At 38.9% G+C, this 61,728-nt stretch overlaps 4 protein-coding genes across 4 annotated transcripts; 1 reads left to right on the top strand and 3 right to left on the bottom strand.

Moving 5' to 3' along the window:
* Positions 1-8,090: 8,090 nt before the first annotated feature.
* Positions 8,091-36,905, bottom strand: LOC140234972 (UDP-glucuronosyltransferase 2B20-like). Its single transcript, XM_072315009.1, is given in 7 exon segments — positions 8,091-8,376; positions 9,352-9,571; positions 11,835-12,066; positions 26,324-27,141; positions 33,431-33,655; positions 36,433-36,529; positions 36,531-36,905. Coding segments are annotated over 7 exon segments (2,253 nt in total).
* A 6,091-nt stretch (positions 36,906-42,996) lies between these two features.
* LOC140234973 (UDP-glucuronosyltransferase 2C1-like) lies at positions 42,997-44,719 on the bottom strand. The gene is made up of 3 exons (XM_072315010.1): positions 44,689-44,719; positions 44,066-44,285; positions 42,997-43,282 (listed from the first exon to the last, which is right to left on the bottom strand). Exons 1-3 carry the CDS (start codon positions 44,717-44,719, stop codon positions 42,997-42,999), a joined length of 537 nt encoding a protein of 178 aa, XP_072171111.1.
* A 5,589-nt stretch (positions 44,720-50,308) lies between these two features.
* On the bottom strand, positions 50,309-51,671 carry LOC140234974 (UDP-glucuronosyltransferase 1A6-like). The gene is made up of 2 exons (XM_072315011.1): positions 50,877-51,671; positions 50,309-50,452 (listed from the first exon to the last, which is right to left on the bottom strand). The coding sequence occupies exons 1-2, from the start codon at positions 51,669-51,671 to the stop codon at positions 50,309-50,311; spliced, it is 939 nt and encodes a 312-aa protein (XP_072171112.1).
* A 2,298-nt stretch (positions 51,672-53,969) lies between these two features.
* On the top strand, positions 53,970-59,656 carry LOC140234724 (signal peptidase complex subunit 3-like). Its single transcript, XM_072314762.1, has 4 exons — positions 53,970-54,389; positions 55,906-56,050; positions 57,241-57,359; positions 57,927-59,656. Exons 1-4 carry the CDS (start codon positions 54,247-54,249, stop codon positions 58,057-58,059), a joined length of 540 nt encoding a protein of 179 aa, XP_072170863.1. The 5' UTR covers positions 53,970-54,246; the 3' UTR covers positions 58,060-59,656.
* Positions 59,657-61,728: the final 2,072 nt, after the last annotated feature.

Consider the following 61,728-nt stretch of genomic DNA (forward strand, 5'->3'; position numbering starts at 1 on the left):
AAGCATCAAATGTGATATCTTGAAAATTTTTTAAATCACTGCTCCCAAAGGTAAACTGAACCTTTAAAGGGGGAAAGCGACCTCAAACACCTGGATTTGTCGCATATATAAAATTGCACCATGCAAGGAAGTATGTGATACCTTCCTGATTTTAATAGTACAATGCACTATATGTTTGAATAAACACGGTCAATTCTGTAGTTCCATGTGTCAACAGCGTTGGGTAAGAACTCAAAAACAATTCATGATGCCACAGTGATGTCAACAATAATATATTATACACCGAAACTTGCGCAAAACGTTACGTTTTATTACACACTCACTTGATTTGAAACTTACATAGTTATGTCACTGGTAATATCATTCCCCCTGCTTTCTAAAGGAGGAAAGTAAAGGGTCTTTTAGTTATGGTAGCAAAGTAGAAATGATTATGTGCAAACGCGAAGATGATTTCTAAACATTGAGGCACTATAATGCCCTTACGAACAGCAGTTGCCTTACACTCTCGCTATGAGGACACATGGATCTAACAATGATAATAAAAAAAAATCATAACTTCTCCGATTTTTATTGAAATTTTATGTGTTATACTAGTATTTCTACATTCCTTGAATCCACATATATTTTGGACTAATATTCTCTTAAAAGAAACAGAAATTACCCTTTAACCCCTTGCCAGTTTCGACATGACGTTGTTCCAATGCAGCATATCGTCTACTAGTACGTCCTGTCGTATATGACACCGGTCAAGTTTTGCTTTCGAATTGAAACACTGATTAAAGTACCTGCCGCTAGTCTGAATGAAATGAGAAGTTTGTGGCCACAGTCTGACCGTCTCCTGATGAAGACGACTCATTTACCTTTAAGATGGCACGATAACGCAGTTAGAGCTACCAAAAATAAACCAAATGAATACGTTACGCGCCTTCAGTTTAATCTGCAACCAGATTGAATGTCAACCTGCAACGTTTTTCCTTTTTTTTTTTTTTTTTTTAGATTGCGGTCTGCTAACCGTTTTTTTTTTTTTTTCGTTTGTAATGGTCGCACTCAAATGAGATATTCTTGGCTCAGAATGTAATAGATAGTTGAAGAACTCCAGCTTTCTATCATGCAAAACGCAAATCTGCATGGGGGGGGGGGGGGGCATTTCATGAAGCATTTTGTCAGATTTTTTTCAGACAAAATGTTATAAGCTACTGAAATCCTTGTATATGATTGGCTGAGAGGAAATGTCCGAAAATTTTGTCAGAAAAAACAAAAACAAAAACAAAAACGCTTCATTAAATGCCCCCCCCCCCCGGACTTCGCTGTCAAAACACACTGCTTGCTCGCTCTACTCAAACACTCCCCTTTTGACAGTGTTAGAGACAATCTTTCTCCAGCTACCCTTCTGTGTGGGCCGCAGAATGGCCAAAATGTGTTGATTTCTCCCTTGATTTGATCTCGCAATTTACGAGATCTATTTCCAATGTTTATCAATAGGCAGCTAACCGAGGAGGGGGCAGAACGAATCCGCGAAGGTATATGGACATGACGTCACAACAATACTGTCCTGCGTTCATGCTTCGCTCTTGAGCCTCAGTGCATTTACGACTTTATCAAAAGATTTGGAATATTACACAAAGATACAAGAATGGCTATTTCGACTTTCCTGTACTTTGTATAGGTTGCCAAAATACTGAAAATTTTATTGATCTCAAGTATTTCATTGTTCCTCAGCATTCGTTCAACGATATCTCCTTATTCGATATCTTATTTGTTGTAGTATTGATTGCACCATGAACGCTGTATTCACATGAATGAGGATAGGCCTATACATGTATACTAAATAAAGAAAGAAGTAGGTAGAATACTGAAATAATAGAGGTCAATGAAATTGTGTTTTCATACCTTAAAGGGATGGGTACAGTATTGTCAGAGATGAGAATTGGACTTTTAACTTTTTGCGAGATACCAAGAAAACACTTATGAAATAGTACAGAGCATACCATTTTAAGATGAATTCAAAGTTTATTTGATGAAAATCGGGTTCGGCATGACTGAAACATCCAAAAACAAAGTAAAACAAAGCAATCGTACAAAAGTGTGGGTCCCACACTTATTAGAATCGCTCTGTTTTGGATATTTCAGCCATTTCAAAACCAATTTTCATCAAATAACGTTGAATTCCTCATGGAATTACATGTTCTTTCATATTTCATAAGAGGTTTCTCATTATCTCACAAAAAAAAATGTTAGAAACCTGAAATTAGGTCTCAACCAAAGCTATACAATCCCTGTAATACCCTGAATACTGTAAGGTGTTTGTTTATCATGAATGCATTGATATACATGTCCATCTGATTAATATGTGTGTACATGCACATATCATTGAATATAGCACAAGCACACACACACACACACACACACACACACACACACACACACACACACACACATCTACTACAGCTACACTGTACAAAGTATTGTGTATATGGATTATTGCCAAAACAAATAACGTGTATGTATAATAGTTATTACCAGCATGCAAACACTGTAATCTGAAATGGATTATGATTACAAATGATATCGTAATATCAATATTGCTTTGAGGCAACAGAAAGATAATCATAATTTTGATAAAAAGTATTTATCAACTAAATTCAGCATACACTGTGAATTTAGAAAAAAAACCCAACAAAAACATCATGATTATATATAGACGTACAGATTAAAATCCAAAATGACACATTTATAGGAACTATACTCAAAACGCACACAAGCAGACAGACACACACACATGCAATGAAGGTATTCTTGCTCATGGGCAGTTTTGGACAACATTCTATTGGGTTGTATTATTCTAGTCAGCCCAGCAATTAAATTTACGCCTCCGAATGCCTTCTAAATGAGTAATAGTTGCGTCTGAGCTGATTGTGGAATGGAAAATTACCGGGATGCCGCCATAATTCAACATTATCGCGGGCAAATACCTGTCATGCCAAATGAACAAAGACGATGCATGCTCAGATTTCGTGCCCCGAGTAAATACTTTTATTCTCACACACAATACAACGTAACGCACCAATTAGTGCATATCGAATATCATATGGTCCACTCAATTGAAGCTGAAACCACGGAATCCCATATTAAAAAGAAGAGGAAGAAAAAAAAAACAAACCCTGCCTACAGTTGGAAATACATGTGTCAAATCAAACAGCACAAGTATTGTTTTGTGCTATCTTCATTGATTCTATTTGTTTTATGAGCTTATAGATACACAATGACATACTGGTGTGTGTCATGTTGTCCCTTATCTATGTTTTAGGTGATCTGTATTTTTAAAATGCTTGTTATCTCTCGTTTCCTTATTTTTCCTTTAATTTCTCCTCGTCTTTCCCCATTGCGATTAGACGTTTAGAAACATTGTTTTAAAGGGATGGTATAGTTTTGGTTGAGATGGGGATTCAGGTTTTAACTTTTTGTGAGATGATTAGAAACCTTTATATGAATAATATTCAAGAGCATACCATTCTACGAGGAGTTAAAAGTTGATTTGATGATAATCAGTTTTGAAATGGCTGAGATATCCTAGAACAGAGAGGTCCTAATAAAAGATGAGACCCGCCTTTTATTAGGACCGCTTTGTTTTACTTTGTTTTGAGATATTTCAGCCATTTCAAAACTGATTTTCATCAATAGTCATTAATTCCTCTTAGAATGATGTGCTCTTTACTATATACTTTATAAAAGTGGTTTGTGATTATTTTGCAAAAAGTTAAACTTTACCATCCCTTTAAGTGCATTAATGCAATGCATTATCATTATTATTACTATCATCATTATAATCATAATCATTATCGTTTAATCATTGATTTTTTGATTAATACAACTGAAACAAAATCAGACTGAAACGAAATTCAATTTACTTCATAACTAGTAAATGAGGGAGATTAAAGGAAACCAAAACCCAAAGCAAGAGAAATGTGGATTGAGTGAAAGCAGCAACATTAGTAGAACACATCAAGGAAAGTTTGAGGAAAGTCTGACAATCGATGCAAAAGTTATGAATTTGTAAAGCTTTGGTGTTTGAACCGCTGGATGAGGAAACTACTTGGCCCGAATTCACGAAGGTGGTACAAACAAAACCATGGTCTAAACCATGGACAAAAACCATGGAGCGCTAAGTGTCAAACAGAATATTTCGTTACGAAATTGGTCATTTCGTCGACAAAATGACTGTTTCGTTAACGAAATTATCATTTCGTGGACGAAATGTTTATTTAGTTACAAAAATAATGTTGTCATTTCTTTACAAAATAATCATTTCATCGACGAAATGACTGATTTCGTAGCGAAATATCGCATGCGACACTTGGCATTCCATGGTTTTTGTCCATGGTTTAAACCATGGTTTCATTTGTACCACCTTCGTGAATTCGGGCCAAGATTGAGTTTATGATGGTGTGGACAGCAAATATAAAGAAAATTGTTGATGATTAGAAAACAATGGGATGACACCTGTGCGGTGTGTAGTCACAATTCACGGATTGATAACTTCTTTATTTGATTTTTATTGGAAATTCAGTGGTCTACTAACTTGTTTGCTATACCCCCCAACTTGTCAAGCATGTCATCTCAAGTTACACACACACATATGCCTATTCTGAGACACACAAGTCTAAGGAAAATAGGACAATCGATTCAAAAGTTATGAATTCCTAAGATTTCGGTGCCGTCATCGCTGAATAAGAAGGCTTAAAGAGCTCATGACGTCATTTTTGGACAAGAATATAAGGAGAATTCCACAAAATTTAATTTTTCAAGAAAAGTACACATTACACCGACTTGTTGCTGACAATATTATCATTCCCACTGCTTTCTGATAGAGGTAAATTAGTAAGTGCTCTTTCATTTTGCTAGAAAAGTTAAAGGTGTGTTAAATTATCTTTATATATATTTTCTTTACATTGATGTTCATGATGGTATCACGAGGTGTAGGCCCCTAGTAATCTCCTTATCCAGCACTGACGACACCGAAACTTTCAAAATTTACAACTGTTGAATCGATTGCCCGATTTTCTTAAACTTTCACTAGAAGTATTCTACTATGATATTGCTGCTTTCACTCAGTCAAAGATTACATTTCGCCTTAAGTTTCCTTTAATTGAAATTATGATTCCGGACGGACCGCCCTTTGACTGTGTGAACACTGAAAATAGTTCCTCATTAGGCGTTTTCACATCAGCCCGATAAAAATCCAAGCTCGAAATATTTTCCGCCATTGCGAATTAGAGCGCTATTTCATTTCTTATTCACATCAGCCCGAAGAGCGCGTAGCCCGAATAGTTAGAAATTTTAAAATAGCTAATTTGACAGCTGAGTATGTGCAAACAGCATCAGTAATTTGTGTGCCCTCTCAAAAATTCCTCATGATTTGTATGCAGTGTGTCTCGATCGATCGGGTCACACACGCTAGGCATGATGGGATTCATCGCGCTAATTTCTCGAGTCGTTTTCACATTATCAAATAGCGCGCTCCTGTCCCGCTATTTCAGAAATTTCCCGAGTTGGAGACGAGAAATTTTCTCGGCTATACAATTAGCGCGCTAATTTGTGTTCACATTATCAAATAGCGGGCTATTCCGCTATTGGGAAAATTTCGCAAGTCAGAAAACAGCGCGGTATTTCGAAACATCGGGCTGATGTGAAAACGCCTATTGGCAGACTATTGGGAAAGGATGTGCGTATACCAAAAGAGGAATATCCACAGAACTCTTGTGTAAGAGTTCTGTGGGAATATCAGGTTGTTCATGCCACTAGGGGGCGCAATATCATACTGAAGTGTAGGTACATGGTACGTACCTATATGTACCAACCCCCAACAATGGTAGGGCTGTTAGTCCTGTGCTCTCATTAAAACCATGGACCTGCAACAAAGGTCCATGTTAAAACGCACCGCTCCCCTATTTACCCCATTTATTTACATTGTTGGAAACCTCAGTAAATGTAAATTATTTCCACGCAGTATCGTTTATCTAATCACTGATGGACGTAGACTTGCCCAGAAATATAATCTGGTAACAACACAGTCTGTTCTTCATGATTAATGTATTTACTATCACTCACTAGTTTTCTCCAACATCATGAATAATCAAAAGATCGAAAATGAATGCAGTGTTTGTGTTCAATGTTTTTACTAGTATACAACATTGGCAAATAAGTATTAATCGTTGGACGAGCGGCCTTATGTACCTTGACCTTTCATAGTAACAAAGAATCGAAATGTTTAAACACAATGCATGTGTGGGTGTGAAAATGTAGAGATGTTCAATGAGGTAAATAATAAAAGGAATTTTTATAAATGTTTATGTGCAATGTGAATAGCCGACGATGAACGAAAACAGATTTGATTATAGGATCATAACACGTATAACTTTGTTCTACCCAATTAAAGATCTTAGTTTATTTCTACCACTAAAATATCTTCGCTAAAAATGGCAAGTCCTTATAGCCGAGCTTTTTCTCTCTTTTGTGTTCAGGAGGTGAAACAATATGCACGGAAAAGAAATATCCGAGAAAGAGCACCGCTACAGACTGTACTTCTGTAACGCTAGCTCGTTATAACGGTGCTGTTTTCTTGTATACGATCTCTGACAATGTGTTTTCATGCACTTCACTCTACTTTCACCCGTATTTTATCCTTATTAAAACGTGCATCTACATTATAGGCGACTCTGTGAGATTAGCGGTGGGTTAATTTCTTCATCATAACAAAAGACTCCTGCGACTTTTCATTCCATAATATGTATCATTATGTGCATTTCATTTATTTTCAATTTTTGCCAGTGTGACGGTTGCTACTGAGTCTTTCGATACCCCACTGTGAAGTCTGTATCATTTAGGGCATCTTTTCAACGTTCTACTTTTGTGGCAACACAAATGTACGGTTCCCATTCGTAGAGGGCAGCACATACATTATTGATCAAAATATTAGCAATAACAAACTTTTGAACGAATTATCCGACTGTCCTCAATTCCTTTGCAGAGTGTTTAATAGATATTTTATATTCATTTCATCATCTCTTATAATAAAATGTGTTGGCCCAAAGTGGTGACATCATATTCCTATGTACGGGCGCAAAAAAAAAAAAAAAAAAGAAGAAAAAAAAAAGTGGGTGCCCGAGCCCCATCCTACCCCCGCCCCCGTTTCGCCGGCCTTGCATTGGTATACAAACTCAACATTCACTGGGTTGACCCTATTTTAATTTTAACGTATAAAAATTAGACTTTCTCTTGCTTTTTTTTTTTTTTTTTTTTTTTTTGATGGACGGTCACATAAATTACACACATTCATTTCCCCCCTCTCTTTCTCTTGTGCCAAGATTGAGTGAAACGGTCCATTCAAGTTTAGTTTCGGACACATTGTATAATTATGTCAGAATATAAATCCCTCAAAAAAAAAAGTTCTGCAATTCCAATTCGATGTATCATAATTCTCTTAAAACTACATCATTTCATTCAAATGTGACATCATAAGAAAGCCTGATTAATTTTATTTACAACGACAACTCACTATTACATCATGCATTCCTGGAATGCACAGTAAGACTGAGTATGAGGAAAGGTCAAATGTGAAATGTTGCAAAATAGAGCAAACATGTTAATGTCAAACAGTGTAATTCCTGTTTGCTTTGTCGTTTCAGGAAAGGAATGTGCGTAACTGAAAAGAATGCATAGTGAGATTATCAATAGATTCCAGGCTTCATCCATGAATTTAAAACTGCAGTAGTATCTGCAGACTGAAATCAAACATAGAGGTTGACCAAACAGTCATCTAATGTCTAGGAAACGGGAGTTTTTGAAAGTGCTCTAATTTCTGCATTGATAAAATAAGATAATTAATCAGGCTTTCTTATGACGTCATATTCAATGAAGATAATGCGGGTATAAGAGAAATATGATATATCAAACTTTAATTGCAGAACTTATTTTAAGGAGTTCTATAACCGTGACGTGAAACGATGCGGCGGAAAAAGAAGAATCGAATGTAATCATCTCTATAAGGTAAGATTAAGAAAATGTTCGGAGAGTTGTACATGCTGAAGACATTACTCTTTTTTCTGCTTTGTCTTTCCACAAACAATTCGCAACAGCAGGGACAATCCACAGCGCAAAACGAGAAATAGGAAGATTAGCATAATTAGAAATAAGGTAAGATATAAAGCTAGTACGTCGATCATGTAATACTGGACTAACGACAGCTCGGGTCCTTTTGAACGTAGATAATCTCCGCCATATTTGATCACGTGTTCAATCCAATGAGCCGCTCGATCACGTGGTGACAACGGTTGGTCATTCATGATTGCTGACACCTGTTTTGCCGTCCTTGCATACCTAGACAAAAGGACATACAAATCGAGCATTATTATTCTCATCATATGGGTATCATGGAGTATACTTTTTAATTCCCTTCCATATTCGAGTTGACTCTAAAAAGTAGAGTACAATCATAAATCATGTCACAACTTTCAGAAAAAAGGGATGTTACAAAGTTATAGTATTTAAAAGTTGTACATGTTTTCAGAAAATACATTATCAGTTGCAGCCACATCGCACATCGGTGGTAGGTTTCCAATTAAGCTTTACGTGAATATTCGGTGCTGTGAAATAAAATCGAAAAGAGAAAGTTGATCTCGTTCGCGTCATTTTTTTTTTTTTGGGGGGGGGGGGGGGGAGGGGTTGTAGTAGCGTGGTATACTATCAGTAATAGTTATTTTTTCGGGGGGGGGGGGGGGCAGAGGTGGTATTTGCTATTGAACGCATCAATCAAAACCTGATATTTGTAATCACTATCTATAATTTACGATACATCCGTACAAGTCGCTGAGAGAGTTACAATTTGACGGTATACATTGCAGTTGTAAAGTCGGCCTACCTATATTTCTACACCAAGATGTGATATTTTTGTGTTAAAATCAATTGCAAAATTGTGAGGAAATGAGACATCTCCTCGTATTTTTCGCTAACTTATGTAGTTGGCAAAACTTTTGATCTAATTCCGCAATTGTTCAATCTAATATCGGATTTCTATGAACCGTCTGCGGTTCCAGCAATTCTGCGAATAATGTGTGTTTTTTGGTGTGTGGTGTTTTTTTTTTTTTCATACAGTTTCATCATTGCGAGAAATATCGCCATAATAAATGAAGGTAAAGCAAAAAGTCTTTGACCAGAAAATTTGTGATAAAGGCTTATATCATACTCGAAAATGATGATCTAACTTGGATGATATTAGTGATAACGGCATGTCAGTGATATTATTGTTTATTGCATCATATGACATAGGACATTATGCCAATGTTTTTAACGAACCTTGGATCTCTGATAACGTCATTCAGAGCTTCATAAATGTTCTCAGCAGTCAGGTGCATCTTGTCGAGTTGCCGCCCGATTCCTCTCTTCTCCACCCTTGCTCCAATGTCGTACTGGTCACCTTGAAGAGGAAAGACCACGAGAGGTACCCCGTGGTAGCAGGCCTCCTGGAAACCGTTATTCCCGCCGTGGTAGAGAAACACTCTGGTCTTTGGGTGACCTTCGTTACCAGAGGCGTGACAAGGGAATAGTATTACTGGTGGTGGTATTCATAGCGCGCTCAAACCGAATTGTTTTTATAGTATACAATGTTGCTTTTACTGCAATTTTTACTACGTGTGATTCGGAAGTAGTGGCCAATAGAAAGAATTGGCAGATGGTCACATTACTTGCAAAACAAAGAAAATATATATCGGGTAGGAGTTGGCTCAGTGTACAGCTAGATATCATAACCACAGGATTCTTTCCCTTGTTAGAAAGTGTTATCGAGGAGTTAGTTTCGAAGGTCAAATGAATTGCATAATGACTGCTGGACAATCTGACTGCACCCAAATCAAGACACATCTTTCACTCGCATAAAACAGCTCAGTGCTTTACATGATGTCAAAGTGTGATAAACAGGCGCGCCGGAAGCAGTTTTGGATTGGGGGGGCAAATATTGGAGGGGGCTCACGATAGACCATATGTTACACAATACACACACACACACACACACACACCTATATATATATATATATATATGTATATATATATGTGTGTCTGTGTGTCTGTGTGTGTACATATATATATACATATATACATATATATATATATATATATATATATATATATAATGTAAAGTGGCGTACGGTGGGTCGAAACATTGGGGGTGGGCACCTTGTGGAAAAGTAATTTTGACGGTGTGTATGCATGTGCGTGTGTGCGTGCGCAATAATGGGACTACAATACATTACGGAATGTGATACATTCAACAACGCAGTCATTGAGCAACATTGTAAGTTTTCCTTACATGGATTATGGAATGACGGTGTGAAACGACAAATTATATACTGTCAGCAACATCAGGAGAATTGCATAACAATGAAATGCGAGCGAGCGGAGCGAGAGAGCTTGAAAATTTTGACATTTTACAGTCCCCAAACTGCCGTTTGTAGCTATATCTTTCGCTTTGGAAATTAAGGGGGGGGGGGAGGCATCGGGCGCAACTGCTGGCAATTACTGGCATGACTGGCGGCAACATTAGGAGAATGGCATAACCATTCAATGCGAGCGAGCGAAGCGAGCGAGCTTGAAAATTTTGACATTCTACAGTCCCAAAACTGGCGTTTGTAGCCATATCTTTCGCTTTGAAAATTAATGGGGTCGCATCGGGTGCAACTGATGGCAATTGCTGGCAGCAACATTAGGAGAATGGCATAACCATTCAATGCGAGCGAGCGAAGCGAGCGAGCTTGAAAATTTTGACATTCTACAGTCCCGAAACTGGCGTTTGTAGCTATATCTTTCGCTTTGAAAATTAATGGGGGCGCATCGGGTGCAACTGATGGCAATTACTGGCAGCAACATTAGGAGAATGGCATAACCATTCAATGCGAGCGAGCGAAGCGAGCGAGCTTGAAAATTTTGACATTCTACAGTCCCGAAACTGGCGTTTGTAGCTATATCTTTCGCTTTGGAAATTAATGGGGCGCATCGGGCGCAACTGCTGGCAATTACTGGCTGCAACATTAGGAGAATGGCATAATGATTCAATGCGAGCAAGCGAAGCGAGCGAGCTTGAAAATTTTGATATTCTACGGTCCAAAAACTGCCATTGTAGCTATGTTTTTCGCTTTGGAAATTAAGGGGGAGGCGCACCGGGCTCAACTGCTGGCAATTACTTGCTGCAACGTTAGGAAAATGGCATAACGAATAAATTTGACGATTAATTTTGACATTTTACAGTCCCCAAACTGCCGCTTGTAGCTATATAAATATATATTTTTAGCTTTGGAAATGAAGGGGGGGGGGGCGGCCCAGGCGCAACTGTTGGCAATTACTGGCAACAACATTAGGAGAATGGCATAGCGATTGAATGCGAGCGAGCGGAGCGAGCGAGCTTGGAAATTTTGACATTTTACAGTCCAAAAACTGCCGTTTGTAGCTATGTTTTTTCGCGTTTATTCATTTATATACATATCTATCTTATTTTATCTATTTTTATTTATTTGTTTATTTATTTATTTATTTATTTATTTTTTTTTTTTTGGGGGGGGCTTTTTGGGGGGGCAAAAATGCGTTTTGCCCCCCCACTTTTTGGATTGGGGGGGCGGCCGCCCCCCCTGCCCCCCCACTTCCGGCGCCTATGGACTGATAAATGATGGTCTGTGGCATTTGAAATCTATATGTGCACGATACAAGTATTATCTTGTGAGAGAAACTACCAGTAAACGTTTTATAGCTTTTAGCAGATATTTCCAATCGTGTTCAAAATTATTTCTTACCCAACAAGTCGTTTTGAGGAACCCAAGGAACCGTCAACACGTTGCACGGGAGAGTCAGGTTCGCCGCATCTTTGGTTTGCCAGATGACTTTCTGTGGCAGCCGGCCGAAGGCTGTGGCGAACATTTCGGCAATCTCCGGCTTGGTCCGAGTGACGGCCTCGGAAAAGTACGTCCCGAGGGAGAATAAGATGACGCCATCGTCACCAGAGCTCTGCATGAATTTTTCGAGGTCCTACACAATAAATGACAGAGAAGAGAGAAACGAAAGACGTATGAGAGCAAGGTTCTTAGGACGATCTAAAGCCCGCCGCACACTACACGACTCACGACTATACGACCTTAGGACCATAGGACCCAGTCGTACGACCTGCCAACGCACACTATACGATCAGACCTTACGAGTAGGCTTATTAGTCTAGCAGCCAGAAAGGGTCCCCGTGCACCCCCCCTAAAACAAAATTCTACGATATGTTCGAAGATCGTCAGAACCTGTATTTTCCGAATCCGGTTGTCGCCAGCGGAAAAAAAGGTTGCGCGCGCGTCTTATTTGCATATTTCTAAGATGGCCGCCGCCCGTTGCTAGGAGACGGATTATTTTTGAATAACTTTAGTTAGGAATAACAAATTACCATAAAAATGGTATCATTTTGAAGAGAATTAAATTTCTTACAAGCTGATACCCCATTTGATGGGATAAATAGTTGTTGTCATGAAATATTAAGGAAGGAATTATTTTTTTTTAGCATTTTTCTAAAAAGATACGGAATTTGGTTATAATGTTCTTTTCCATACATCTAATATGCATTTACAAATAACATTTGAAATTTCCTAAAATTATCCCCCAAACATAGCTATTATCATGTGAAAACGGCTTTCCAATACACCAGTTCCTTTAAAAGTTACACGACATTAAAGGGGATAAGGTTCAATAGGTTTTACAGCAATATTTAAGGGTTATAATGTCTCCGCGCGCAATTGCGTAGGTTCTGTATGTGGGGTTTGTTGTAGATCACTGCTATCTATTGATCAAATCTCATCGAAATCGGCGAAGAAAGAAAGAAAAATTACACTTTCTATTCCTTATATGAAATAAAAAATGTTTTTTTTTTTCTATTCTGTGTTACCAAACTCAATCCATTCAGCTTCCATATGAACAGTTTCTTGTCTTTTTGGATTCCCTCCAAAATCACAACTTATCTGATATTAAAAAGTTAAAGAAAAAAATTTGACGTGACAGTTTCCTCTTATTGGAAGATTAAAGTGAAAAAAAAAGAAGAATCTTATGCTAAAAGCCCTAAGAAATAAAGAACTTGTTAAATGGCCTTTCAGAGCTTAAAATGAAACATGGCTATCTTATTTTTTCATAACAAAATGAAGGGAAGTATCTGTGTAGTTCATGTCGGCCCATACTGAGTTACTATTCTTCAGAAATGGTCCCCGTGCACCCCCCCCCCCCCCAAAAAAAAGAAAAATCTACGATGTGTTCGAAGATCGTCAGAACCTGTATTTTGCGAATCTGCTTGTCGCCAGCGGAAAAAAAGGGTTGCGCGTGCGTCTAATTTGCATACTTCTAAGATGGCCGCCGCCCGTTGCTAGGATACGGATTATTTTTGAATAATTTTAGTTAAGAATATCAAATTACCATAAAAATTGTATCATATTAAAGAGAATTAGATTTCCTACAAGTTAATACCCCGTTTTATGTAATAAATAGTTGTTGTTATGAAATACTAAGGAAGGAAGGATTTTTTTAAATACATTTTTCCCAAGAAATACAGATTTCAGTAATGTTTTTTCCATACATTTAATTTCTGTTTACAAATAACATCGGAATTTTCCTTAAGTTAAACCCCATAAATAAGTACTATTCTGTGAAAGCGGCTATTAAATACACCAATTTCTTAAAAAGTTACACGACATTAAAGGGAAAAGGTTCAATACGGTTATACAGAAATTTAAGGGTAATGTCGACTTCCGCACTTGCTAACGCGTGTAATACTATAATAATCATTGCAAGTATGAGACTCTATCACTTCTTACATCCAAATTATTGATTAAATATCATTAAATCTTGTAGAATATGAAAACAAATTAAATTTTTTATTCGCTATCACCTTTGATCTACTCAGCTTCACTTTTAGTTTACGTCTTTTTTCATCAAATAGAATGAAGGCATTACGAGAGGTGTAATTTCATGACGGCCGAAACGGGCTTACCTGGATAGGGGTTTCCAACATATCGATATTAATCAAACTTCTCTTCATCAACTCTCATTCTTCTGATCATCTTCACACACATACTCACACCTCCAGTATCGCCCACAGGCATTCATGCAGGGGAAATGAGCTCAGTCATGAATTTCGTGAATTTATTCAATACGCCATTAATGCATTCATGGAACATCAAACTCGAATGCTTTATTTAGATGTCGAAATAAGAGTTACATGTATACCGCACAAGCGAAATATTTCTCACCATGCTCTAGCATGAAATCAATTTATCTTTTTAAGATAAGATCGCACATACGTGTTCTCATTCTTTGGTGATTCGCCTGATGGTTTTTAAACATATTGCTCATACGTGTATTATTGCCAAGAAACTAATAAATAGATTACAAATACCAAGGAATGGCATTGATAAAAACGAATAGTTGCAAGTCAAATCCAGTCGCTTTCAAATTCTGTGGGTTTTTTTTTTATAGAAAATGATTTCATGGGTTGATTTAAATGCAATACAACGTAAACTTGGTTGTTAAATCCGTTAGGAGTGACTAATAATCAATATTATACAAAAATGAGAGAGAGAGAGAAAAAAAATGTTATGGTTAAGTAGACCTTAATGCATGGATCTATAAAACATGAGGGAAATGTCTGAGGGAACATTAACTATGCATGCGTGTATGTATGTATGTGTGCATGTATATACTATAACTATGTATATATAATATATCTATATCTATATGTAATATATATATATATATATATATATATATGTAAGGCGACAGACATATACCCCCTCTTGTGTCTGAATTTGTAGACTAGTTCCCCAATTCTGTTACGTGCAAGGTTAAAGTTTCTGCTAGTAGGTTCTTGACCCTCGACAGTCATTGCCCTTTTTATACGTAACTCCCCAAAACAAAGACCCTTTTGATTTATAGACAGGCAGCTCGGATGGACTGGCCGGAGTGATCATAACATTAGCCAGAAACAGCCATTGTGAGTCATCCACCGTCGGATGCAAGCGGCAATGTTGAAAGCCCAAAGTGTTGATATTTAGATAAATTATCCCAAACTCCAGGAGGAAACTTCCGCCAGATTTTTGTGTTATATTGAGTGGTGATGGCGTCGACTGTCTCCCAACCTGTCACACATCTGTCTTGACCACTATCCCAATGGAGCCCTCTAATGACTCGTGGTTTAAATGTCCAAGACAACTTGGTTAATTCCTGGAACATTTCTTGTATTAATCTGTCATCCCTTGTAGGCGGATCATGATACTTAGGACCAATGAGATGACTTATCCAAGATGACAATCATTTTAGGCTAATCTCAGGACCTCCCCAAAAAATAATCATTATGGGATGGAAATATAAAGAGTAAGATTAAGATGAGGAGTGATGTGGGCGTGAAGTGAGCTGTTTTAGTGGGTGTGTTAATGAATGTGTAATGACCTATATATCCCCAGCCTTTACCCCAAATCCTGAGTGAAGAAGAAGTGTGGAGTCGAGTCGAGAAGCAGAGAGACCAGTCCCCGAGCCGCCCCGGCCGAAGTCCCAGTCCCAGCCCCAACTCCAACCCTATCTCGGCTCCCGTATTCCAGTTCCCGTTCATCTCCACTATTCATCTGTAACTTACTAATTTTTCCGAAGCTGCACATCTTTGAAATATAGTCCAAGTTTCGACTGGAAATTGAACTTGTAGTTATCAACATCAGTAACTTCCTTCGAAACCTAAGCAACGAAAATCGGACTGCTGTGAACGCCAGTAATTTCATTCGGAACAACAAAATAATACCAGTTTTGTCAACGGGACTATTTTATCAAAACTCCACGCCTTCATCAATTTAAATACATCTATTCAAAGAAGAAGAACCCCAATCGGCAACGCCCGTGTTAAACCTGTATACAACGAGCAAAGGAAATCCAGCCCAGTAGATGCCTTGTTCCTGAGATGCCCCACTCCCCGAGCCGCCCCATCCCTGGAGACGCCCCATCCCTGCAGTAGACGCACCATCCCCGGAGTCGAGACACCCCATCCCTGCTGTCACCCGTGTCGTCAAAGGAGGACCTTCGCGTTCATATTTTGTGTGCACATTTCTTCGGACATTTGGACACTCGCGTCAAACAATAATAATAGTAAGTGGCCACACATACTAACTTCATTTCCCCACTAACTTTCCCTATCCCTTCCCCGAATAGAAACAACTAAAAGGTCAGTGTGTTTGAGAGTGTGATGTGTGTGAGAATTGATAAGCTGCCGATTGGTTATTGTATTGAAATGATCACATTTTGTTAAATAATTTATACCAACCTGTTTGTCATTGATATTTCACGCCTGGGTGGCGGGTGAATAAAGTTGATTATTGTGATCCCAAATCAATTTCCACAAACGGGTTTATTTGACTGTATTTAACTAATTAATTTTCTAAATTATTCTCTCTTTTTTTTCGGTGGTTTATTTGTTAACTCGACCCTCACCTCGATAGTGGCGAGCTAACAGACCTAAACTTAGCCACATACCGTGAGTCTGAACTCCCAATAATTCTTGGCGAGGTAAGGCGTGTGAGGGGGTGCGAGACGGAACTCCAGACCTTCAGTGCGTCATCAGCACGATGCTCTACTTTTGAATTTGTTTTAGGAAGTTTAAACCCTTGAAGCCCCAATTTTTTTTTTTTAATTCAAAATTTCCCCCAAAGACCCAGCGACTATTTTGCTTTATTTTGATCACCCAGGCATGAGATATAGGTAATGTTTCTGTTTGGTAATTATGATTGATGTCTAATGAAGTCGTGATTTGTGATTGGCTTACTGTTACAGTTTTTCATAGTGCTTTAATCAGAACATTAATGTTAGTGTCTTCACAGTCTTATTTAATTTAAGCTATCAATATTTCTCACTGGATTCAGAGGAGTGATTGCTGACAGAATATTATCTTATATGTGAACAGCATATTATTATTAGTAACAGACTGCTCCTACTTTTCCCTAATTTGAATATCAAATTTCTCCAGCTTTCTCACTTTAATTACCTGAAGTTTGAGTTTGTGTTTGCGTGTTGCTCAACAAAATTTAAGGACGCATGACAGTATAAATTTGTATGGTACTGATGTGCGTAAGCATTTGGAAGGCATGACAGCATAACTTTGTTTGGGAAACAATTTGTATGGCTGTGGCGTGCTATGAAATGAAGTGTGTCATTCGTACTACCTGCTGAACTCCATGCATTGTATGTCGTGGTGATGATTTTTCATCATACTTGTCTGTGAATTTATTTATATCTTGTGGTGATTTGAGTGAGTGAGGGAGTAGGTTTCACTTGCTAATTCCGATAATATAATTATCTATTTGCTTGTTGGCATATTTTGATTTTCTTTTTGTAGTCTTGTTGTCTAGACATTATGGCTGCTTTGCAAGGGGATTGTGTTATTCTAGTCCGTAAGCTTAACCCCCAAACTACTGAGGAGACATTGAAAACTCATTTAGGTACGGTAGGTGAGGCAATTCGCATAGTATTTGGGAAGGATTGCCTGACTGGGGAGCCCACTGGAAATGCCCACTGTGCATTTGCAAACAAGAGTGTAGCAGCTGAGGTGGTGGCTAAATTAAATGGTAAGGAATTGGAAGGCAATGAGTTAGAAGTGATGGGAGTGCCCAAATCCCACCTAGTACTTAAGGTTGAAGTCCCAATTGATCCAGAGCCCCCACGTAACCCTATGTCCCAGTCCCAAACGATAATTCAGAGTCCCCTGAAACTATCCCTGTTCTCGGGGGAGTCCAAACCTAAGGGGGGAGAAGTCTCTTTCGAGGTGTGGAGGCAAGAAATTGAATGCCTCAAATTAGAAGAAGGATGCAGCCCTGCCTCCCTTGCTAGATTAGTGCGTCGCTCCCTAAGAGGAGAGGCAGGCCAATTAATATTAAATATGGGGGTGGACGCAAAGGTGGAAGAAATTGTTCAGAAGTTAGACGGCTTTTATGGAACAGTAGAGTCTGGAGCTGTACTACTCCAACAGCTCTACTCCACAAAACAGAACCCAGGGGAAAACGTCACTGCATACAGTGCACGGTTACAACTTGCAGTAGACAAAGCGGAACAGAGGGGTGGCCTGTCGCCTTCTGCTAAGGATGAAACCTTGCGTGTAGTTTTTTGGAAGGGGTTATCAAATGAGGCGATAAAACAGGCCGTCCGCCACAAGTATGATGCTGTGAAATCCTTTGATGAACTTGTTAGAGCGTCCAGATTGGTCGAACAGGAGGCACAAGACTTCTGTAACTTCCACTCTACCCCCCAACACCCCCGCCCCAGAGTAGGTGCCCATGCTACCCAAGCTCAAAGGCCAAAAGAAAACCACCCTGAGTTAGAAAAGGAAATCAGGGAACTCCGGGAGAAATTACAAGAAATGGAATTAGCTAGTCATGGATCCCAATTGCAATCAATGCGCCCCCGTGCCCCAAATGGACCCTGCTATAATTGTGGGCGTCTTGGCCACTATGCTCGAGAATGTAATGCCCCGAGAAGGAGACCCCAATTTCAGCCACCCCACCCCTCCTTTGCTCCACCCATGGAATCCATCCCTCCCCTAATGTCTCAACCGGCAAACTCTGACTACCCTTTAAACAGGAACGGGCCTCTGCCACGGGGCGGGCAGTAGGCCACGTTGGTACTCACAAGGCAACCACACAGGGCCCCCCTAAACAAATCGTAGACAAAATGGTAGGTACAGCTAATGAGGCAGTCGCTATCATTAATGGAAATAGGTGTAAATGTCTTCTAGATACTGGATCACAAATAACCACCTTGTCAAAATCGTTCTATGAGTCACATTTCCCCAGAGTCCCACTACGCAGTCTTGATGATTTTCTTCGAGTTGAGGGTGCAAATGGTCAACCTGTTCCGTATTTAGGTTATGTTGAACTTTCAATTCGTCTCCCTGGTTCTCTCCCAAGCACTGATTTTGACATAGATGCCCCAGTTTTGATTGTGCAAGATACCCCATACAACAGGAAAGTCCCTTTGTGTGTAGGTACGAATGTGATTCAAATTTGTGTTGAACGAGGTGTGCTGATGTTTGGGGAAAACTTTGTGACGGATCAACAAACTGACCGGGTGTGGCGATTAGTATACCAGTGCATGCAGTTACCAGTAGGTGTGAACCCGAAAGGTAAAATAGGGGTAGTTAGGAGTGCAGCCAAGCGCGCAGTTAGGATTCCTCCCAAACAGGCCATAATCCTAGATGGGGAAGCCCCTCTCCCAGCTGCAGGCAGAGCTTATGACGTAATAGTAGAGCCTAGGACACCAAATAGACTACCGCTTGGTGTTCAAATTGATCAGAATGTTATCAGGATAACAAAAGAAAACCAAAAGGCTAGAAGGGTCCCAGTCTTAGTACAAAACCAGTCAGACAGTCCTGTGTGGATCTATCGTAACATGATATTTGGTGAAATGTATCTGTGCGATGTTGAGGGTACAATTAATGTCAATTCGCAATCTATAAATGGCCAGGACGTAGGAAGTAGGGATGGGATTGTAGAAGGGCTAGATTTTTCTAACTCCCCTGCATCACCTGAAGATGTTGAGCGTGTCACTCGAGTAATTAGCAATTACCCACATGCGTTCAGCCAGTCAGACATTGATTTAGGCCATAGCGACATAATTGAGCACACAATCCCTCTCACCGATTCCCAACCTTTCAGAGAGAGATACCGACGCATACCCCCCTCGATGTATGCCGAGGTACGAGAACACCTCCAATCAATGCACAAGGCAAATGTCATCCGAGAGTCCTTTTCCCCTTATGCCAGCCCCGTGGTTCTTGTAAGGAAAAAGGATGGCTCACTCAGATTCTGTATAGACTTTCGGAAACTAAATGGAAAGACAATTCGAGACTCGTATGCCTTACCACGGATTGATGAGACATTGCAAATGATGCAGGGAGCAAAGTGGTTTAGCTCACTGGATCTCAAATCCGGGTATTGGCAGCTAGAAATAGCCGAGAAAGACAAACACAAAACAGCATTTGTCTTACCCCCTCCTTTGGGATTGTGGGAGTGTAATCGGATGCCGTTTGGCTTGTGCAATGCGCCAAGCACATTTCAGCGCGCCATGGAAAAGTGTTTGGGGGACCTCAATCACACCTCCTGCGTCGTCTACCTAGACGACATAATCGTGTTTGGTAAGACAGTTGAGGAACACGTATCTAGACTAGAAGCTGTAATACAACGTCTTGCTGAGCACGGTTTCAAGCTAAAAGCATCAAAATGTAAGCTTCTCCAGACCCGAGTGAAATACCTCGGACACATTCTCTCGGCTGAGGGAATTGAAACCGATCCCGACAAAACTGAATCAGTTCGAAATTGGCCTACCCCACAAAACGTAAAGGAACTGCGATCTTTTCTCGGCCTAGCTAGCTATTATCGCAAATTCATCCCAAATCTCTCCAAAATAGCTAGTCCTTTGCATGAACTTCTCGGAGGCCCCAAGCGCAGAAGGGGCAAGACCAAATTCTCCCGTCCCCCCGTAGCACCACCATGGGTCTGGAGCAAGAGGCATAGTGATGCTTTTCAGCAAATTAAAGACCACTTGACTAGCCCACCTGTGCTTCAGTATGCAGATTTCTCAAAACCATTCATTCTGCATACGGATGCCAGTACACAAGGTTTAGGCGCAGCCCTATACCAAGTAGACGAGGAAGGCAGAGAGAGGGTAATTGCCTATGGTAGCCGGACACTCAATCCCAGCGAACGAAATTGCCCTGCCCATAAGTTAGAATTTTTGGCTCTTAAATGGGCTGTGACAGAGAAATTTCACGACTTCTTGTATGGAAATAAAGTCCATGTTGTCACCGATAATAATCCCCTCACGTACGTCCTCACCACTGCCAAACTGGATGCTGCAGGGCACCGTTGGCTAGCGGCTCTTGGAAATTATGATTTGACCATAGCATATCGCTCCGGCCGAATGAATGTAGATGCAGATGCCCTCTCCCGCCGACCTCTGTCTGAGTCACCCGACCCCACCCCTCCAATTAGCGGGGAAGCCCCTATCGGTAAGGACACAGTACAGGCTGTAATAGACTATGCGCTGCGTGTAGATGTAGAGAGTAGCCCCTTCGTTGAACTCGTACACCAGGGCAGTACTTGCACTGGCGAAGCGTCCCATGAACTAAGTAATGTCAATGAGCCCAAGTTCCCCAGTGAGCCACCAAACTGGGCCCAGGAACAGAGGGAAGACCCTGTAATTAGTAAAGTAATTAATTACATAGCTAGTGGAGTTTGCCCCCCAACTAGGATCCGTAAGAAAGAATCCCAAGAAGTAAACATGTTGCTGCGTGAATGGGACAGATTAGTTTTGAGAGAAGGTGTGTTGTATCGACGGAGAGTGGTCGAAGGGAAAGAGTTGTTTCAGTTAGTTCTCCCCCGTAAATTCCGCTGGTTAGCTATAGAGTCCCTACATGACGAAATGGGCCACCTTGGAGTAGAGAGAACTACTGATCTCGTCCGAAGTAGGTTTTACTGGCCCCACCTAGGTCGTGATGTAAAACAGTACATCATAACATGTGGTCGATGTGTCAGGAGGAAGGGCGTCCTAAACTCACGTAACACTGCCCCCATGGTCAATATCAAAACCACGCGCCCCCTCGAACTCGTTTGCATGGACTTTTTGACACTGGAAGAGTCCAAAGGAGGGTATAGTAACATATTAGTAATAACTGATCACTTCACCCGCTATTCCGTTGCCGTCCCAACCCGCAATCAGACTGCAAATACCACTGCAAAGGCCCTTTTTGATAACTTTTTGGTACATTATGGTTTCCCTGAACGCCTGCATTCTGACCAGGGACGAAATTTTGAGTCAGATGTAATTCACAATTTGTGCAAATTGGTTGGAATCCAGAAATCGAGAACTACCCCATACCACCCCCAGGGAAATGGCAGTTGCGAGCGAATGAATCGGACACTGCTGAGTATGCTTGGGACATTAACGGAGGACAAGAAAAGTGACTGGAAGTCACATGTAGCTCCCATGATCCATGCATACAACTGTACCAAACATGACGTTACTGGGTTTTCTCCCTTTTATCTCATGTTTGGGAGACATCCCCGCCTCCCCATTGACATGTACTTAGGCTTAGATGTACGAGATAATCAGTCACATAATGCCCCCGATTATGTCTCGAGTCTGCGTGAGAGACTAGATTACGCGTACCGACTAGTCTCTGAGCGTGATGATCAAGCTGGTGTTAGGAATAAGGCCTTATACGATAGAAGACTGAAGGAGAATAAAGTCCAAGTCGGAGACCGAGTTCTAATCAGAAATGTTGGCGTAAAAGGCAAGAACAAGCTTGGTGACAAATGGGGTAGGGTCCCCCACGTAGTCATTAAACAACCAAATGTAGACATACCCGTGTATATGGTACGCCCAGAAGTAGGTGGTGGGAAGACCAAAACTCTTCATCGCAATCTACTTCTCCCTTGCAATTTCCTTCCCAAGGGTGCCCCTCCCCCTCCCCCATCTCCCACGGCCACGAAATGTAATCACCCCAAGAGGTATTCCGCCAATCTTGAACGTGTTCATGAGCTTGAACATGATGAACGTATGATTGATGACATTGATGAGAATAGTGTGAGTGCATGGAACCTCCCGCTTGCTGATGTGAATCAGGTGCCCCGAGCTCCTGAACCCTCGAATGATGAGTCCCCGAATGATGTGTCCCCGAATGATGTGCCCCCGAATGATGTGCCCCTGCCCTATGAGCCCCCACCAGAGTGTGATAATGAGGAACCCCAGGTCCCTCCTCCCCTTTCCCCAGGTGAGCAATTAGAGACCGCCTCTGTTAAGGAGGAAGACTTTCAGCCGAGAAGGTTGTTGCTTTCGCGTGGCCTTTCTTTCTATAATATACAAGAAGTAAATTTGTTATTGCTTTCAGCAATAACAAATTTGGGCCCGTTTATCTATATCATGACGAACCTCCGGAATAACGAACCTTTGGGGAAAAAAAATGAACCTTCGGAATAATAAACTTTGACCAATATTGTTATATTGTACAAGCTTTAACGCCGACATCTATTAACCTACTACTACTTTCACTCTTTGAAAGGAAACACGCCAACAACCAACGACACAACAGGAATGGAAACAATGTCATTATCGTTTTCAAATTCCCAGTAACAGGGCATTTAATCTTGTTACTTTCGCGTGGCCTTTCTTTCTATAATATACAAGAAGTAAATTTGTTATTGCTTTCAGCAATAACTAATTTGGGCCCGTTTATCTATATCATGACGAACCTCCGGAATAACGAACCTTTGGGGAAAAAAAATGAACCTTCGGAATAATAAACTTTGACCAATATTGTTATATTGTACAAGCTTTAACGCCGACATCTATTAACCTACTACTACTTTCACTCTTTGAAAGGAAACACGCCAACAACCAACGACACAACAGGAATGGAAACAATGTCATTATTGTTTTCAAATTCCCAGTAACAGAGCATTAATCTTGTTACTTTCGCGTGGCCATTCTTTCTATAATATACAAGAAGTAAATTTGTTATTGCTTTCAGCCGGCAGCATAGCTTTTGATGGTTTGTGATATCATTAGAATTAAAACATTGAGCTCTCCATAGCTGACAATTGTAAAGTAGTAGCCCGCCAAAGTTGGATTACCTTTTTTTGATACGCACTGTATAACCTAGAAAAAAAAACAGATTTATTGGGTTTTTATCAATTGTACATTATAGCCACTCATATAATGATGTATTGTTTGAGTTAGTCTTCGTACACCACTTAATTACCAACTGCTAATAATAGTCGTAATCTTCGTTGTAATATTAAACTAGAAATGTCGCTATGACGACTGGTATGCCTCCGCCATAATGCATGATTCTCCTAAATGGTCTATAGTACATGTGGACAATGTGTGATTACATTTTCACAAAATTGGCAAAATATTATAATGGCATGTTTGTCACAAATGTGTTGAATGGTCACCTTCCTTGACCTAGGTTTAATTGGATGAATAGGAGAGCATGTATTTCACTTGATCTTTGACCTTTGACCTATCGTAGAATTTTTTTTTTTTTTTTTTTTTTTGGGGGGGGGGAGGGTGCACGGGGACCATTTCTGAAGAATTTATGATGTAACCCAGTATGGGCCGACATGAACTACACAGATACTTCCCTTCATTTTGTTATGAAAAAATAAGATAGCCATGTTTCATTTTAAACTCTGAAAGGCCATTTAACAAGTTTTTTTATTTCTTAGGGCTTTTAGCATAAGATTCTTCTTTTTTTTTCACTTTAATCTTCCAATAAGAGGAAACTGTCACGTAAATGTTTTTTTTCTTTAACTTTTTAATATCAGATAAGTTGTGATTAATTTCACGTTCTTGGAGGGAATCCAAAAAGACAAGAAACTGTTCATATGGGAAGCTGAATGGATTGAGTTTGGTAACACAGAATAGAAAAAAACATTTTTATTTCATATGAGGAATAGAAAGTGTAATTTTTCTTTCTTTCTTCGCCGATTTCGATGAGATTTGATCAATAGATAGCAGTGATCTACAACAAACCCCACATACAGAACCTACGCAATTGCGCGCGGAGACATTATAACCCTTAGATATTGCTGTAAAACCTATTGAACCATATCCCCTTTAATGTCGTGTAACTTTTAAAGGAATTGATGTATTGGAAAGCCGTTTTCACATGATAATAGCTATGTTTGGGGGATAATTATGGGAAAATTCAAATGTTATTTGTAAATGCATATTAATGTATGGAAAAGAACATTATAACCAAATTCCGGATCTTTTTAGAAAAATGCTAAAAAACATAATTCCTTCCTTAATATTTCATGACAACATCTATTTATCCCATCAAATGGGGTATCAGCTTGTAGGAAATTTAATTCTCTTCAAAATGATACCATTTTTATGGTAATTTGTTATTCCTAACTAAAGTTATTCAAAAATAATCCGTCTCCTAGCAACGGGCGGCGCCCATCTTAGAAATATGCAAATTAGACGCGCGCGCAACCTTTTTTTCCACTGGCGACAACCGGATTCGGAAAATACAGGTTCTGACGATCTTCGAACATATCGTAGAATTTTGTTTTAGGGTGGGTGCACGGGGACCCTTTCTGGCTGCTAGACTATATATACGACTGTTCTGTCTTCAGTACATTTTACCAATTAGTATTAAAGCGCACGCAGTGCGCACTGCGTGCGCTTGCATTTTACTGCATCTTGATTGGCTGAAAGCTCACGACCGGTCGTAGAAATTCAACATGTCAAATCTCTACCGCTGGCGCTAAGACCCAGTCGTACGACTGGAAATTGGCAAGATTGTGACGTCACACTTCCAGTCTTAAGATCGTACGACCGGTCGGATCGTATAGTTTGCGGCGGGCTTAACTTTACGACCCGGTAGCATGGGGATACCATGAAGTGGGAAGGCTGGCCCTGTTCGGATGCATTCGACAATTCCCATAACGAATTGTGTACAGCTTTGTCATTGATCTCTATGTAAATAAACACATCCTATATAAAGAAAATCGACTGAAGTCGACCGTTGCTGTTGAGCCGTGTGCTTCAATGCACACATCATTCGCCGACAGGAGCTATCCGTGGTTTTCGAATGTAACCTGGTAAGCAGGGAATGAAGACCTATTCAACGGGACCATCCATGTTTCCCCACCCCAGCTGGTATTTAATGATGTCGGAGAATTAAGGCGCCTAAGAAATGAGAAAAAAAAACTGAAAAAAAAAAGTATTGTAATATGAAAAGGGACGTGGGAAGGCTGGCCCTGTTCGGATGCATTCGAGATGTCTGATGGACTCAACATGATTAAAAAGACCTTGCCCCTGAATAATTTTATTTTGCAATAATCTCTGCAAGATCAGAACCTTCCCTTATATACTAAGGGTCAATTAAATGCATTAAGCTAGATCACGAAATCAAATATTATAGAAGTTATATATATATATATATATATATATATATATATATATATATTATATATAATAAACATGCACGTTGATCACTAGCTACGTCCACGAATGCTCTTCTTCTCGCACTGTATATATATTATATATATATATATATATATATATATATATATATATATATATATATATTATATATATATTATATCAAAACATTCTTATTTGGCAGTTTGAGGGCCTTGTGATTATTGACTGTTATATTTGAGAAAGAGACGAGACAGGAAGCTTAGTTACCTCCCTGTTTAAGATGACAGGTCCTTAACCGTACCTCACTGAGCTGTTTCGCCGGCCGGGCCGTAAGGCCTCCCACGGGTATGAAGTTTGGGTTCAACGGGAACGAGAATTCGGTGGAAAAATCCGAACTTAACAAGTTTAGATCAAACTCCTTGTAAAAGGTCCAAGCGTCAAACCTGGATTCGTCCAAGCCAACGTCTCTTGCTAGCTGCATGTAATTTTTCAGTGACTTATATTTCATTAAGATATAAAACCCGACGCTTTGCAAGGTATTTAAGAATCTCTGCGAAAATGTCATGGTATCTGTAAAGCCTAGACCCATTTCTGGTTGGTAGGAAGGATTGAAACTTGTTCCATACATGAAGATAGACATTCCTTGTGGTGTGAATGGATTCAACGACACTAATTTGATGTCCTTGTGGAATTTACGCTCCAACACGCGCCTGATGACTGCGGCACAAGGCCAAGTGATGTCCATGACGATAGTATCGGTATCTTTTAGACGCATCAACATCGATTCGTCCGTGACAATATCTCTACAATCCTTGGACATGTTCACCAGAAACGGAGACAATTCCACAATCTGGCGAGTAGGATCAACAAACGCTAGCGTGTTGAAACGCTCGAAGGTGTACCGAACCTCCTCCATGGACTTGTTACGATGCTCAAAGATGACGAACTTCATGTACGAGAACTGGGGATCGCTTGCCCGCTGATCGTAGGCTCGGCTAATGAGGCTCGTCACATTGTGTCCTCGACGGACCAAGGCTTCTGCGATCGAGGCACCTGCCAAAAAATGGCTGCCTTCACCGTACATGTTGGACATCACGATATTGGCGCCGAAAACTCCGGCTACACTCATTAAAAACACGAAGACGCAAAAGTAGTTATGCATGCCGACAGTTTTCATGTCTCCACTTCACAGATTTCTTTCGACAGCGCTCATCGAACGGTTTCTTTCTGTCACAGTTGATTTTCGACACCGCCCGTCGTCCACTGGCTGCTGTTTGTCGACATCTCCATTTCTACACATTTTCCGATAGGCTAAATATCTGACGATACCTTTATCTAGATAAGCCTTTTAACAAACGCTGCACCAATCAGTTACAATGGACATCCTCACCATGAAATGCTGGCCTGTGTTTACTCTGCATACAGCCTCAGCCCTGTCCTGAAAGACACGATGCGCCGGTCATGTACAAATTGTACTTAACATGTCTTTAAATGAGAACTGTCTCGATTATTCCTCTGTGTAGAAGGATATGTCTCAACGCTCGCAAATCCTCTGTGCAGATATGGAAACGCAGAAAAAGTCGAACATGCGAGAATTTGGAAGGAACACAACTGTAACCTCTTAAAAGAAATCGAAACCCAAATAATGTAGATTAAGTGAAAGCAGCAGCGAACACATAAATGGACGTTTGAGGAAAATTGAACAACCCTCTAAAAAGTTATGAATTTTTAAGTTTCGATGTCGTCATCGCTGTACCAGAAGACTACTACAGTTCATGACGTCATTGCAGACAATGATATGAAGAAAATACTAGAGAATTCTATTTAATCTCATTTTCAATGAAAAATACACATAGCACCTACACGTTACTGACATATGCCAAGGGTAATACCAGTTCCCCTGCTTTCTATGAGAGGTAAGTCATGTGCTCTTTCATCATGCTAGAAAATGTGGTGAATTTTATTCCTATTTTCTTCTCTCTTTTGCCCAAGGTGAAGTGATGAAGTGTAGTAGTCTCTTTTCCAGCGATAACGGCACTGAAACTTTAAAAATTGTTCACTTTCATATACATGGTATATGTATGTATGTATATATATATATATATATATATATATATATATGCATATATATATATATATATATATTATATATATATATATATATATATATATATATATATGTATATCAATAGTAAAAACAGTCATATAAAAACACCGCAGGAGCCAAAAAAAAATTGACTGACGTTTGGTCAAAGACCTTTACGTCAGTCCAATATCTTTTTTTTTTTTTTTTTTCTTTGGGGGGGGGGGGGGGGCTCCTTCGGTGTTTTTATACGACTGTTTTTACTCTTGATATCTATTCATTACACACCGACGCAGAACTTTCATATTTTAGTACTATATATATATATCATGGATTTGTTTCTACGAAAAATACCTGAAAGATATCTATGTAATGGATTATTGGCAAAACAAATAGGCCTACATGTAAATCACTGGCAGCCATGTGTTAGCTGACATGGATAGATTTTAAGATATTGTATTATCAACATTGCTTTCAGACAACAGAAAGATAATCATAATTTCAATGAATCGACAGTTCTTATCAAATGAATACAATAAACATTTACCATAATTCTGGAAAAAAAACAGCAAGTCTTTAGACAGTCTCCATCAGTCAGTGTTTTCAAAAAAGCCTTGAAAACACATCTTTTAGTAGCAACTAGTTCGTAGCTGTAACATTTATCCAATTACGCATACTGTCGTACACGCTTTGAATTGATTGTAAGCGCTTTGGGCCTTGTGGGAAAAGCGCACTATAAATAATAGTAATAGTAATAATAATAATAATAATAATAATAATAATAATAATAATAATAATAATAATGATAATAATAATAATAATAATAATAATAATAATAATAATAATAAATCTTACCTCAGTGCTAATTCGCATATAATTCGAGACATAAATCAAGCTGTATATTTTCCTGAGTATAAAAGTACAGGTTTAAATCCGAAATGACACATGGGCTTCATTTAAAAAAAAAAAAAAAAATTGAACTTAAAAAAAAAAAAATCATATGAATTCCTATGCAATCATGCAGTGAAGCTATTCGTTGGCAGCTTTGACAAAAGAATCGTTGGGTTATTGTAGTTTTATTATCATTAGAACAGTAGAAACCTATGCCCATGAAAAGATTGTATGATAATGTACAGTGTACGTATAAGTATACCCTCTGAGCTGAATGTAGAATGATTTTTGAATATCTTTATTGTTCGTTGATCTTTAATAAACACAGCTGTGTAACAAAATCAGACAGAAATGAAATGAATTCAATTTCATAACACTACTGAATGAGGGGAGTTGAAACTTTCTTGTTCAATAGCAAATCATGGGATAACACCTTCGCGGTGTATAGTCACATTTAACGGATTGGTAAGCTCCTTTATTTGATTTTTATTGAAAGTCTATTGGTCTACTTCTTTTTTTGCTATATCCTCCAACTTGTCAAGCATTTCATCTCAAGTTTCACATACAGAGGGACAAATATACAGACACATGCATACATACACACACACACACACACACACATACACACACACACATCTCATTTTGTGTTAGTCAACTTGTTAGTATAAATGTTTCGGAAGGTCACGAATTTATATTAAACTTTGCACGAAATTATAAGAGCCGTATTACAGTAACGAATTGACATGATGCAAATGTCTTTTTAGAATACTGTGTATGACATTATGAAATATGTACAGACAAATACTACAAATTTATACTCAAAGGAAACCGAAGTCCAAACACGAATTTTAATTTCAATTTCAGTTTCTTCTCATATTTCTCGCACAAAAATACAGCAAATGAAACAAAATGAAATAATACATGATATTCAGCTACAGGCATAACAAAACATCGCAAATAAATAGAGCAAAGTGGTCAATCTATGAAAGTTAGAATCGGGTAATAAATGCCAAAGAAATGTGACGGAACTCAACATTAAGCTTGTTGAATGTAGGTCCCAGTATCAAAATCGAGTGTAAAGATTAAGATGAGGAGAACGGGTACAGCAAATGACCAAAACATAGAAAAAAGGAAGAAAGACATACTCGGGAATATACCAAATTCTCCTGTAACAAATCGTGCAGGTGTGGAGATCAGATAAATCACAGGCTGCAAGCGGATAAACAGTTGCTGTTATCATGACTATGGCGTTATGAACAGTATAATACAAAGATATATGTGGAATGAGTGAAAGCAGCAGTATTCGTAGTACGCATCAGGGAAAGTTTGAGAAAAATCGGACAATTTATTGATTCAAAAGTTATGATCTTTTAAAGTTTTGGTGCTTCCATTGCTGGACAAGAACACTATTACGATTCGCGACGACATTTTGGACAATATAAAGAAAATATAAGGAGAATTCCACAAAATTTCATTTTTCATGAAAAGTACACATTTCATCGACTTGTTAGTTATTATAATGATAATTTTGATATCATTTCCCCTACTTTAAAAAAAAAGTATTTTTCTTTATGCTATAAAAGTGAAAATATATTGAATTTTCTTTATATTTTTGTATATCACTGTCCGTAATGGCATCATGAAGACTGTCCGTAATGGCATCATGAAGACAAGTGTAATCGTCTTCTTATTAACTGACACATTGAGTATTGCCTATTATAAACAGAAGCAAATTTGTAAATACAAATATATTCTTGCTCGATTATTGATAATGGATGATAAAAAACAATTACGTAGCAGCAACAATCGAGTATGCTTTGAGACTGAAGAACAACCCGTGAAACTTTTTGGGAATACATTGTATATCACTCGCTTTCATCGTTACCCAACAAATGTCGTGTTACTACAGCATTGTAACACGCGTTTCCTATCCATCTGCATATTATGTATACACTTTACAGGAAAAAAAATATCGACATTCGTGCAGATATAATACTGAGAACTAGGTTTTCACCTTAACGCATGAAAGAATTTCAATATACAATTTACATCTATTGCCATGCTTATGATAATGCTAAAAAAGAGTTAAAAACAGTACATATCTTACCACGCATCCCCCCCCCCCAAAAAAAAGACTATTTCTAGATAGTGCATACACTTTCCTTCTGACAGTAACAATGATATTGCCCTTCACAAAAATCATGAGTTATCTCTTATGAATTGATGGTTCATATAAACAGGGAATAGCTCTGAAGTGCACTCTCGTACGTGCTTGTCTTCTCACGAAATTTTGCTTTTCAAGGCTCCAAAGTGTTAAGCACTCAAGTCCTATTTTTGATATATTATAGACGATTCTGAGTTTGCCAAATAGGAAATTATATGCAACAAAAACTACAACCAAAGGGCTTTTTACACTTGTGTTTCTTAACCCCGGACTTTCTCTGACCCAGGACTATCGTTAGTCCCGTACCAATTTTTTCAGCTTTTTACACTCGCCAATTAGTCCCGTACTATCTCTTGTCCGGGGCTAAGGAGAAAACTGACCTTTTTACACTCGTCTTTCTTAGCCCCGGACTTTCCAAACCACATGAATATTCATAATTACGCTGTGTACTGTACACGTACACGCACGCACCGGCAGCACTTGATTACCTCGTTTCTGATTGGTCAGTGAGGGTCGCACTTCGTCTCCGTCGCTTAGCCCAGGATTATTTTTTCGTTCTGTTTACACTCACTTGCTTGGCACCGCAATTGCGGTGCTAGCACCGCAATTGCGGTGCTAACCCCTGCTATTTTGCAGGGCCAGATAGTACCGTACTATCGGTGGGGCTAGCCCACTTTGGCAAAAACGAGTGTAAACAGAAAGTGGGCTAAGGATAGTCCCGTACTATCGGTGGGGCTAAGGCCCCCCCTTAGCCCCACCGATAGTCCGGGGCTAAGCAAAAATTTACAAGTGTAAAAAGCCCTCAAGTGTAAAAGCTCACACCTGATCCTATACATTTACTGACCATTATACATTTCCTTTTTCTGCAAAATATAGATAAGATGTTATATTTCTAGACCCTGAAATAGCATTCAGACAATTGAATCATACTGGAAGCTATTAATGCACGAATCCGATTGTATTTTTTTTTTGGGGGGGGGGGGATATACTGTAAAGTTAATACTACATAATGCCAAGCGTGACTTGAATGGTCCATTCTGGTTTGGCTTCAGACATATTGTATAATTATCGTGTCAAAATGTACATATTGTGACGTGAAACGACGGGGATGGAAAAATAAGAATCGAATGGAATTATCTATGTAAAGATTGAGAAAATGCTGTTTAGGGAGTTGTACATGTTGAAAACATTACTCCTTTTTCTGTTTTGTTTGTCTACAAACAATTCTCAAAAGCAGTGACAATCCACAGCTCAAAATGAGGAATACAAAGATTAAGACTAAAAGAAAAAAGGCAAGATATAACGATTGTACGTCTATGTAATACTGGACAAACGACAGCTCAGGTCCTTTTGAACGCAGATAATCTCCGCCATATTTGATCACATGTTCAATCCAGGGCGCAGCGCGATCATGTGGTGACAACGGATGGTCGTTCATGATTGCTGACACCTGTTTTGCCGTCCTTGCATACCTAGGTTTAGACAAAAGGGCATACAAATCCAATTTTGTTATTCCCGTCATGAATATCCTAAAGTTTACTTCCTTTTCACTTTCGAGTTGACTAAAAAAATAGACTTCAATAAAAACTTATGTCTCATCTTTCAATGAAATTGGATATTGCAAAGTTTTGAAACTTTGAAGTTCTACAGCATGTTTAAAAAATTAGTTATACCGATATCAGTTGCAACCATATCGACGGTCAAGTTTTCACTTGAGCTTTACATGAATGCTACATGTGAAATGAAATTGGAAAGGGTAACAGGTCAAATAATATTGTTACATTGTACTAGCTTCATAATAGTCTCATAATAGTGTCATTTACAGGACAGTATTGGAAGATGATATCTGCAATTTTTCGATGTAATGTCGAATATCTATGAACCGTCTGCAGTTCCAGTAACTCTACGAATAGTAAGTTTTTCATAATATTTTTCTCATTGCGAAAAATATTATGATATAATATGAACATGTATGAAAGGTCTTTAACTAGAAAACTCATAACGTATAGGAATAACATGCATGCTCGATTTGATACATATCATTTCTCTGGGGCTTGTTATCTACCGAAAACATGATACAACCGAACAAGATTAGCACCGACGGTTAGCGAACATTATGGCACATTACCTCTCTTTTTGGCGTTGATCATTTTGCGTGAATCAAGTTGAAAATGATGCTATACTTGGATGATGATAATGATAATAGCATGTTAGTGGTATTATTGTTTTATTGCATCGTATGGCGTTATGGATACCAATGTTCAACCAACTTTGAATCGTTGCGATGATGACGTCATTCAGGGCTTCATAAATGTTGTCAGCAGTCAGCTGAATCTTGTCGAGTTGTCGTCCGAGTCCTCTCTTCTCCACCCTCGCTCCAATGTCGTACTGGTCGCCTTGGAGAGGAAAGACCACGAGAGGTACCCCGTGGTAGCAGGCCTCCTGGAAACCGTTATTCCCGCCGTGGTAGAGAAACACTTTGGTCTTTGGATGACCTTAGATACCAGAGACGGGAAAGGAAAATCGTGTTACTGGTGGTGTTCACATCGCACTCAAAACGTTTTGTTTTCACGCAGGAAATAATGATCACCTCATTGGCAAAGCACAGAAAATATACATCGGATAGAAGATCCTAGCTGGAAAGAACACAGTGTTCCACAGTGTGAACACATTGTGAACACAGTGTGAAATTTCTTAACTTTGGAAAATTCGAGCGTTTTCACTTTGCAAACGCATTGTCAATTATCATTCAAAGTGTGAAACAGAAGGTTACTATGTGACCATTCTGTGAAAAACCACACCACAGTGTGATATCATCTCTACAGTGTGAAACTGAATGTTACTCTGTAAACATTCTGTGAAAACCACACCACAGTGTGAAATCATCTTCACACTGTTAAGTTCGAATATTTTTACATAACATAGTCAACTATGTGGACACACTGTGAGCACACTCTGGAATGCTGTGTTCTTTCCAGCAGTGTTGGCTCAGCATAAAGCTGGATGTCATAAACACAGCAAAGGATTCCTTTACTCGTTCCCTCAAGTGCCATTGGGGAATGACGATGAAGGTCGTTCGAGGGTCAAAGGAATTGCATGATGACTGCTGGATGATCTGAACACACGCAAATGACGACAATCCATATCTTTCACTCTCATAAAACAATCATTTGAAAGAGTAAAAAATAATGGTCTCTGACATTCCAATTCTATGTTCATAATGCAAATCGTGTCTTGTTAGAGAAAGTAACAGCAAAACGATCCAACATATTTCGACAGGTAATAAAAATAATGATAAGAAGAAGAAGAAGAAGAAGAAGAAGAAGGTCTTCTCTATCCAGGGTAACTATAGCCTCTTCAGTGTTGCCACTGCTCTACGAGAGGGCCATGCCATTATCTTTATCCCAGCATTACCCATTGGCCACTACCTATTTATACACATGGGTGAAGAGGGAAATCATGGGTACACCATCTCGTCCAATGACGTAAGCACTGTACTTGTTTAGAACTCGGGTCCTCTGATTGGGAGTCAGGAGTATTATCCACTATGCCACAGTGCCACCACAGCATATATTATTAACTGTACTCATCGTTTAATGGTCTTACCCAGCAAGTCATTTTGAGGAACCCAAGGTGTCGTCAACACGTTCGCTGGCAGATTCAGGTCTCCCACGTCTTTGGTCTGCTAGATGACTTTCTGTGGCAGCCGGCCGAAGGCTGTGGCGAACATTTCGGCAACCTCCGGCTTGGTCCGAGTGACGGCCTCCGAAAGTACGTCCCGAGGGAGAATAAAATGACGCCATCGTCAACAGAGCTCTGCATGAATTTTTCGAGTTCCTACGCAATGAACAGTAGAGACAAAAGCCGTGTGAGAGGGGGAAAAGGTGATGCAATTATTTCGTCACCTCGTAACCTACAGGCCTTCCACCTTCTTCCACTGGAATCTGAGTAATGAGACGATTTTTAATGCATGCATTATTATTTTTTTTTATGAACCAGTAGGAAAAGTTACATACTCACCCAATCTGACGAGCAATATGGTTGTATCGAGTATAGTGGCATAGAGCTATGGATGAACTATCAAATGTAAAAGTTTGGAATTTCTGAAAACATGTCAGTAATTGTAGGTGTATAAGAAATAAGCAGGGTCTATGTTAGGTAACATAATGACAGAAAATACCTTATCGTGAACCATTATAATTGCACTTTTCTTCTGACATGGTACTAAACAATACTAAGTAAAATCATACTTTGAGTCCTGATGATTATCATCGCAGTGGTTGTTTAGCCAGGGTTTAGTACTTGGTCAACATGGATATTTATTACTGTTCAGGATAACATGTCCTTAACCGTACCTCACTGAGCTGTTTCGCCGGCCGGGCCGTTAGGCCTCCCACGGGTATGAAGTTTGGGTTCAACGAGAACGAGAACTCGGTGGAAAAATCCGAACTTAACAAGTTTAGATCAAACTCCTTGTAATAGCTCCACGCGTCAAACCTGGATTCGTCCAAACCAATGTCTCTTGCTAGCTGCTTGTAATTTGGCAGTGTCGTATATTTTGTCAAGATAAAGTACACGATGCTTTGCAAGGTATTCAAGAACCTTTGGGAAAATGTCATGGTATCTGTAAACCCTAGACCCATTTCTGGTTGGTATATAGGAAGGGTTGTAACTTGTTCCATACAAGTGGTGTGAATGGATTCAACGACACTAAAGCCCTTTTTACACTTGTGTTTCTTAACCCCGTACTTTCTCTGACCCAGGACTATCGTTAGTCCCGTACCAATTTTTTTCAGCTTTTTATACTCGCCAATAAATCCCGTACTAAGCTCTTGTCCTGGGCTAAGGAGAAAACTGACCTTTTTACACTCGTATTTCTTAGTCTTGTTATACTTTCCAAACCACATGAATATTCATTATACGCCGTGCACTGTACAAGTACACGCACGCACCGGCAGCACTTGATTACCTCGTTTCTGATTGGTCAGTGGAGGTCGGACTTCGTCTCCGTCGCTTAGCCCAGGATTATTTTTTCGTTCTGTTTACACTCGCTTGCTTGGCACCGCAATTGCGGAGCTAACCCTGCTATTTTGCAGATTATCGGTGAGGCTAGCCCACTTTGGCAAAAACAAGTGTAAACAGAAAGTGGGCTAAGGAAAGTCTGGTACCAACGGTGGGGCTAAGGCCCCCCTTAGCCTCACCGTTGGTACGGGACTAAGCAAAAATTTGTAAGTGTAAAAAGTCCTTAATTTGATGTCCTTGTGGAATTTACGCTCCAACACGCGCCTGATGACCGCAGCACAAGGCCAGCTGATGTCCATGACGATGATGTCGGTATCTTTTAGGCGCGTCAACATCGTGACAACGTGACACCGTGACAACATCTCTACAATCCTTGGACATATTCACCAGAAACGGAGACAATTCTACTATCTGGCGAGTAGGATCAAAAAACGCCAGCGTGTTGAAACGCTTGAAGGCGTAACGAACCTCCTCTGTGGACTTGTTACGATGCTCAAAAATGGCGAACGTCATGAACGAAAACTGGGGATCGCTCGCCCGCTGATCGTAGGCTCGGCTAATGAGGCTCGTCACGTTGTGTCCACGACGAACCAAGGCTTTTGCGATCGAGGCACCTGCCAAAAAATGGCTGCCTTCACCGTACATGTTGGACATCAGGATATTGGCTCCGAAAACGACGGCTACACTCATCAAAAACACGAACACGTACAAGTAGTTATGCATGCCGAAAGTTTTCAAGTCTCCACAGAACAAAATTTTTCAGCAGCGCTCATCGCATGGTTTCTTTATGTCACAGTCGATTTTCAACACTACTCGTCGTCCACTGGTTGATTTTTTTTTTCTGTTGACATCTCCATTTCTTCAACACATTAGCCCAAATTCACGAAGGTGGTACAAATGAAACCATGTTTTAAACCATGGACAAAAACCATGGCGCGCCAAGTGTCGCACGGAATATTTCGTTAGGAAATCAGTCATTTCGTCGATGAAATTGTTATTTTGTCACGAAATGACAACATTTTGTAATTAAATGAACATTTCGTCCACGAAATGATAATTTTGTTAACGAAACGGTCATTTTGTCGACGAAATGACCAATTTCGTAACGACATATACCATGCGACACTTGGTGCTCCATGGTTTTTGTCCATGGTTTAAACCATGGTTTCATTTGTACCACCTTCGTGAATTCGGGCCATTGGGTCCAATACCGTGAGACGTACTTGATTTCCTAGGTCCAACGTGTGATTGTACTGTTATCTGAATAAGCCTTTTAACAAACGTGGCACCCATCGCTTACAGTGGATATCCTCACCATAAAATGCTTGCATGTGTTTACTTTTTCCTGGCGCGATCAATGAAAGAATCGCTGCGTCATTCATGTACTAACCATGACTGTCTTCAAATGAGAACTGTCTCGATTATTTTTCTGTGCAGAATGATATGTCTCAAACCTAGCAAATTCTCTGCAGACATAGAACCCAGCAAAGTCGAACTTGCTGGAATTTCGAAGGGACACAAGTGCGACCTCTGAAAGGAAACAGACGTAAAACATTTTTTCGGTGCCGTCACTGGTGGACAAGTTGACTACTCCAGTTCATGACGTCATTGTCGACACAAATATAAAGAAAATATAACTTATTACGGAAGGGAGGGAAGGCCTGGTGGGGCAACAACATGTCACACTTTCTGACAACAAAATAAATCACCACCACCAATGATATCAAACTTAAAGTAACAAAAACTTCATTCTTCCCTCGCCTCAAACGGCATGGTCCCACTCTCGATCCATCTTTTTTTTTCCCCAACGTGGGCCTAACAGGCCACACCCACTTTGTACAAATGTATATTCATGGCAAACTATTCAACCAAATTTCCTTTACCATGGAAAGTACAATCCTTCGACCTGGTACTGGCATTACTTTAAGGGCGTGCTCTTTCACCATTCTAGAAAAGTGAAAATACAACGTATGTTGAATCACATTTTATATTTTTTTTTATTTTGTTGTCCATAATGACGTCATGGAATGAAGAAGTCTCCTTATCAACACCGAAACTTTACAAAATCAAAGTTTTGGAATCATTGTCTGATTTTCCAAAAACTTTCACTCACGTATTTTACTGAAATTGGTGCCTTCACTCAATTCACATTATCTTTTGGCCTCGATTTCCCGTAATAAAAAGTATTAGCAGAAAACAGGATTGTATTGCTTACTTGTTTATCTAAAAACCAAAGTTGATATCATTATAATATTGCATCCATATTTGTTGAAACTTATGTGATTCAAAGTTCCGTGAAATATTATGTACTCACGTAAGCATTATTGCTTTGTATTAATTTATGTGGAAATTAGATCATTTGAATTGTATTGAATTGACAACGACAGTGTAGAGCGAAAATGTAATGGCCCGAGCAAAATCAAAAGAACTGTGGACGAAATTCCCCCCCCCCCCCCCCCCAGGAAGAGCGAGGAACACTTGACGCGAGTGACTTGAAATCGCGAGGACACAATCCCAAAATTAGTAGGGCAGATATGTAGCAAAAATTGGTTGAGATGCTCACATCCGGCGGAAAGAACGAAATTTTGCATATAGTGGTATTTTGGGGCGCTGTTTTCAAAAATTGCGGGATCCAAGAGATCTGACCACGGGGTCGGCCGGCATTTTGAATTCCAATATGGCCACCATCACAAAACAAATTTAAAGATCCCTATCTTCAGTTCTGAATGACCTGTGACACCAAAATTTGGTACACAAGAGCGTTTTGACATATTGAATTTGATGACAGATTAATTTGAAGTGTCTGACAAACATCGAATGGCCGCCATTTTAAATTCCAATATGGCCCCCTCGACGAAATGTTCAAAATCCCTATCTCAACTTCTAAGTGGTGAGTGACGCTGAAATTAGGTGCAAACAAGACAGTACTGTATTTTAACATACTCAGTTAAAAAATGGACTAATGTGATGTGTCTGGCAAACGCAATGCCCGCTATGTTGAATTCCAATATGGCTGCGAAGACAAATATCACGACTAGCATTCACCGGCATGCCAAAAAGTGCTGCAAAAATGAAGCATAATGCACCTTTCACTGACGTCACAATGTAGATACAGCAGCGCGCACTCAATCAGTTACAAACGCGCGCTCAATCAGGTAGCCTAATTTACAAACCCGTGATGAAGATTTTCAACACTCCAACATGACAACTATGTAGGAAAATTCAAATTGGCTGCCGTGCAGCCTGTCAGACATATCAAATAAGTCTGTTATTGAAGTCACCATATCACCATGCTTTTATGTATTCAAATTTCATTGGCTTAAGTCATTCAGAACTGAAGATAGGGATCTTTGACGGCGGCCATATTGGAATTCAAAATGGCGGCCGACCCCGTGGCCAGATCTCTTGGATCCGGCAATTTTTTTAAATCAGCGCCCCAAAATACCCCTATGTGCACAATTTCATACTTTCCGCCGGATGTGAGCATCTTTCTCACATATCTGCCCCACTAAGTAGCGCGCGCGCACGAAAGAGGTCGACTACCAGAAGCCTGAACCCGGAAGTGCCTATAGTAATACACGTAAAGTACAGCTTTGAAGATGGGGTTGGGTTGGAAAAAATCATTCTAATTTTAAGGAAAATCAATATTTGTCCATATGCCTCCGGATTTTATAAGAGAAATACATTCTCAACACAGTACACGTGTTTTGATGAAAAAAAGGACTTGCTCTAATGTGTCAAATATGTGCCTTAACATGAAGCCTAAATTGCCAAACATGCATTCATACGTCAATTAAGATTGCAGAAAGGTACAGTGTATACTCTCTGCTATGGAGTACTGATTTCACATAATATATGACACTTAGAAACATCAGACACACATGCAACACACACTCCCACACACACCCACAAAAAACACACACACTCACAACAAAAACACACATACGCACACACACGTACACACAAAAACCACATTTTTTTCCAAATTCCAACACACACACACATTTTTTTTTTCAATTTCAACACGCACACACACACACACACAGTGCATGTCTTGAGTCCAGACCATGCATAACTCAAGGCACAGACAGCAGGGAGGACTGCAAAAACACTATTGGATACAGTACACTATCACCTTGGAGGCTTTAAAGGTAGGGGATACCTTTTACAGAACTCCCAAAATGCAGGAAAACATTAAATATATACCTCAGGGGACTTGTTTAGGCCACTGCTTAGAAATTTGGAAGTCAACAGGTATCTACAATTTGAATAATGCATAAAAACTCAACTACTCTGTAGTTCTGTGTGTCAGCCACACGTAAGCCTTTTTGTTGCAGTCTTCTGTATTTTTTATCTATAAACACAAATCTAAAAGTATAAGAGCTGATGTAATAACATATAGAGTGTGTGGCAAGAATGTATATAGAAATGTTTGTAAGTTTTGATGAACTTTATTCACAAAATATACATGATGGACACACATGCAGTGCATGGGTCTGCAAAGGTAGCCTAGTAATGTACTGGAATTTACGGTGAGCCCCGAAAAAAAATTCAATTCAAAATCTAACGGTCAATAAAAATGTACTAAATGTTACCTTCCACTTTCAATACTTTATGGGAGTTTCTAAAATGATACTCTCTTCAACATACCACTGTGTTTACACAACTCTTCATTTAAGGCATGCAAATGGGATTCCCTACCTTTAAAGTTGATTGCATAGAGATTAGTGCATGGTACACATATATGAACAGCTAATTATGTGCGATTCTGTCTTAAATGTTGCTGTTTGTGGCACCGGTTTATTAGCCAGCAGATACTCATTCACTTACGGTAAGCACAAATATTCAATGGTTATTCATTGAGTGCCTCATCATAGTAATTGTGAAAAAGGCAGTATACACTCACTCATGATACTATAGTACTGGTAATGGTAATGGTGGTAATGGTAATGGTTATCTAAAAATTCATTTGCAGCCATGAAAATGGCTGAATTGCAGAATTCTATACAATATCATATTTCATTTTATAATAACATACATAATCATACAATCATTCCATGATTAAAATATAAAACTACACAATTATATATACATATATAAAAGACACCTGATGACCAAAATACAAAATTAATCAAATACACTTATACATACACATTAAAAGAGCTGCGAGAAAAATTAAACATAATCTTCATGTCACCATCACATATGCATACACAAACTTATGCTTTAAAATATATCAAAAATACACAAATCATTATACTTCTCCAACAACTTTCACATTTTGTTTATACATATACTGAAAAAAATAGGCGGGCAGTGATATCATAAGAGATATCAAACACTTGTGTATGGAGACGGAGAGAGAGAAACACAGAAGGGGTACCTGTAAAAAGGAGATAGCAAGAGAGATAGAAAGAGACAGAAGAGAATACTTGGAATGAGATGTGCAAACAGATACATTGTATAACATAATGAATCTATTTCTTTTTCATCTTGTATTTCTATTAAAATCATTTCAATCCATATAATCTTTTAACATTACTATCTTTTCAACAATATTATATATCATTAATGGTTAAAATTATACAAAAATCGAAATACCTTATACATAAGGAGGGGGCAGGCTACCAACGCATATGCAATAAGCATGCAAACATAACAACATTCATTTATATTACACATTTCAGTTATTCTCATAACAATTAAGATTATTTTCTAATAACGATCTGAATACATAAGCTCAATCAATATTACAAAACAATCTCAATTCAACTCATTATCACTATATAAAAGAAAATATGTGTGTCATAAAAATTGCACCGTCTTAAAAATATATATAAAGTTCTCAATATAAATCGTAATATAAATATAAAATATAAAGCTTTGCATGTATACAATCCACACTTTGGCTTGTTATCAGTATCATTGTAATACACTTTCTGCTGTGCTCTCTTACATTCTTTTCCATTAGAAGTTCACATATAGACAATCAAATGTGAATGTATAAATTACTTGTGCAATGAAATCTTGTTCCCTGTAGTGTTAGAACACCCCCCCCCCCAAAAAAAAAAAAAAAAAAAAAAAAGTTAATCATGTCAGCACAAGTGAGAGTGATAGTGGTACCTTCGCGAATGCTCGACTTCTCGACCTCTCTAATGGCGGCGGGTTGTTCAATTGGCCCCGCGCTTTTATGTGCGAGCGAGCGCGCGCTCTATTACACATAGAACCTCTTTGGTGCGAGTCATTGCTCTCAGTATGCGTGTGCTGAAATTAAAGCGAGCTGCCTTTGGAAAAGGCTAGTCATTATAGGGATTACATGAATTATCATTCCATAGCAGATGCTTATCTCAGTGAACATAAAACCCATAATGGCTGTTGATACAAATGACATTTTTCCCTCATGCGTATAAAAAAGTCTAATTACCTATCAGGTTCATCAAAAGGGATTACAAAGCTACATATTGTATTTACGATTCATATCATAACACATTTGACAACGAAATCTTTGTATATACATGCAGGCAAATAGCTTTGATAATAATCATGCTCTCAAGTGTTAAATAATTTTGGCACTTTATGCACATGTACATGGGTTCAGGTGGAGAAGTTCTCGTATATCCCTGTTGCAGAAGATTATGAAAAATGCAAAATAAAATTATACTCACGATTTTGTTCTTTTTTTTTTCTTCTCCATCTTTTTTTTTCTCTCTTTCCCTTCTCGATGTAATCTGATGTTTTTGCAATGGCTTAATGTCAGTTTCAGAAAAAGAAAATATTCGAAAATCTACACTTAATGCGGTCGACACTAAGCAAGTTAGTCCTTTTTCTGTTTGGTCCATCCACAAGCCAAGCGCAAGAGTAGTAAAAATCCACAGCGCAAAATGAGGAATATAGTAATTACGATTATAAGAAAAACGATGAAATATAACGCCAGTACATCGATCATGTAATATTGGACTAACGACAGTTCTGGCCCTGTTGAACGTAGATAGTCCCCGCCAAATTTGATCACGTGTTCAATCCAGTGTGCCGCTCGATCGCGGGGCGACAACGGTTGGTCTTTCATGATCGCTGACACTTGTTTTGCCGTCGAGGCATACCTAAGATAAGACAGAGAACGTAGAATTAGATTTCTTATATTCTCATAAGGTGAGCATCTTAAATTTCCATTCATTTCCATATTTAAGTTCACTTTAGTGAATGGTCTAAAATACAACAAACGGTAGGTCTGATATCAAGGTTTATACAAACAAGTTTCAAAAGTTTGAGCAAAATGAGGCATTAGAAAGTTCTGAAATTTTGAAATTTCACATGTTTTACGCATTTGTGATGATAATTTGCAGCCTTACATCAACACGATTGTTTTATTTATCTGTGCGATAATTTTCCCCTGAATTTCGTTCGTAAAATGAAATAAAAAGAGAAACGAATTTTCTTTCCAGTAATATATTTTGTTGCAATGTCTTGGTTATAAGCATCAAAATCATGTGTCTGCAAATCAATCGCAGAGTTGTGAGGTGATAACAGCATTGCGTCACATAAGCCCTGTGAGGCTGCAATCATTATCAGTCTGCCATAACAACATGATAAAATCTATAATCCTCTTCCTTACGATTCAACGTAAGACTTGAATGAAACTCAAAACCAATTAAAACTGACTTGAACATAATACGAAGAGCTTTCAACCAAAAGGCGCTAAATCCATTGAAAAATGATGGATTTAGCGCCTTTTGGAAGCAAGCTCTATAGAAATGCATTGCACATAGTTTCCATCTTATTTTTCTCCGTACAGCTCCTACCTCGCAATTTGATATCCTTTAATTTCTATTAAAAAATAGATAAACGACACCACGCATTCGAATTTACACATGCGTCTAACTAACTTTGGATTATTTATGACGTCATTCAGAGCTTCGTAAATGCTCTCAGCAGTCAGGTGCATCTTATCGAGTTGCCGCCCGAGTCCTCTCTTCTCTACCCTCGCTCCAACGTCGTACTGGTCGCCGTGGAGAGGAAAGACCACGAGAGGTACCCCGTGGTAGCAGGCCTCCTGGAAACCGTTATTCCCGCCGTGGTAGAGAAACACTCTGGTCTTCGGGTGACCTATGTGACGAGATGCCGTGAGTGATGGGAAAATTGGGTTGCTCTTGTATTTTTTATGTATTTGATGGGTTTTTATAATGCTACCATACGGCTAATACGGCTAATTGTGTGTGATGTTAGAGTTAACGGAAATGCATTTCTGAGATGGTAATCTCATCTACTATAGACACACACACACACACACACACACACGCGGTCGACAACTTCTTTCCACGACTTGAAAAAATAAAGACGCATTTGTCATATTCTTAAAGCAGCATTTTACGTGTTGTGGAAGTTAGAATACAATTTGAATGCAAAGTGCACAATGCCAATCAATTCTTGTAGGAAAGGAAAGTAGCAATGATAAAGCTCTGACGTATTTTAACCTGAAAGTACCTAATATTTCCAGATTCTTTCTCACCCAAGATATCATTTTGAGGTGTCCATGGCATTCTCATCACGTTAGATGGTAGGTTGAAGTTAACCACGTGTTTTGTTTGCCATATGACCTTCTGTGGCAGCCGGCCGAAGGCTGTGGCGAACATTTCGGCAATCTCCGGCCTAGTCCGAATGACAGCCTCCGAAAAGTACGTCCCGAGGGAGAATAAAATGACGCCATCGTCACCAGAGCTCTGCATGAATTTTTCGAGGTCCTACAAAGAACAAAAGATGAGAGAGATATGAAAGAATTGTGAGATTGGACTTTGGAGTAAGGCGTTAAGGAATTGAGCAGATGCAGAGAAATAAATGAAGGAATAGTGAAATGAATGGAACAAGGAAAAAACGAATGGAACGAAGAGAAAATGGACGGAACGAAGAGAAAAAAAAAGAATAGGAAGAAGGAGTCCCAGAGAATGCTTCCTTTTGAATATTGCTTTAAGGTTTGTTCCCCCCCCCCCAAAAAAAAAAAAAAAAGGAAAAAAATGAAGGCGTTGTCTCTGACCACATACAAAGTGTACTTGTAATTACAGTTTGCTTCAAAGAACATATCCTCTCCATTTTCAAGCTGACTACAATGAACATAAATCCCAAATTACATTTAAATAGAATAATCAATTTCACAGGTTTTTATAAATAGTTGATACAACAGTAATAGTAGCAATAGAAAGAGCTTAAAAAATAAGTTACTCGAAAGTTCCACGTGTGGTTACTCGCAATACGTTAATATGTCGTAAATAAAAGAAGTCAAACTTCAAAATTTCTGTAACTTTCTAATTTGATTATGTTTCAATTGTTTAACTTTCATGTTTTGTAAAATGGATATTTTTCATTGCGTCACAAAACCCATCAAAGTTAACTTGAATATGGATTGACATTACATTACATCATTACATTATTGTTTATGGTTTTTAACATTAGGTACTTGTCAATACATTCTTGTTTGGATGTTTGGATGAGTAGGTAAGTACAATCATGTACCTGTTCGAAGAGATGACACACACACACACACACACACACACACATATATATATATATATATATATATATATATGTGAGATATGAGAAAGGAAGGAGAAAATCGGTGCGTAGCTTTGACATTATTATTCCTCTTACTGTTCCTCCTTTTCGGAAAAGCGCAAGAGTTGAAAAATTGGTCTCCGCCGGGACTTCTTTCACAAAAAATATATATATTAAGTACATATATATTGTGCTGGTGGTAGCGGTTCGGCGTAATTCAAAGTCCTTAACCGTACCTCGCTGAGCTGTTTCGCCGGCCGGGCTGTTAGGCCCCCAACGGGTATGAAGTTTGGGTTCAGCGGGAATGAGAACTCGGTGGCAAAATCAAAACTTAGCAAGTGAAGATCATACTCCTTGTGTACGTTCCACATTTCAAACCTCGAGTCGTCAAGGCCAACATCTCTGGCTATCTGCATGTAATTGCGGAGGGATATGTATTTCACCAGGATAAAGTACGCGATGCTTTGCATGGTGTTGAGAAACCTTTGGAAAAAACTCATGCTGTCAGTGAACCCGAGACCACTTTCTGGTTGGAAGGCGGGATGATAGCTCGTTCCACACACGTACATTATCATTGCTTGTGGTGTAAATGGATTGAAGGTAACTAATTTTACGTCTCTGTTGAAGTCTCGCTCCAAAACTCGCCTGATCAGCAAACCACAGGGCCAAGTGGTGTCCATTACAATGGTATCGATATCTCTCAGGCTCATCACCATCGATTCATTCGTGATGATACCTTTGCAATCCTGCGACATGTTCACAAGAAACGGAGACAATTCTACGAACTGGCGAGAAGGATCTTCGAACGCTAGCGTTAAAACGTGTGAAGGTGTACCGAACCTCCTCCATGGACTTGTTACGATGCTCGAAGATGGCGAACGTCATGTACGAGAACTGGGGATCGCTTGCCCGCTGATCGTAGGCTCGGCTAATGAGGCTCGTCACGTTGTGTCCACGACGAACCAAGGCTTCTGCGATCGAGGCTCCAGCCAAAAAGTGGCTCCCTTCACCGTACATGTTCGACATCAAGATATTGGCGCCGAAAATTCCATAAAAACTCATCAAAAACACGACGATTTGGATGCTGTGATGCATGCTTAGAGGACTCGTAGTCATGTTCACCTTGTCTGACATGCACCTTGACTTTACAACGATCCTCTTCGGATGGGCCTGGTTTCCATCGTCTGACACGATGAGCGCAGTTCCAAAATACAGTAGCACAATGGTAGTCACCCGACCGTGTCTGCTTTGTTTGAGCAGACCTGTCTATCGCGCTATCCTTTGAGCCTTCACCTATTTCACCGGTCCCCGTTCCTCGTACAGAACTAGAAGTACACTGTACAATGTACATGTACGATGTAATCCAAACCCGCTTTTCCGGGAGTTACTATCTAACTTAGGACCTGTTCCCACATAGTTCACCCACAATGCATCGCAGCCTCTGCTCGGTTGGATCATGGAGACTCAGAGTCATAACTGGGCACCGTTTCATGAAAGTTGTCACTTCTAACGAGTTGTCAGTCTCTGACAATTTCATTAAAGGGATCGTATAGTTTTGGTTGAGACTTAACTTCAGGTTTTTATCATTTTTGGTGAGAAAGTGAGAAACCTCTTATGAAATATGAAAGAGCATGTAATTCCATGAGGATTTCAACTTTTGTTTGATGAAAATTGATTTTGAAATGGCTGAGATATCCAAAACAGAATGATGCTAATAAGGTGTAGGACCAACATTTTATTACAATCGTTTTGTTTTACTTTGTTTTGGATGTTTCAGCTATTCCAAATCCGATTTTCATCAAATAAAGTTACTTTGAATTCCTCTTAAAATGGTATGCTCTATACTATTTCATAAGTGTTTTCTTGGTATCTCGCAAAAAAGTTAAAGCCCAATTTTCATCTCCACCAATACTGTACCATCCCTTTAAAATTCTTGGTATTGATTGGCTGAGAAGCTCTGGTTTCTGACTGTTACTACATGATAATTGCCAGAAACTAACAACCTTTCAGGGCTGACAAGCTTAATGAAACGGTGCCCTGTTGAATGCAGCTCCATGGCATGGATCATACGGAGCTACAACATGGAGCCACAACGGACTCCGTTGTAGCATGAAGTTACTTATGTAGCTCCATGGTTGTAGCTTTTTAGATGGACCTAGTTTGCAGACACGAACCCTTGTCGGTCGTAAAAGGAGTCTGCGACTACATGTACCACTGACACTGTCCTATAAGCCGTATACTGTAGCTAACAAGGAAGCAGTGGATGGATTATAGTAGGTGTTGCAAAAAAAAAAAAAAAAATCCCACTTCTGATTCTTAATAGTTCAAACAAGATAGATTAGCAATAGCTGAATAGTGTGCAATTTAGTTGGAGGTAATTTGAATACGAAAACGTAAATGAGTTTCATTAGATCCTTGATTAATTTTAAAGTTGGGTTTCAGATTTTGTTCATATTTTAACCCTGTATACAAAACTTGAACTTTACACAGAAAACCAATGATGTGTATGTGAGTGTGTGCTTTACAATGACCCTGAACAATGGACATGAATACCACCTTTCAGAGCTCTGCTGCTTCTGGTCTCTTAATCCACGGGCACATGAATGCTTGAATTGCGTGTTGTAGCAAGATCAGTCCGTCCTTCAACATGTTAACAATTCATGATGGATTGCCTTGAGCACTGCTAGTCTGAATTCATGGTAAGGGGTAAAAATGCATGCACATGAAAAAGGTAAGCATATTCCTTGTTTGCATATTCTACATTTCAGGATGAATAAAGACTATCTCTGATAGCGGAATTCCTCATGAATAAATAATAAAGCATTCAAAGCCTGGTCATTGTCTGGGTGTTAACCACACACTCCCATACACACCAGTTGACCACTTTGCAGAGTTATAGTTTTGTACAGAGGGTTGAAAATAGAGCAAAATCTGTACGCTAACTTAAAAAAAAAGAAGATAATCTTGTATTTTAATGGAACCAATACAATTATGCTTTCATCTTTAAATTACCTCAAACAAAACTGTACACTGTTCATCTATTGTTCGTATCAATGTCAGTGTTATTTCATATTTTACTTGAACTACTCAGGATCAAAAGTGGGATCTTTTTAACACCTAGTAGTTACACAAAAAGACACTGAAAGAGATGCATAGGTACAGGCTCCTTTACGACCGAAAAGGGTTAAATTTAAGGAGAAATCCAGTCCAAATACAAGTTAGTCTGATAAGAAAGAGTAAAATATTACGAGTTTAACGGCATAAATTTGATCGAAATCGGATGAAAAATATGGAAGTTATGACATTTTGAAGTTTCGCTATTTTGGGGGAAATAGTTCTTCTTTTCTGTTAAATAGAACAGTCAATATGAATATGCAAATGGCAAAGTGAGCATGTCATTCCCTGACAACTTACCATATAACGTTAGTTTGTACATAAAATTTTGAAATTTCAAGTTTTTCATTCAGTTATTCCCGAGGCTCAAATCCTCATATATATAATACTGATCACTATTCTGAAGTTATTCAACCAGGAATAACGTCATGTTTTCAGACTTTAATAACAGAAATACTGAATTTTCGTCATTTTTTTTTTTTTTTTGTACACGATCAATGGAAAATTGTGAGGGTATGACATGGTTAGCTCACTCATTTGCATATTCATACCCACTGTACAAGAACTGTTTTGGAGAAATTATCAAAACTTCAAAATTCTTCCTTATTTTTCATCCGATTTCAGTCAAATTTTTACCGTAGAACTCGTAAAATTGTGCTCTTTTTGATAAGACTAACTTATATTTGGACTGGATTTCCTCTTTAAAGCTGCGTTTACACCATGTTCCCGGCGACCACGGCAGCCCCATTTGCCCGAAACGGAGTGTGCTGTGGGCAACAGCAGGGAGTCACCTACCTGGGACTGTAACAGGTAAGACATTCTCCTGTTTTCTCACCTCCGCATTCCAGTCTTGTTCGTTCCAGTCCTCTCCTCGGTGAACATATAGCTATCAGACGCTGTTCTCACGGTGTCTGGTTGTCTGGTCAGGCTTTTCTGTCGCGTCCCGCTACGGACCGGCTCCAAGTTTTGTTACGGTCTATTACGTGCTGTCGTGTTTCGTTGCGTTCACTCCGTTTTATCACAAAAAAAAAAACAAACAAACAAACAAACAAACAAGATTCCCATCAGCACCGGGACTGCCGTGGCATTTTTATTTTATTTATTTTTTTTTTTTTGGACAATTCAAAAATCTGACACGTCATCCACGAACAGTCTGGCCTGCCACTTTTGCCTATATCCCTTCTCACCGCGTTTCACGTCCATCCCGTTTTTTCCACGGTGGCCTGAAACGGGGCTGCCGTGATTGTCGGGAACATGGTGTAAACAAGGATGGACCAGTGTGCCGGAATGATAAGTTCACAGCTCCCCAAAGGTATATAACGCCCTTTAAGCCCCTGCCACACTTTGCTGGACTGGCCCACCGTACAAGAAATGGACGATATTTTGTTCAAATCGTCAATGTTTTGAACACGATTTTGATAGGATCTTGCTGCTCAGTGGATAAGACCACGGACTCTCAATCACAAGGTCTATGGTTCGAGTCCCTTGGCTGTGTACAGTGGGTGCGCCCCTTGGTGCGCACTCAAAAATCTTCTAATTGCCTCGTTCTTCTGAAGAGACTGCTCGTTGTCGGTCACGTGGTTGGTTGCTTTCATCCAAGGATTCAGGGCTTCCTTAGTGGTCACGTAAAACAAAATCATAATCCTGTTAGTAGCATACCATTACCATATCTTTATTGCAGCCGTGGCGCATGAAAATTGGCAGTTTGATGCTCTTCTGGTTATGGTATGGTCCTATAATGGATGTTTCCCTTATACCAGTCATTGATTACTCATGTTACTGCATACTGTTGTTGTCTCACTCGTTTCTATGCCTAGTACTAGATGCCGTTCAACAGTGCTGCAGGTTGTAGTCGTTCGGAGTAACATTTAAGTCCTTGAAAAGTTAAGTCTAGAAGAAAAAGAAAATCTAGAACAGAACAAAAGCATAAAAACATAAAACCGTCCCCCCCCCCCAAAAAAAAAACAAAAAACAACAACAACAACCACACACACACACACACACACACACACATTGCAAACCAAAATGTCAGTGTACCTCATTGAGCTTTCTTGCAGGTCGAGCTGTCAGGCCTCCCACGGGTATGAAGTTTGGTCCTAACGGGAACGGGAACTCGGACGAAAAGTCCATGCTCATCAAGTGTAGATCAAACTCCTTGTGTAAGTTCCACACGCTCAACATCGATTCGTCCAAATTTACATCCGCTGCCAACTGCCTGTAATTGGGTAGGGAAATATATTTCAATATCAAAAGAGAAGCAATGCCTTGGAAGATGTTGAAAGCTCTTTGGAAAAGGGTCATGTTATCAGAGTAGCCAGTGCCCAGTTCTGGTTGATAGGCGAGGTTGCAACTTGACCCGTACACGTAGATGGTGCTTCCTTGAGGGGTAAATGGCCAAAGAGAGATGAGCTTTATGTCCTTATCAAATCTCTGCTCTAACAACCGCCTCATCACAATTCCACAAGGCCAGGTATTGTCCATGACTATGGCATCAATATTTTCTAGGCGCATCATCAGTGCTTCATCCATTATGAGGTTTCTGCAGTCAAAAGACATGTTCATAATTAACGGAATAATCCCGTTCATAAACTGTCGATCGGGCTCATCCAAGGCCACGGAGCCTAAATGCCTGAAAATGTCGCGGACCTCTTCCATGGACTTATTGCGATGCTCGAAGACGGCGAACCTCATGTACGAGAACTGGGGATCGCTAGCCCGCTGATCGTAGGCTCGGCTAATGAGGCTCGTCACGTTGTGTCCACGATGAACCAAGGCTTCTGCGATGGAGGCACCGACCATGAAGTGGCTACCCTCCCCATAAAGGTTAGACATGAGGACATTGGCGCTGAGAACGCAGGGAAATATGAACACGAAACCGACGAAATTTGCGTAATAATTCATGTTTTAAGTTAGGTTTTCTTGTTTTTTCCGATCACGAGAGTTTTGCAGAATCTAAAATGCCTCCTTTCGAACGACTCTATTATCTGCCCAAGATTAACGGCACGTTCAGTACCCATGTGTAAATAAAAGATACCTTCTTTTGGCATGATTCAGGACTTTTATACGTCTCCGTAAGTTCGACGTATAGTCATTAGTATAGTCATTATTGACAGTGGAGTCTACAAAGTGTGGCTTGTTTGTACAGAATGTAGGTTACGCAAATTGAGTGTGGTGCAGCATTGATCCAAGTCGACAAAGACACGATGGTTTGGGTTTTTTTTTTTCTTCTGTCGTCATCTCTCTTTTCTTGTTGGTGTTGTTAGGGTCTTTCGTCCACTGCCGTCTTGAGTCTCTTTAATCACGGAGCTCCTTGGTTCATTCAAGAGGGTACCACACGTACCTCTACTTTAATTAAAAAATGGTGTGGGTTCCCGAAAGCGGATTATCTCCACTCACATGAAGTTTGTAGCACACTCTGGATATCCCTTTGGATAAGGCTATACCAAGGAGCTTCTTGGCTACACTGATAAACATATTGTTGGGATAACACTTGGCCTCGACCACATTCTATTGTGCTGACATAAACCTTAGTCAGCGAGGATGATTTAATAGTACGTAGTTGTATACATTGCACATCCCTGACCATACATATGGTGTTAGAATTTCCCCCTTCCCAAATTTTGAATGTTCCCCTGATAAGTATTCATTATGTGTATCAATAGGTATCATATTCCATATGATTATTATCCCTTCATTTAATGGAAAGTAATGAAAAGCGAATGAGTTTGGTTATCCTCACCAGCAGCTTCAAATAATATTGCATACATACAAAATCACGTATCTGAGGCGCATTGGGGTGATCCACTCATCACACTTCAATAGCAGTCTTGAAGGCTCAGTCAGGACCCCCCCCCCAAAAAAAAAAAAAAAAGAAAGAAAAAGGTAGGCCTACTGTTTACCATTGTGCGCAGTGATTTAAAAAATGTTATCACACTTGATGCATATGTGTAGGTCATTTGTATATATCACAAAACATCCTACCATATGAAACTTTCGCAATAAAGCCTAAAATATAGGGAGATGTCAATATTTTCCCAATAAATCATAACTGTGTAGACGGTTTATTCTAGAAACAAGTCTATGATAACTATTTTTCACATTTTATACATCTAACAATACTTAACATTGATAATACTGATTAACATTTTTACATAGGTTATTTCTACCCCTAACTCACATTCTAGAACTATTTTGGAGATAACATGAAAGCTGGGTTTTTGTTTCATCTGCAAAATTTGTAAATAATGCCTTTAAGTGAGAACAAGGGACTGTAAATGTGATTATAGTACGATTAAGAGTGTCTCTTTCGAAACCTGTACTGTCAGTGATTGCAAGAATCTATGAAAATCTCGTTGTGATGCAAACAAGCATCAAACATGGCAAACCCCGAGTTTAGGGCCCACATTATTGCTGAACGATGATGACTTCAGACAGGGGTCGGCATGGAGAAGACCCACGACCCCTAAGAAGTGCAAATTATGTGATCTGTGTGTTATAACATTCAGTAAATTTTTCTCATCTATCTCCTTTCTTCTTCTTCTTCTTCTTCTTCTTCTTCTTCTTCTTCTTCTTCTTCTTCTAGTGGTTAAGTCTGCCTCCTTCATTTAGCTGGAGATTCTTGCAGACTCTACATCTATTTCTTTATCTATATCTGTATTTATATCTAAATCTATATCTATATCTGTATTTATGTCTAAATCTATATCAATATCTATATCTATATATCTATATCTATGTCTACATCTATATATCTATATCTATATCTATATCTATATCTATATCTACAATGTATATCTATTTATATCTATATCTATATAATTTTTATACCTATATCTATGGTCTACTCGACAGTTTTGTCAATTTTCGCAAGTGGAAAGAAGAGTGCAAACGTAGTAAAGTACTACAGGATATGGACGGGTTGAGAGAGCGAAAGAGATTTTATAGGCCTATATAAAATCTCTTATCCATTGCACAGAACTCGATTTTCTGTGCTCTTACCTCGGCTTGCATGCAGCTGGCATGGATCACTGTACCATGTAATACAAGAGTCTGTAGAGGGCGATCTATATACAAAATTAGTACACGTATGAGCCAGCTAGCTAGCTGAATCTAACGGCACGGATGTGTGCTTTTCACCAAGCAAGCCAACGCCAACGGACACTCACTAGAATAAACTTACATGTAGGACCTATTTTAGTCCAAACATCAGTATGCTATTGACTTTGTACAAGATTCACCAATCCAGCTGTTACAGAAGTTAAATCAAATTAACCTCGCCGGGCGGCCACCTAGCTAGCAGGCTGCAATAAAACCTTCGAACTCTGAAGCGTCGTACTTACCGTACGAGAAACGAACGGAACACTGAGAGGTTATTTTTCATCGGTATCGTCTGTATTGCTTGTGCATCATGAATACCCTCCTGTCAAGAGCAAATACGATATTTGCATTTACTTTGAGTGTTTTGGCTGCCTTGACATTTCTATGTTTCTTGACCACGGTTAATCTGGACACGAGGAAAAGTGTTTCCATAAAAACTTCGAAACATACAGTGTAAGTAAGCAGCAGATGGTTATGGCTTCACTCTAGTCCCATATATCTAATATCGTGTTTGTTCACATTTCAAATGCTTGGGTTACTTTTTTATATAGCCTGGCGTGGTGAGCTGAGACCTCAACCCGTCTCTTTGATCTGACTGCATTGTTTTAATTTCACTGTCCAACGTTAGATTCTCTTGAATTATTTGGTGTAGCACTGCTTGTAGAATCCCATTGTACCATATATTCCATATACAGGAGGTAAAATGACATAGCCTATAGGCCTAGATGTAAGCTTATTGGCCTTATCAACAATTTTCAAACAATTGAAAAAGAGCATCATCATATTCATTACAACTGCTGTGGTTTTGGGGCAAGAAACAGGGGCGGATATTTCTGGTGCCACTTCCAGGTTTCATTTCATTGTTTTCTTTTTATTCCTTTTGTTTTTAATAAGAAAAAGGGGGCGGGCGTGCACCGGTTGCGCCCCCTCCCCCCCCCCCCCCCCCCCCAACTGGATCTGCCACTGAGAAATAAGAATTATCTGTCAGATTGCCAGTCAAACTAATGAGGATAGATTGTACATGCTAAATGTGGGATAGGCTTAATACGATGAATAGAACAAAGGGTGTAAATAAAGTTTGTTTAAAGAAATTATTTTATAATATTATTAAGCCTGTTTGTAAGGATTGTTCGTATTGTGATAAAATAACATGTGGATGATGCAAAGCAAACCCTTTACAAAATATGCCATGAAATTGGTTATTGGATAATGCAAAGGTACAACATGTAGATCCAATTAAAAAAAAATAAAAATATGGGAGGAATCAATTTTGGAGAAAAATATAACGAGCAAGCTGAACCTTCTCAAAGCACAGTGACACTGATACACATGTAAATGGTCTTTCAACTGCCTGCTTTTAAAATGCTGCAGAATTGGAAGAGGACTTTGACTAAGGTAGCCCAGTATAGATGTTTTATAAATACTGTACCTTTAATGTTTTATAAATACACTTATATGATGCAGCTAATGGCAAAACCAAATATGAAAGTAATGTCAGAAGCATTTATTTATGCCATCAACTGCTGTAGTCCCAGAAAATATGTAATGCTTTTATTTACAAATCATACCCAAGAAATAGCTGGGAGATTCACCTATTATGTTCATTAACTGTCCACATTTTAGTAGTGAGTAGCTTAAAGTTTGCATGTAAGTTATTGCTAAGACTTTGTCAACTCAAAATACCATTTCCACAAAGTTCTAATGTGAAGAGAATGCTGATGATACAGATTTTATGTCATAAATATCAATTCAAGGACATCAGATGGCAACTGAGTGCCAAGTGCTCTGTGTGTGTGATGATTAAAACTACATTTGCACCTGTCATGTATCTGTGCAAATTACACTAAAATTGTTTTTTTGGTGAGATGTGTTAATTGTAACTAATTGACAAATTGCATTCAATTTGTCTAGTAGTTGCAATGTCTTATATCATAGGTCCTTTATTTTTTCTTCATTCCCAACTATGCAGAAGGGAAACCTACACACAGTACGGGGAGTATGCAGATCTTGGAGGATTTTACTTCGACTTAACAGCTAACTTGGAGCCTCTTTTCAACTGGAACACGAAGCAACTCTTTATCTACCTAACGGCAGAATATGAGACAGAGAAAAATGTAAGGTTTATGCTCACCTTTTCAATCACAACATATAGTACAAATAAAAATCTAGTATAGATACAGTTACATTATGTGATGCAAAAATGACAAATGCATTTTATACAGGGAAACTTTTTTTTTTTTAAACTTATTCACTCACATGGAAGTACTGTCTTTTAAGGGGTGATATCGTGCTTGAGATTTTACATCACTGTAGATAGCTGGTCTCCTTTTTAGTATGTTTACAATGAGGTACAGCTGTAAAAACTGGGTTTCCTTGTAGGCTCACAAACCTCCCAGAGTTGTTATTTGGTCATAGCCATTCAACTTAACTCAATAGCTGAGATGAAGATATCATGGGTTAACAAATCTTCCATTTGCTTGCACAGTAGTTTTCAGTACATTTATTCTTTTTATAGATGTGAGGAATACAGAAGTCCATCAAACCCAATAGTGCAAGAGTTTTAATTATTTTCACAAAGATGCTGTTAACAAGGGATTGAATTCATAATACAAAATATAGCTGAATTATTAACCCAAAAAATAATTTATGATATGCCCTAGTAAATGTACAGGCAAATTGAAAAGTTGTGGGTTTATGTGCTCTTCTAATAAAGAATTTCAAGTGCTGTTTTATGTAAACAACAAAATACCTATCTTCGCTAATGCATCATTTTTTTTATTTTTTTATTTTTTTTTTTGGTCTAAGTTTATGATGACTGGTAATGCTAGTGTACAAAACTTTCATATATTAACAGAAAGAGCTAACATTATTCATCTTGATTTATTTGAAAACAAATTAACTATTGTAGCCATCAAGGGATGTGCATTCTCAGCAATCCCACTGTAATTGGAAAAATAAAATATCAACACAAAATGCAGCTGATCCGACTCATGTGAAGAAGAGCTGGTAAAGATAAACTGATCAAACTAATAATGCCATTTGTCATGTCCATATACAATGTATTTGTAAAGAATGCTATTTTTGTATAGGACATAGATTGTACAAGTGATGTAATATACATTTACAAATATGTGAATACAGACCAGAAACAATTCATTGCAAATGTGTAATGCAAATGCAAAAAAAAAAAGAGAATTTAAATAAAAATAAAAAAAGCAACAAACAAAACTTATTACACTTCACTCAAGTGCATAGCAAATGATTTCACCTGCACAATAATGAAATTTCTATTCTTCATCTGTAGAAGTTGAATCAAGTGGTGATTTGGGACAAAATCATCAAGCGGACTTCAAATAATGCCAAGCTGAATTTTGACAGAATCCAGCCCAAGTATCCCTTCTTTGATGATGGTCATGGTCTTAGGTAAGTAATTTGGTCCTTGTTTTGTTTTCAGGGCTTCCCTACAGTACACTGTTGCCCATTCTTAGTTTGCAGCCGTCACTCAACAAAGACTGATCTTCATGCAATATCAATTTAGTTTTAGTTTAGATTTTTTGGTAAAATATCTCAACAGCTTGAAATGGAATGTAATGCCCTCATTTTTTACTGTTTACTTCAGTCAGTACTGGATGTGAAATGTGATTAGTGTGGTAAAATACTTTAAATCTTTGGTTTTCTAGGCAAAATCTGGCAAAACTGTAGGGTCAGAGGTCAAGTTCAAATCCTTGAATCAAACTTTTTATCAGATATGCTATGCTGGAAAATGGCAAGGGAATTTTCAAGGAAAGTATAAACATCACATGATACTTTTACTGTACTATACATATACAGTAGTGCCATTCACTATTGCTGACTGATACAATGTGCAAATGACTGTCAGATGTATTTACACAATTTGCTGCTTTCAGACCTGTAAAACTGTCACCTTGTCTTTTTTGCATTGTCTGTCTTATTCTTTGCCTCAATCTGCTTCTCTTCTCCTCTCTGCAGAAGCAACCAAAACGTCACACTCACCCTGTCGTGGAACATCATCCCCAATGCCGGACTGCTACCGCGGATAGCAGGAGATGGGAATAACATGTTTGCATTTCCGAGTGAATATTCAGCGACGCACAGGATGTAGAACAAATGCCTGACAATGTGCCTGTAGATTTCCTGTCGTGTGTCCCACTTTTTAGAATGATAATATTGCAATCTATAGTCTCTCTTTTCCCTCTTTTTTTTTTTCTTTCATTTATATTTCTCTGAACCATAGCACATATTTCAGCCTGTTAGGTAGATTAGAAAAAAGATTAGGTGAGGTTCTGAAAAATTGGATTTTCAGCTTTGAAATGATATGTCACTCAACAAAAGTGAATGATCGTAATCCATCAAACTAGATGATTTAAACTCAAATATATTCTTATGTAGGATGCTAAAGGGGCTTTGCAGTTAAGGGTCTATCTGAATGCATTGACTCGCCCACTTCTGTGATTCATGTTGCTTCTTGTGGGGTTTTTTTGTGTGCAGGATCACACTCGCAGTAATCACTCTTGAACTGAAAGGGCGAAATTATCCAGCAAAGAAATTTCAAGTAGATTTGGGCAATGTTTAAGAATGTTGATACAGTGTTATTTGTTGATGTCCACTTTTGTTGTGTTATTACAAATCCAATACTAATAATTATAGCTAGTTTTACATAGTGCATTGCACACTTCTAAAGTATCTCAATGCGCTTTAGACTATTATTACCTCAGTCAATGGATACATTATTTCCAACCAGCACTAATTGTGCTCACTCTCCACTCCCTGGGGACCATTCCAGTCAGTCTCAGCCATTTTACAGGCGAGCACATACTGATCAACCAACGTAAGATTTCTCATCCTACCGGGTACATGTTTATACTCCTGGGTGAGAGCAGCAATGTGGACAAATTGCCTTGCTGAAGGGCAAACGTGTCGGGCTTTGCTTGTGCTCGAATCAATGAATCCATACCATACTCGTGTCATTCAGAGATGAGCACTCTTTTCCACTCAGCTACAACACATCCAAACTGGATATGTTTGGGATATATGTCTTATTCAGGGGGAATAATACTGAATTCAGTCTCCTTGTAAGTCAGGCAAATACAGTCCTGCTGTTCAAAAAGAGAAAAGAAATTAAAAGATTGTACATTAGTGGTGTAGATGGGCTTAGATAAAAAAATTCTTTGTGTTTTTCTCCCTCTCCTATGCTCTTCACTGTATTAGAAGTCATCAAAGGTGATAGACTTTATGTATTGATGTTATCACATTTTACCATGCAATATCATTTTTGAGAGACAACCGTGTTTGTACACTCTTTCTACATGTTTGCACTTTTGATCTCTCTGTTTGGTGTATGTGCTGTCTTGAGTTCACTTTTTGATGTACATTGCAAATTTGTTGAATTAAATTGCAGATTTGCCGTGGAAGATGTTCTCTGGGTTACACTTTTAGATGATTTTGACTTTCAGGTAATGTTACAAATTGCCATGGATGTGTGTATGTTTGTATCGTATCAATCAGATTCCAGTGAACTTTACATTTTTTTGTCGGTGTGTGTGTATGTGTTTTAGCATTGTTAAAAGACGCGGAGTGAGCCTTTTTTTCAGTTTCATTGTATTTGATCAAACCAAACATGTAAACATCTACAAAGACAGTTTGCATTATGTGATCTTAACCGTTTAATTGATTCTATTTTATGATAACTGCAGGGCCAGCGGAACGTTTTCAAAAATGTGGGGGGGGGGGGGGGGCACTTCCGGGTTTCATGAGCTAACAAGCAAGCAAGCAAGCAAAAAAAAAAAGGTCCTCGGCTCAGACTTCATCCATTTCGTTTTAGTGCCACTTGCGTACTTCCGGGTTAAAAAATGTGTGGGGGGGGGGGGGAGGGGGTTGAACTGTTTACATATGCATTATTGATATTATTATCATCATTATGGCTATTTCCATTATTGTTTTAATGCGTATCCTCCATCTAGTGACGTGTGCTGTAGCAGTCGCCACACTACACATACAATGTTGTGTCCTGCACAGTTGGTGCAACGTGTGCAGGCAGAGTTATTTTTGGAGGGCTCCCTCTATAGGTTGGAAAGCGCAAATTTGTCAGTAACATACTCTCTCTTTCTCAACAAGTACGCAGGGGTTCAGTTATTTCTACCGTGAGAGGTCGCAACCTGTTCGAAACTAGGTAAAAACGACGCAAATATCCACTGTGTAACACCGAGAGATGGAGAAAAAAAAAGAAAGAGTTTTTATTTACTGACTTTCCGAAAGCGGAGCCACACGCATTGATTTCGAAAACTGGCGGATTGTGGTTGCCTATGCATGACAGATCAGACTAGCAAGCCCATTACTCTTCTCACTCCGGGGTTTTGTTTTGTTTTGTTTTGTTTTGTTTTGTTTTTGTATTGAAGTCTTTTGGCACGGTATCGTGTCTCTTTACGGGGGGGGGGGGGAGAGACAAGATGGCGTGACTTCTTTCTGACCAGGTTCCCCCGCATAAAAATATGGTACTTGTATTTGACACAAAAGCTTGTCTTTGCAATACAGGTATATCACTTGCTGTTGGACATTAGATACTTCTCAACGTTGTATTGTGTTCTTTTGATTGTAAATCAATGCGTCAGAATAAAGTAAATGTACTTCTGTTTGTTTGTGTTTCGTCAGTCGTCACACCATAAGAAAAAAGAAAATAAATGTAGGGCCTACTCTGTATTTGTTTACATGTCTCACACGTAACATTTTCGAAAATCATGCATGTGGGAACGGTGCCAGATAGAAGCAAATGAGCATTACCGTTTATATACATTGTACAACGCTGTAAGTTTGTATTTACAATGTAGTTATATGACTATAAAAATTAACCTAGGTTCAGAAAGCACCTACACTCCCGTCACTATTCTTATGTTCTGTGTACTAGTATGTTTGTCACTGACGGTGAGAGCCTGTAAATGCATTCTTGGGATTTTTACTCGTGAATGTCGATAAAAGTGTATTATTTTTCCTGTTGCAAATGTATCAGTAACGTCGTGCCACTGAATGCCTTCTCATTTGACTGTAATTTCCATTCTCCATTCACTCCATCAACACGTGTACAAGATTCCACTCAAACTTTATGACGAATACAGATTTTTTGTCTGTTGGAGGATTGGTTATGTTGATTTTGTCGTATGGTGAGGATACAAAGTACAATGTATTTACATTCTGACACGTTTGTTTTGACTTTCATAGTTAGACACAATATAATGAATTGTAAAGTAACCTGTAAGAGTACACATTTCGTGTTGAATATTCCCCTTTTGTTTGATAATTAATTTCCATTCAAAGGGGAATTCCGGGCAGGTTAAAAGTAAGTCCAATAAGAAAGAGAAAATTTTGACAAGCGCAACAATGAAAGTTTGATCAAAATCGGAATAAAAGTACATACACGTATAAAGAAGTTACGAAATTTTAAAGTTCGTTAATTTTTGCAGATCAGTTCTCGAACAGTTGATATGAATATACAAATGAATAAGCTGATGATGTCATCACCTCACAATTTTTTTTCATTAATCATGTATGAAGAAACGTGACAAAATCGAAATCTGAAAAAAAGTATACACGTATAACGTAATGTTATTCTTTTCTAAGTAACCTCAAAATAATGACATGTCGATTATAGGATTTGAGGCTGGAACATATTTGCATCTGAACATGACTGGAAATGTCAAGATTTTATGTACAATCTATAAGGCAAGCTGTGTGGGGAAAACATCCACTCACTACTTGCATATTATATTGACAAGTCATG

This window comes from Diadema setosum, chromosome 11 (assembly GCF_964275005.1).
Source record: "Diadema setosum chromosome 11, eeDiaSeto1, whole genome shotgun sequence".
In the NCBI taxonomy this organism is placed as follows: Eukaryota; Metazoa; Echinodermata; class Echinoidea; order Diadematoida; family Diadematidae; genus Diadema; species Diadema setosum.

What these genes read in the sequence shown, in the direction of transcription:
- LOC140234973 (XM_072315010.1), bottom strand. Translation starts at nt 44,719, where the DNA reads ATGCCATGGACACCTCAAAATGATATCTTGG. An exon ending in ACCTCAAAATGATATCTTGG is followed by an intron (nt 44,286 to 44,688) that starts GTGAGAAAGAAT and finishes CTCGTCACATAG; the next exon opens with GTCACCCGAAGACCAGAGTG. An exon ending in GACGTCATAAATAATCCAAA is followed by an intron (nt 43,283 to 44,065) that starts GTTAGTTAGACG and finishes GTCTTATCTTAG; the next exon opens with GTATGCCTCGACGGCAAAAC.
- LOC140234974 (XM_072315011.1), bottom strand. Translation starts at nt 51,671, where the DNA reads ATGTCTAACCTTTATGGGGAGGGTAGCCACTTCATGGTCGGTGCCTCC. An exon ending in CTGCAAGAAAGCTCAATGAG is followed by an intron (nt 50,453 to 50,876) that starts GTACACTGACAT and finishes GTGACCACTAAG; the next exon opens with GAAGCCCTGAATCCTTGGAT.
- LOC140234724 (XM_072314762.1), top strand. Translation starts at nt 54,247, where the DNA reads ATGAATACCCTCCTGTCAAGAGCAAATACGATATTTGCATTTACTTTG. An exon ending in AAAACTTCGAAACATACAGT is followed by an intron (nt 54,390 to 55,905) that starts GTAAGTAAGCAG and finishes CCAACTATGCAG; the next exon opens with AAGGGAAACCTACACACAGT. An exon ending in AATATGAGACAGAGAAAAAT is followed by an intron (nt 56,051 to 57,240) that starts GTAAGGTTTATG and finishes CTTCATCTGTAG; the next exon opens with AAGTTGAATCAAGTGGTGAT.